At 34.4% G+C, this 72,089-nt stretch overlaps 2 protein-coding genes across 21 annotated transcripts; one reads left to right on the top strand and one right to left on the bottom strand.

Moving 5' to 3' along the window:
* The first annotated feature begins 16,263 nt into the window (after positions 1-16,263).
* Positions 16,264-35,527, top strand: LOC107870394 (uncharacterized protein At4g14342). 19 transcript variants are annotated; one of them, XR_007055452.1, is made up of 6 exons: positions 16,264-16,378; positions 17,395-17,505; positions 25,312-25,359; positions 31,163-31,248; positions 34,443-34,575; positions 35,321-35,346. XR_007055452.1 is itself a non-coding variant. In XM_016716912.2 (4 exons), the coding sequence occupies exons 1-4, from the start codon at positions 30,680-30,682 to the stop codon at positions 35,366-35,368; spliced, it is 264 nt and encodes an 87-aa protein (XP_016572398.2). In that variant the 5' UTR covers positions 30,405-30,679; the 3' UTR covers positions 35,369-35,527. The 19 variants fall into 19 exon arrangements, 4 of the variants coding, with proteins under 4 accessions (XP_016572398.2, XP_016572397.2, XP_047268549.1 ...); XR_001674135.2 differs by lacking the exon at positions 25,312-25,359; XR_007055453.1 differs by lacking the exons at positions 31,163-31,248; positions 34,443-34,575; positions 35,321-35,346 and adding an exon at positions 25,942-26,789.
* A 177-nt stretch (positions 35,528-35,704) lies between these two features.
* On the bottom strand, positions 35,705-42,627 carry LOC107870393 (putative UPF0481 protein At3g02645). Of its 2 annotated transcripts, XM_016716909.2 has the most exons (3): positions 42,463-42,627; positions 40,120-40,229; positions 35,705-37,353 (listed from the first exon to the last, which is right to left on the bottom strand). In XM_016716909.2, exons 2-3 carry the CDS (start codon positions 40,204-40,206, stop codon positions 35,899-35,901), a joined length of 1,542 nt encoding a protein of 513 aa, XP_016572395.2. In that variant the 5' UTR covers positions 40,207-40,229; positions 42,463-42,627; the 3' UTR covers positions 35,705-35,898. The 2 variants fall into 2 exon arrangements, with proteins under 2 accessions (XP_016572395.2, XP_016572396.2); XM_016716910.2 differs by lacking the exon at positions 40,120-40,229 and having other exon boundaries at positions 42,463-42,607.
* Between the last annotated feature and the right edge of the window lie 29,462 nt (positions 42,628-72,089).

The raw sequence follows: 72,089 nt of genomic DNA, 5'->3' as shown, positions 1-72,089 counted from the left end.
AAAAAGAAGTGAAAAAGGAAAAAAAAACAAGAAAGAGAAATAGAAACTAGAAATGGAAGTGTAAAAACAAAAATGAAAAAAAAAATTAAAAAAGAAGAAGAAGAAAACGAAAAAAAAATATGAGAAAAGAAAAAAAGAAAATGAAAATAATAATAAATAAATAAATAAATAAATAAATAAATGAGAAAGAAAAAAAAGAGTAGTAGAAAAAAGAAAATAAAGTGGAAAGAAAAGAAAAAAAAGAAATCAAAATAAAAAAATAAAAAAAAATGAAAAATTAGAGATATAAGAGAATGATATTTTGAAATTTTGAAGATCATGGAAATAATAATTTTCATATTTGAGTTTGATTTGAAAAAGGAATCTACTAATATAAATAAGAGTAATTTATGAGAATTTAATTAGATGAGATAATTATTACTTATTTAACTCAACTAATTTGAGTAAAATAAGGGCATTAAATCTTGTTGTATATGTATTTGTATAGCAACAGTTTACTTAAATATAAAATACAATTTGCTATTTTTCGTAATTATGAAACTGTTGCTATAAAAGTTGCAATTATGAAAATATATACACATATATATACAATATATACTACTACTTAAAATACCACTTGAAACATATATTCATTACATATTATATATTATTTTAGAAAACATATACGCAGCATATATACATTCATATTATAGTACTTTATAAAATATACATACATATATACAGACAATGTATACTACTTAATATAATAATACTTAAACATATATTTGAAAGTTTACATACACTACTTAAAAGATAAACTTATATAGTATTTTTTATATGTCAATACAAGTTATGTAAGTAATATTTGGTAACATTATTTTTATTTTTTCATTATATGTATATATGTTTGTTATGTTTATGACTTTATGTAAAGTTTGATATTAATATATTAAAAGTATTTAATTTAAATTAAACATTCAATTTAAATGAAAAAAATATGTAAGGAGTGAATGAATCTTGTATTTGATTGATTGCAAAATGATCAAAAACTTATAAGTTACAAGATTGAAAATTCTACAAATTTTGCATCATTTTTCCAACTCATTCATGTTAACATATTAATGGGAACTGCCTGAGAAAAATCAAAATTAATGAGGCCAAAGCCATGCATTGGACTTGATGGTGCTGAGTTCTCCCTTGGAGTCAAAATTTCTTTAAGATTTTGTTTCTCCACTGGCTCCATATCCATTCCTTGATTTTTTCGTTCCGCTTTAATACAATCTCTAAGGCAAACTAGAACATTCATAGCATTGTCTCCTAATGAGTGTCGGTTGTCTCCAAGCTGCTGCTTTCCCTGACTAAAAACACTCTCTGATTCAGTGATTGACATTGGAACATTCAATATATCTCAAGCTAATTTTGAAAGTACAGGATATTGTCTTTCAATATCCTTTCACCAATCCAACACGTTGATCCTTGCTCTATGATCCTCTACCGGCTTTCTAAGATAATACTTAAGCTCTTCCCAAGAAATGATTCGGTGTGATGAAGGCGGCATCTTGTCCCAAACATTTAAATGAAAAAAGTAATCAAGATAACTACTATATGCCTACCTTTTAGAAGATGATGGCTCCTCGGAAGGTTGGGGCGGGAGTTGGAGTGATATGTGTCGGTACAATGTCATTAAGTAAATCTGCATAATGGTTGTATAATGCGCCCATGTAATTGTTTGCATCACCCATAGTCTTAAACAAAACAGGTTCTTCTTCAGGTTGTATATATAAAGGTCTATAAATATAGAAGTAAATGCAGACATAGTACTATATTGCATACATGGATTTACTATAGCACCAATTAAGTAAATTGGTGGAAGCGGATAAAAATATTTTAAATTTAGCAATCATTGCATCAGTACCTTCTTTGTAACCTTCTTTATTCTTTTATTCATTAAGCAAACAAGAAATGTCGGCTAAATAAGCAAAAATATTACAAATAAAAGGACAATAAGCATTAGAAAATTCAACCATAACTATATAAAATTTTTTCAAAAATTTAACAAGATCATTATGGCTATAAAAGACTTTTGAAAGAAGAAAGACTTTTGATGAGATGTCTTGATTGTCATGGCCATAAAGAAAAGTTCCTTGTGAAAAAGCATTGGTCCTTGATGAGCAATGGGTAACTTGTGCTGATAATACATTGTAAAATTAAGTTAAAAGAGTAATAATATAAACAAGAATACAAATAACAAATATAAAGAGAGACAAAAAGAATGTATGTTTTCCAAATCTTCAAGTGGTTTAGTGTCTACAAGTATTTCTCAAGTAAGTCTTTCATAATCTAATATGCCTCTATTTATACTCTTACAAGAGGATAGTAATAAGGTTGCGTTAAATACTTTTTCCATTCGCTTATACTTTCATGTTTTGACTTAACACACCTATTAAAAAAAGTAATTATTGGTATGACTATTTGTAATGCCCCAGAGTTTTTCTTGCTTAAATAATGCATGAAATGAGCCCTTAAGACCCCAATATCAAAGATATCACTTAAGATTAAGTTTGAATGAGTTGGGGGCATTTTTAGGCTTAGAAAAGACCCTTGCGCCGCAAAATAGGGACCCCGCGGCAGCCCCATGCTGTAAAAACCCCCCCACGAGAGGCTACTGCTTTGGGTTCACACCAGGCATTGCTCCACGAACACTCTGGTTTGCGCTATGAACCTCCGGGTTTGCAATGGCGGTCGCGTCGTGAACCCCCTCCCTGTGCATCAATTAGGCTATATTTTTATTATATTTTAAGGGCATGAGGATCTTTCACATCCTTAAGTCGTTCTCAATCCCTTATGTACGTGTATAGGATCTTAAAAATGACTTCACATCAAAAAACCTTTTATTCATCTTTCAAATAACAAAAGAGGAGAAAACCACCAAGGGTTCAAGGTTCCCAAGCTCCTAGGGTCAACTACGCTAAATTCTCTCCACTATAAGTTATGTAGAACTATCCTAACTCTAATGAGAGTAAGTATGATGATTTTAATGATCCCTATATTGTATATGTGAAGAGACTTTGAAAATGATTGGAAATCATGAATAACAAAACCTCTTTTTATGATGAACTTATGTGTTTACTATAGGATTTTCTATAACTTGAGAGTTTATTTATGTATATATGTTATGGGTTTTGGTAGTGTTTAAAGCGTTTGAAATATGAACCCCCATTTCATGATAAGAGCTATGTGTTTAATAGCTGTTGTGGATTCTTAAATAAACACAGAATATGTGCATGTATTATGAATTTTGAAATGAATTTGATAGCATAAACTATAAGTCTCCATTTTCGATCATAAGATTCATTAGTGACTAGTGTTGGAGTTGTTTTTAATGAATGGTGATAAGCTTGAGTTTAAATGTCTCTTTATCAATTATGCATTGTCATTTTATATATTTTAAAAGGGGTGTTTCTTGTTTCTAAATGCTCTTATTTCCTAATGGAGAATTGCATGTGATTGATGGAAGAATTGGCCACCATGCATTGAAGTCTTGAAAAGAGAATGATGTTATTTGAAATAATTTTTCTCATGTTATGTTTAAATCTTTTAGTGGTCGTTAATAAGATTTTGAATGAAAGGGCTATGAATATGATATGATTTGATATGGCTTGTAAGACTAGGTATGACGATACCTATTATGGAATGCCCTTAACAAGAAAGAAGTAAATATTTTGAGCACGGAACATGATTTTAAAGACTAAAATTGGGCTTAAAGAGAGCTAAATGATTACCCGAAGAAAGCATGAGCGCAAGGACTCATTGCTGAAAATTGTATTTTGCCAATGCAGAATTTATGATATGTTATCCTACACGGAGGATAATTAAGACATCTCGTATAGGGATGCCTACGGTATGCTTACATAGAGGTACAACTTATGAAAACTCTAACCCTTGTGGTAAACTTGGATTGGGGGCATGGAGGCCGAGTCAATGATGAACCATATAGCCCGTGGGTAATTAGAATTGTAGGGTGTACGATCTAGCTCAAAATTTAAAGAAAAGAGTTGAGTCTATGTTTTTACAAAAATAATTTGAAGCTCTTTAATTATACCCATGTGTTTTGATCTATATTATGTTAAATTGTTTTTATAATGCTCTTGATTATTTTTATGAAATATATTTTATTTTTGAATTATTCTGCATACCAATACATTTCAAGTATTGACCGTCCTCGTGGCTGCTGCATTAACTCATAATGTAGGTTCTGAGGCATAGTCTCGCGGTTCAGCTCAACGGTCACTTTCAGAACTTCAAAGTTAATGAGTCTCCCTTACTTCGGAAGGTGTTTATCCATATGTTGGTTTCTTTTAGTCTCATAGTCAAACCAGAGATATTGTCCTGGTATAGACAGACTAGTATTCAGTAGAGACTTCGTAGACTGAATTTAGATTTATGTTTAGATGGTATGATGTACTTAAATTTGATTATGCGACTTTCCACGTTTCAGTTTATCTTTTGCATTTCTATTTCATATGAATAATGCTTATGATATTTATGCTAAGGGGTTTCTCGGGCCTTCGTGGTTTGGGATGCCCGTCGCGGCCAAGGCCCCAACTCGGATTGTGACACTATTTTATCATAACACCCCTATTAAATGATGTTTACTATTGTGTCTTGAAATTAATTTGGAAAAAATAATTAATTCTAAAAATATAATAGAAAAAAATGTCTTTTGTTGATTTGTCATAAATGATAAGTAAAAATGAAAATCAAATTAGAAAAATAGTAACAAGTAAAAACGAACGAGGAAAGTATAACACTAACCCTTGACAATGTGGGAAAAATCGTGAAAATGTTGGAGAGATAATAGAAATGTGGATACTTACTTAACATAATGGTGGAGTTAAAGGATTAATAGTCATCTATGTATAATGATATTATTTACTACAACATTTTTCAAATTTAACATACAACTTTTAATTGGACTTGGAATTTTCATAATAAAAAAATAATTTTTAGATAGAATAAAGAAATTATTCCGAAATAAATAAAGTATAAAAAGCATAATCTCATTATGATGAGACTAGTTACTCTGTATTCTATATTTCTTTTTAATATTTTATAAAATCCCAAAACATTGCTAGATGAATAGATTAATTTTTTTTGGATATGTTACATTAATGATACATAATGTGTAATTATGTAATACCCCAAACTTTTATTAAGCTTAATTTTGCCTCGATAAGGTTAAGGAATGACTTCCTAAGTGAGTATCATTTTAACCATATAGAATTTCCCTAATTTCGACTTTTAATCACATGAAAAATTTGATAATCTTTTCGTCGATATAAGATTTGCCCAAATCTGAACCCGGACAAGAAGTTATGGCTAATTTAAGTCCTAGTCATAAAACATCATCATTTTAGTGCTTGCTGCGCCGCGGAGGGGTCTATTTAACAATTGTCAAATTCCAGTGGAACTCCGCGACAGTGGCGCCTTGCGCTGGAGTTCCAGGTCCCAACCAGTGGGACAACGCGATGGCACTGCATCACGATGACCCCCAGAATCCCTTTTGGTAATTTCCAGTAAGCCACCGCGATAGTGGCGCGTCACGGTGGCCCATAAAATTGGGTTTTCCAGTTCAATTTTTCAGCTTTGTACATAAGTTAAAAAGGGTACTTTGGACTTTTTCCAATCCTATTAAACCGTACAAACACCAAATTGAAGTCATTTACAAGCATTCTATGAAGTTTTTTTTCAAGTTTTCTCTCAACAAAAACCCTAAGTACCCAAAACCTCTTCCAAGAATCTCAAGAATCCACCGTAGATTTCACAAATTGAGTTAAGATTTGAGGTTCCCAAGACAAAGGCTTCAAGAACCCTCACTCAAAGTAAGAAAAAAGGGTCTTAAGCAATCTTCTTCATCTATAAGTCAGAATTTAAGGTATGTGGGATTTGAACAAGGACACTCCTTTCGTCTTTGTGCCCAAAAGTTGTTTTAAATTACAAGAATATATGGTTTCACATGTTTTCTTATGAAAATTGAAGTATGGGTTTGTACCCTTTGTTTTTGTTCTTGAGATTATGATATTTCCATATTTTAGAAATTGAGCTACATGAGTATGTTGAGATTTTAATGCATGATGCTGAAATTCCATATTTCTATATGATTTATGAATCCTTATGACCTCTAGTATGCATTTTGATGAGTCTTAACTTGAGATTGAACTATGAGCCACTAAGACCTATTTGAGAATTGCAATTTTATGAACTTCTGTGCTATAAGCACCTGTGATTTGAGTACTTTGAGATTATTGAGAAATATTTGACCTTTTTGGTCCTAATAGAGTTGGAATCCACATTGATGTTCTATTAAAGCAAATAGTAATACATTTTGGTATTCAATATAGATCCTTGAGTTGTTTGAGATGAATTTCCTAAGAGTTCTGAGCTAAGTATGGGAGTAGCACTGAGTTGGGTATGATTCTGAGGTCTGATACCCCAGAACTACGTGTCATCATAGGAATGAGATTTATGGGCCTGAGGCTAAGATAGTGATCACTGAGTTGAGGTTATACTCTTTGGCAAGAGTATGACGCCTCATCCCATCGTGAGGTTTCTTCCATAGGAGGACAAGACGCTGGACTTTATGTAGCTCACATCGTTTATGTTGGTTAAAAGAAACTTTCGAGTGTCCAAGTCATTGAGTTCTAAGTGTCTTGAGTCTAAAAGATTTCCAGAGTTTCCAAGTGTTAAAAGTTCTAAATCCTTGAGTTTTAAAGTAGTTTTACTCTCCATATGATAAAAGCATGAGTTGAAAGTATTGTTTTAAAGTTTCCCTTAGCCTTCAAGTATTGAGAATAAGAGGAGAGTTCAGATTTTGAAAGTTAAGTATATTGACTCACGAGTTTTGTGTTACATGTTCTATTATTTATAATTTATGAGCTTTATATTTGAGACCTATTCGAGCTATGTGAGTCATTCATATTGCATGCATGATTTTACTAAGAGTATTGATATTGTTTTATATAAATGCATACACCCCCATATACTCAGTACATTCCCAAGTGTTGATCCATATCTATATCTGTGTGCTACATTGTCTTATAATGTAGGTCCAGGTGCTCAGTCTTAGCATTGATCATGATTCTCTAGTGCCTTTGCCTACATCCCAGAGTTGGTAAGTCCTTATGGTTCGAGGACCTAGTATCTCAGATTTTTAGTTACTATTTCTTTTAGTTAGCCGAGTCAGTTGGGGGCTTGTCCCAATGGCTCTATAGTTCATTATTGAGTAGAGGTTTGTCAGACTAGACTAGTGGTTGAAGTATTTCAGATTTATTCTCACAATTTGATATTTCAGATTATGTTTTCCCATTATTTCAATTTTATATTGGTATACGATAGTATCGTTGCTTGGTTTACCATTCTTAAGTGAGAAATAGATATAGTATCAGGCTCAAAAGGTTAGCTTTGAGCCACTTGTAGCCTTAAGCATCGTGTAACGCTCTGGGATGTGATTTCGGTGCATTACAAACTTGGTATCAAAGCCAAAGGTTTAAGGAGTCCTAAGGAGTCTGACAAGTCATGTTGAGTAGAGTCTTAATCATCGGTGTGTAGCACGCCACATCTATAAGCAAGAGACTACAAGTCATTTTAGGAAAAAGTCATTTCTTTCTTTCAGATTCTATCGTGCCTACAATGTCTCTCTATCGTCTATTAATTTGTACTCTGTTATTTCAAAAAATGCCTTCCCGAAGAGCGAACGCCGGCAAAAATAATACTAAGCAACCCAGCCTGTTGATCCCTTGAATGAACTGTGTCTCATGCTGAGTTTTGGGCGGTCTTTCAGGCGTTAGCCCAAGCAGTCACCACAAATATTCATGCCAATTAGGCCACAGTTTTGCAATAACAGGGGGTTGATCTAGCTGCTACTAGAATTTGTGATTTCATGTGGATGAATCCGCCAGAGTTCTATGGGTCTAAAGAAGAAGATGACCCACAGTTATATCTTGAGGAGGTGAGGAAAATCATACAGGTAATGCATGTTTCTAAGGAGAAAAGTGTTGAGTTGGTGTATTATAAGCTGAAAGACATAGCGTATGACTAGGTTGTTGCATGAAAGAACAGTAAAGGGGAAGGTGATGCCCCCATTACTTGGCAGGCATTCTAAGATGCGTTCTTAGATAAGTTATTTCCATTAGAGATGAAGGAGGCAAAAATAGAGGAGTTTATAAACTTAAGGCAAGGCTCTATGGCTGTTAAGGAGTACTGCTTGAAGTTCAACCAGTTGGCCAAGTATTCTCTTGATTTGATTTCTGACACCCGAGCTATATGAGTAAATTCATGATAGGTGTGTCTGGTATGGTACTAAAAAGTGTAGAACTACTATGCTTAATAGGGATATAGATCTTACGAGACTGATGATACATGCACCACAGATAGAGGTAGACAAGATAAGAGAGAGAGATAGAGTAAGAGGTAACAAGAGGGCTAGGTCAGAGCAGTATGATCATGGTCAGACTAGGTCCTATGGAGGGAACCATCCACAGTTTCCAAGCCGTTCATCCATGCCAGCGCCTTCATCTGCTAGAGATCCCGCACCGAGAAACAGACAGGAGCGAGGAAATAGGTATTCTGTGTGTAGGTGGCAGAACAGTGTAAGTAACAGGCCTCGCTATCCTCCATGCACCAAGTCTGGTAGGGAGCATCCCGGTGGGTGCTTAGCAGATCAGAGGGGTTGTTTTGGTTGTAGTAAATTGGGCCATAAACTCAGAGAGTGCCCGCATGCTAGACAGGGAAATAGAGATGACCGACCTCAGACTCAGGCCACTAGTGCACCAGCTGCCATAGCCCGTTCAGCACCTGTTCATGGCGCTTTATATAGCACTGCTGGCAGTCAGTGCCAGAATAGATTCTATGCCTTACCATTTCGCCAGGAGAAGGAGGATTCTCTAAATGTTGTTATGGGTGTGCTCCGTATATTTTACTTTGATGTTTATGCGTTGTTGGACCCTGGATCAAGTTTTTCTTATGTGACCCCATTTGTTGCTGTGAGTTTTAAAGTGAGTCCTGAAAAGATTTCTGAGTCTTTCCTAGTTTCTACTCTAGTAGAGGAGTCTGTTGTTGCTAAGACAGTATATAAAAGGTGTCCTATTACTTTCCTCCATAGAGTTATACTTGCTAATTTGATAGAGTTAGATATGGTAGATTTTGATGTTATTCTGGATATAGACTAGCTTCATTCTTGTTATGCATCTATAGACTGTTGTACCCGTGTAGTCAAGTTTCAGTTTCCTGATGAACTAGTTTTTGAGTGGTCCAGGAGTTCAGTATCTCCCAAGGGTCATTTTATCTCCTATCTTAAAGCCAGAAAGCTTATATCCAAAAGTTGTGTCTATCACCTAGTTAGAGTTAAAGACACTACGTCTAAAGCTATTTAGTCAGTCAGCATTGTAAATGATTTTCTTAGTGTTTTTCTGGAAGATCTCCCAGGGGTACCTCCCAATAGAGAGATAAAATTCGGGATCAATCTTCTTCCCGACACTCATCCCATTTCTATTCCTCCCTACGGTATAGCACCAGCAGAGCTTAAGTAGTTGAAAGAGCAACTTAAAGATCTCTTAGACAAAGGTTTTATAAGGCCTAGTATCTCACCTTGGGGCGCACCTATCCTATTCGTGCAAAAGAAGGATGGTTCTTTGCGTATGTGCATTGACTATCGCCAGCTTAATAAGGTGACAGTCAAGAATAAGTACCCTCTTCTGAGAATTGATGACCTGTTTGATCAGTTGCAAGGTGGAAGTTATTTCTCCAAGATAGACCTCAGATCCAGTTATCATCAACTCAAAGTAAGGGAGGGTAACATCTCGAAGATAGCCTTCCAAACCCGTTATGGTTACTTCAAGTTTTTAGTTATGTCTTTCAGGCTAACCAATGCTCCAACAGCCTTCATGGACTTCATAAATTGAGTGTTCAAGCAGTATCATGATAAGTTTGTCATTGTTTTCATAGATGATATCCTTGTTTACTCCCGCTTTGAGAATGACTATGCAGATCATCTTAGAATTATCTTATAGAACCTTAGAGATCATCAATTGTTAACCAAATTCAGCAAGTGTGAATTTTAGCTAAGGACTGTAGTTTTTCTGGGTCATGTTATTTCAGCAGAAGGTATTAGAGTTGATCCCCAAAAGACAGAAGCTGTAAGATATTGGCCTACACCTATCTCTTCATCTGACATTAAGAGCTTCTTGGGTTTAGCTACCTATTACCGCCGTTTTATTAAGGGTTTCTCTTCTATTACGTCTCACATAACCCGGTTGACCTAAAAGAAGGTTAAGTTCCTTTGGTTAGATTCTTGTGAGAAGAGTTTTCAGGAGTTGAAGACTCGACTCACTTCAACCTCTATGTTAACTTTGCCTGATGGTACGGATGGTTTTGTGGTGTATTGTGATGCCTCTAGAGTTGGCTTGGGTTGTGTGTTGATGCAAAGAGGGAAGGTTATAGCCTATGCCTCTAGACAGTTGAAGCCGCATAAAAAGAATTACCCAACCCATGATCTTGAATTAGCTGTTGTGGTCTCTTCTTTGAAAATTTGGAGGAACTATTTTTACGGTGTTCATGTTAATGTGTTTACTGATCACAAAAGCCTATAGTATGTGTTTTCTCAGAGGGAGTTGAATCTTAGGCAGAGGAGGTGGTTAGAGTTGCTAAAAGATTATGATATGAGCGTGTTGTATCACCCAGGCAAGGCCTATGTAGTGGCAGATGCCCTTAGCAGGTTGTCTATGGATAATGTTGCTCATATAGAGGAGGTAAGAAAGAGTTAGCTTATGATGTGCATTATCTGGCTAGATTGGGTGTTAGGTTGCTTGATTCCGCTGAGGGGTGTATTTTGGTGCATAGTAGTTCTGAATCCTCTTTGGTTTCGGAAGTGAAGGAGAAACAAGACTTAGACCCTAGTTTGGTCAGACTGAAGGAGTCTGTTAAGGAACAAAAGGTAGAGGTTTTCTCCCAAGGGGGAGATGGTATATTAAGATTGCAGGGTAGATTGTGTGTTCCTTGTGTTGATGATCTAAGGCAGAGAATTATGGCAGAAGTGCATGGCGTGCGGTATTCTATTCATCCTAGTGCTACCAAGATGTACCATAACTTGCGGGAAATCTATTGATGGAGTGACATAAAAAAGGATATAGCAGGGTTTGTGGCAAAGCGTGCAATGTGCTAACAGGTTAAGGTAGAGCACCAGAGACCTGGTGATGTGATGCAAGAGTTTAGTATACCCACTTGGAAGTGGTACGGGGTGAACATAGATTTTGTGACTGGTTTACCTTTTTCCCGACACCATCATGATTCTATTTGGGCTATTATGGACAGGCTAACTAAGTCAGCGTATTTCTTTCCTGTGCATACATCTTATACAACTGAGGATTATGCTAGACTGTATATTCGGGAGTTAGTCAAGTTGCATAGAGTCCCCCTGTCTATCATTTTGCATAGGGGGTACTCAGTTCACTTTTCAGTTTTGGAGAGCTTTCCAGAGGGGTCTTGGTACCCAAGTTCATTTGAGTTCCGCATTTCATTCGTAGACTGATGGTCAGGCTGAGAGGACCATCCAAACTTTGGAGGATATGTTGAGGACATTTACTCTGGATTTCAAAGGAAGTTAGGATGAGCATTTGCCACTTATTGAGTTTGCGTATAACAATAGCTACCATGCTAGTATCAAGATGGCACCATTTGAGGCTTTGTATGGTAGAAGGTGTAGATCACCCATAGGTTGGTTCGAAGTGGGTGAAGCTGCCCTGGTTGGACTTGATGCACTATTTGAGGCTATGGAGAAGGTGAAGTTGATTAGAGAAAGGTTGAAGACAGTTCAGAGTCGTCAAAAGTCATATGCCGATGTGAGACAAAGAGACCTTGAGTTCGAGGTAAATGATTTGGTGTATCTGAAGATTTCAACCATAAAAGGGGTGAAAAGGTTTGGGAAAAAGGGGAAGCTTAGTCCTCGGTATGTTGGTTCTTATAGGATCCTAAGTCGTGTAGGGAGAGTAACCTATGAGATTGAGTTACCCGCAGAGTTGTCAGCGGTTTATCCTATCTTTCATAAAAAGAACATTGGTGATTCCGTGGTAGTAGATCCTTTAGAGAGCACTGATATTCAGACTAGTCTTTTATTTAAAGAGATTCCCATTGAGATTCTAGATTACCAGATCAGTAGACTGAGGAACACAGAGGTTTTCTTGGTCAAAGTTTTATGGCGAAACCAGTCAGTTGAGGGCGCTACTTGGGAAGCCGAGGTAGACATGTGAGACAAGTACCCGCACCTCTTCTTCGTGAATTCAGAGCAAGTCGAAGTATTCTCTATCCTTCTTAAGTTCATGAATTCAGTTGTGTATCTATCCTTCTTAAGTTCATGCATTCTCTAAAGTATTCAAGAGTTTAGAAAGATATAGAGTCAGTTTAGCGAGTTCTTCAAGCTTTACGTACTCAGTTTCCTCCATACTCTTAGCTTAACTAGCGATATTTGTGGACGAATGTTCCCAAGGGGGAGATATTGTAATACCCCAAACTTTTCTTAAGCTTAATTTCTCCTCTAGAAGGTTAAGGAATGACTTCCTAAGTGAGTACCATTTTAACCATATAGAATTTCCCTAATTTTGACTTTTTATCATATGGGAAATTTGATAAGCTTTCCGTCGATATAAGATTCACCCAAATCCGATACCCGGGCAAGAAGTTATGGTTAATTTAAGTTCTAGTTGTAAAACATCGTTATTTTAGTGCTTGGCGCGTCGCGGAGGGTCTATTTAACAATTGTCAAATTCCAGTGGAACTCCGCAACAGTGGCGCGTTGCACTAGAGTTCCAGGTCCCAACCAGTGGGACAATGCGATGGCACCACATCACGATGACCCCCAGAATCCCGTTTGGTAATTTCCAGTAAGCCACCGCGATAGTGGCGCGTCATGGTGGCCCATAAAATTGGATTTTCTAGTTCAATTTTTTCAGCTTCGTACAGAAGTTAAAAAGGGTACTTTGGACTTTTCCAATCCTATTAAACCATACAAACACCAAATTGAAGTCATTTACAAGCATTCTATGAAGTTTTTTTCAAGTTTTCTCTCAACAAAAACCCTAAGTACCTAAAACCTCTTCCAAGAATCTCAAGAATCCACCGTAGCTTTCACAAATTGAGTTGAGATTCGAGGTTCCCAAGACAAAGGCTTCAAGAACCTCACTCAAAGTAAGAAAAAAGGGTCTTAAGCAAGCTTCTTCATCTACAAGTCAGAATTTAAGGTATGTGGGGTTCGAACAAGGACACTCCTTTCATCCTTGTGCCCAAAAGTTGTTTTAAATTACAAGAATATATGGTTTCACACGTTTTCTTATGAAAATTGAAGTATGGGTTTGTACCCTTTGTTTTTGTTCTTGAGATTATGATAATTTCCATGTTTTAGAAATTGAGCTACATGAGTATGTTGAGATTTTAATGCATGATGCTGAAATTCCAGATTTCTATATGATTTATGAATCCTTATGACCTCTAGTATACATTTTGATGAGTCTTAACTTGAGATTGAACTATGGGCCACTAAGCCCTACTTGAGAATTGTAATTTTATGAACTTCTGTGCTATAAGCACCTATGATTTGAGTACTTTGAGATTATTGAGAAATATTTGACCTTTTTTGTGCTAATAGAGTTGAAATCCACATTAATGTTCTATTAAAGCAAATATAATATATTTCGGTATTCAGTATAGACCCTTGAGTTATTTGAGGTGGATTTCCTAAGAGTTCTAAGCTGAGTATGGGAGTAGTATTTAGCACCGACTTGGGTATGATTCTGAGGTCTGATACCCCAGAACTACGTGCCATCATAGGACTAAGATTTATGAGCCCGAGATAGTGATCACTGAGTTGAGGTTATACTCCTTGGCAAGAGATGACGCCTTTTTCGAAAATAAGGTTTCTTCCGTAGGAGGAAAATACGTTGCACTCCATGTAGCTCACATGATTTATGTCGGTTAGAAGAAACTCTCGAGTGTCCAAGTCATTGAGTTCTAAGTGTCCTGAGTCTAAAAGATTTCCAGAGTTTTCTAGTGTTAAAAGTTCTTAAAAATTCTAAATCCTTGAGTTTTAAAGTAGTTTTACTCTACACATGATAAAAGCATGAGTTGAAAGTATTGTTTTAGAGTTTCCCTTAGCCTTCAAGTATTGAGAATAAGAGGAGAGTTCAGATTTTGAAAGTTAAGTCTATTGACTCACGAGTTTTGTGTTACATGTTATATTATTTATGATTTAGGAGCTTTATATTTGAGACCTATTCGAGCTATGTGAGTCATTCATATTGCATGCATGATTTTACTAAGAGCATTGATATTGTTTTATATAAATGCATACACCCCCATATACTCAGTACATTCCCAAGTGCTGATCCACATATATGTTTGTATGCTACATTGTCTTATAATGTAGGTCCAGGTGCTCAATCTTAGCATTGATCGTGATTCTCGAGTACCTTTGCCTACATCCCAGAGTTGGTGAGTCCTCATGGTTCAAGGACCTAGTATCTCAAATTTTCAGTTACTATTTCTTTCAGTTAGCCGAGTAAGTTGGGGGCTTATCCCAATGGCTCTCTAGTTCATTATTGAGTAGAGGTTTGTCAGACTAGACTTGTGGTTGAAGTATTTCGGATTTATTCTCAGCATTTGATATTTCAGATTATGTTTTCCCTTCATTTCAGCTTTGTGTTGGTATATAATAGTATTTTTTCTTGGTTTGTCATTCCAAAGTGAGAGATAGAGATAATATCAGGCTCAAAGGGTTAGCTTGGGGCCACTTGTAGCCTTAAGCACCGTGTGACGCTCTGGGATGTGATTTCGGGGCATTACAAATTACAAATCTATAATCTATAATCTATCTATAATCTATCTATATCTATAATATATTAAAAGTGTGAAGATCCTTAGAAAAGTGATTTGAACTTTTTGTCGTTCATTAAGAGACTCTCCTTTAGACAAAACTGTCTTTTCACTATTCAATTTATTATTTAATTATTTTTATTATACTAACTAGACTCCTAAAATATATGAGACTACTAAAATATATGGAAGGAGAATCAATTAATATTTTTCTTTGTACTGATCAATTAGAAAAATAATCCTAAAATAGGATTGAAAAATGCTCCTAAAATAGATCCTATTAAGAAAATACTTTTATAACTATTGAGATGCACGTTAAACTAGAGAAGAAATTTGTTTACTTATTGAAAAAATATGATTGATGCTCATCTAACTTGATTCGGTTGCATGTGTAGATTGGTGGATGCTTAATTTTCTAACCCTCAAGCTCTTCACTATTTTTGTCAACATAATAGAATTCAACCTATATATATATATATATATATATATATCTTCTTTGTTTTAATTCAAGTCATTCTTTAGTGTCAAAATTTTCACTCAGACAAGAGCTATAGAATTCAAGGTGTGTGTATATATATCTTCTTTGTTTTCATTCAAGTCATTCTTTAGTGTCAAAATTTTCGCTCAAACAAGAATTATTTTCATCAAAACTGAAGCTTTGTGATCACTATTGTATTATTTTATTGTAGTTTACAGGTTGTAGATGAATTTATAGGTCGTAGATGAATTTATAGGTAGTAGATGAATTTACAAGTAGTAGATGAATGTCGGTCGACTTTGAGAAATTTTTTCAGGTAAAGGTTAGGTTTAACTATATTGTTTTTATATCTTTGTTTTGGGAATTTTTTTTGTAAAGGTAAAGTTTAGTTGTATTATTTTGATATCTCTGTTGTCGTATTATTTTGCTATAGTTTTTTAGGTGGTAGATGAGTATCGGACGGCTTTGAGAAAATTTCTGTATAAAGATTAGATTTAATTATATTATTTTGATGTCTCTATCATCGTGGTAGATAAATATCGATCGGCTTTGAGAAATTATTTTGATAAAGGTTAGGTTTAATTAAATACATTCTTTAAAAGATGTTGAATTTAATTATTGTATTCATTTTTATTATTTAAACAAATATTTTATTTAGTACAACGTTTGAACTCAATAAAATGAGATATATGTGCGAGGCGTGTACACTTAAACTAATATATATAAGTGCCCTGAAGCAAGGAGGTCTGGGTTGTCCACCCTGCTTGCATCAAGGGCATTTTCGTCATTTCACAGTTGCACCCAAGGGATTTTTCGTCTTTTTGATGATTTATTTGTCTGATTATTCCTAATACGTGTCTATCAAATTTTAGGTCCACTTAAACGTGGCAGTTGCTTAGGAGTCCACTTAAACATGGCAGTTGCTTAGAAGAGTAAATATGTCACAACTTTTTGGTAAAGATTACGAGAATTTCTTGCACCGAAGCTCCGCATTCGACATTCTCTGTGAGTTCCTTTCACTAATTACTTCAGCTGTTTGTTTGATCTGGACATTGTTGTTTTTGCTTTCTTATTTGTGCAACTTGCTTAGAAATTCACTACATCGAAGCTTGCGATTTCATGGTTTCTGTGAGTTCTCTTCACTGATCACTTTAGTTGTTTGGTTGATCTGGATGTTGTTGTTTTTCGTTTCTTAATTCTACAACTTGCTTAGTTTATTATTCGTTATTTGAATTGTCCTGCTGTTCTATTACCTATGTATTCTATCTGATGGTATGTGGTTTCACATCTGATAATTTTAGCTACGAAGTTTATTCATTTTTTTCTTATGATTGTGAAATTTGTGGGTCTGTCCTATTTTTAATTTCGTCTAAAAGTTGAAAAGGTTAGTGACGTTTAGGTTAAAAATTTCCCCAACCAATTGAATCGTCAACCTTTTATTATGTTGCTTCTTCGTGTAATGGTGTTGCTTGGAGGGGTTACCATTACAATTTTGCGAGGTTGCAAGTATCCTAACTTATTCCTGCTGCTTCTACATCAACCGGGTGAGATGTTTATTCTTAATAAGATATTTTAAATTCAAGTATCCTTGAAATGAATTATTTTCTTGCCAATGCTATCTCTAAAGTGGACCTCATGCGCGAATTTGACTAAAATCAGACTTCAGGCAAATAATAAACACCTAATAGGAAACACAAAAACCGTATCTCCGCTTGGATATCCACATTTGGATCCTGTCGGTTTTTAATCAAGTGCTTACTATCACGTCAAAAGTTGTAATTTAGGCTTTTATATGAAATGGTCACATGCGCCAATATGGTATTAGCACGGACATTCATCTAGAAATATACCGTGTTATAGGTCTTAAACTTTTACAAGCAACCAACTAAAGATAAACTACAGTGGATATACTTGAAATTCACCTTCCTTATAAACCTTCTTCATATTGGTTTTGTGTAGTGGCAAACTTTGTGTTATCGTACTAAATTCACTTTTATAACCAATTTTAATACTTTCTGTAGAGTTGAAGCTGCCTATGTTGCACATCCACAGCTGGTGTAGTTATAAGCTTGGTGAAATTGTCTCAATAATTGTTTCTTCTAAATTACCAAAGATCAAAGCACTGGTTACAGGTAGAACTATTCTTTAACAATCACATTTACTGTCCTCAATTTGATAAGACCTCTTGCTAATTGGGAACGAACATTCTGGAAAAAGAACAATGGGATTTCATTATTATATTGTGGCGTTTGAGCTCCAGGTGTCTCATTGAAGGCTCTATGGGCACGTTGGTTTTTAATTTCCCCCACTCTTTTGCCGACCTCTTTCCATCTGAAACTAAGGTCTATGGCACTTCACTGCTCGGAGCGGTGAAGAAATAAAGAGATCTATCATTTTTTCTTTGACTTCAACGTCATTCTTCCTGATAAGTTTCCTTTACCTCCACTATATTACTGTATTACTCAAGTTTTGGTTTTAGTAGCTTTTCAGTGTTGGAAACTTTTGTTCCGATGAATTTTGTTGGCGGCCTTTGTGTTTTGAAAATTGGGTAACTTCTCTTGCCGAATTTTGATGCTGGGTTTTGCTTTTCGAGTGTTACTTAGCTTTTACTGCTAAATTTTGTGGATGATTTGGCTTTTAAGTAGCTTTTACAGTTGAATTTTGATGCTTTGGCTTTGCAAGTCTTGCCGGTTGCTAGAAAACTCTTACAATTTTATTTCAATGAGTACCCTTAAAGTTAGACGAGCAACAAGGTTTGTGGACTCTCCAGAAAGATTTGCCTTTGCCTTTAAGTATGTTGTTTCAGGCTTACAGTGTTGCTTCCTTTTTCTTTCAATGATGGAAATTGTATATGAACATATTTGGAAAGTTCTGCGGCATGTATGATGTAACAACAAAAAGTAAATTGTTACAAAAAAATTGGAGAACATACAACTAATGTTTCGTAAAGATTTTTTATCCTAATGTCTCCTCCATATACTGGAAGGCTCCTTAATTGGCAGTTTCTCCTGATTTTGACATCAAAAAGATTGGTATAAGCTCCTTATACAGGAAGGATCCTTAATTGGCAGTTTTGTTGGGTTCATAGTATATGAATGAAGTGTGAACAGAAAAATGGAGAGAAAAATGGTGGAGAAGAGGAGATACCAATTTGGAAAGAGTACTCCCAAAATTAGAAAGTTCACTAATTCTCCCACATTAGTGGGAGAAGAGAACTTTGTAGTGTTTATATTAATACACTAAATCCACATGGATAGTGAGGCAAGAACTAGGTGATGCCTTGCGCCGCCGCCGTCGCTCGCTCGGCTCGGATTCGGATTCGGTCAAATGACCAATCGATGAGATCTTTCTTTTTGGAAATATTTTATTTGACAGAAATAAAATCCGAGAAGTGTTTGAAACTCCATTTAAATATATATACAGTAATGTAGTAATCAGCAAGAACGTGAACAGTAGCTTCACGAATTGCTGCAACACTTCATTGAACTGACACACTTATTCACAAAATGACATGCCTGTTCAAGAACAGTCACATTGTTTGGCCGAATGGACATGAATTTTCAGAAAAGGTAGTACCTTTTAGATGAACCTTTGTCTCTTTTCAGAAGAGGCATCATTTGGCTATAAAAACCTGCTTTCATTCACAGGTTTTGGTACAGAAATTTTCAGATTAAAAAAATATTCTTCTTGTCTTAAAAATACTCTAAGTGTGATCATTCAAATCGTGAGTGTGTTCGAAGAATCCTCTTATTTGAGGTACCGCTATAGTCGGATTGAAGGTCATTTTATCCTGGGAGGAAGATTCCATAACCTCGGGTACAGTGAGGGAAATTATTCCTTAAGGAAAGTCCGTGAATTCGAATGACTTGGCCTTAGCTATTTCTGTTTCATCTTTATTTTCTGAAAAATAAATATACCTCTTGGAAAGGTCCTTTTGATCTTGTGTTGAGGGTATTTAAAACTTCGTTGTGTTCTTGTTTATACTTGAACACGAGTTGAAGTTGTTGTTCTATTATACAGATTCTACGTACCCGTATTGTGGAAAATAACAATCTTAAGGAATAATTTTACAGAATCTGTATTGCTTGTTTTTGGAGATTAAAGCTTAGGCTTTCTACTCCGCTTGAATTTAACTAGTGATTAGAAGACATAAAATCTTCATCACAAGTTGAGGTTCATTCGGTTGACGATTCGAAGTAATAAAAACTTCATCGTTAACTAGAAACAAGAAGAATTGTTTCAAGTTATTTAACTTTATAAATAGTATTCTGAAAAATATTAAGTTTTCTGTCTTGTGGTGACAGGAAAAATGACAACTGAAAGTCAAATGATGGACGTGACAACGTCTGTGGGGGAAAATAATATTGCCACATCAAGTCGCACAAATGCTCCGCCAACGATGGCACCGGTCGAGAAGGCCGGAAAATTTTCTGGCATTGACTTCAAGCGGTGGCAACAAAAGATGTTCTTTTAACTCACCACTCTATGTCTACAACGGTTCACTAGCGAAGACGATTCTGAGGTGCCCGAGGAACCTCAGACAAAGACCGCTTCGTTATTGTAGAAGCTTGAAAACATTTGGATTTCCTTTGCAGGAACTATATTCTGAGTGGTCTCCAAGACGACCTCTAAAATGTCTATAGTGAAACCAAGATATCAAAGGAACTGTGGGGGGCACTTGAACGGAAATATAAAACGGAGGATGCGGGAATTAAGAAATTCCTTGTTGCACGGTTCCTGGACTTCAAAATGATTGATAGCAAATCTGTTGTCTCTCAAGTACAGGAGTTGCAAGTCATCATACATGATCTCCTAGCAGAAGGTTTAATTGTGAATGATGCTTTCCAAGTACCAGCGATAGTTGAGAAGCTACCACCTTTGTGGAAAGACTTTAAAAACTACTTAAAGCATAAACGCAAGGAGATGACTGTTGAAGATCTTATTGTCCACTTCGTATTGAAAAGGACAATAAAGCTTCCGAAAGAAGGTCAAAGGGAAATTCTACAATGAATGGAGCACATATTGTAGAAGATGGCCAAAACAACTCGAAGAAAAGAAAGAAAGTTGAACATGGAAGCAATCAACCCAAGAAAAAGTTCAAGGAAAAATGCTTCAACTTTGGCAAAATTGGCCATAAGTCCACAGACTATCGAGCCCCGAAGAAAGGGAAGAAAAAGGACCAAGCGAATCTGATTGAGTCCAACAAATATTATGACGATCTGTGTGCTATGTTCACGGAACTTGGTGGGGAATCCACGCTAATGGTGGATGGATTCTGGTGCCACATGCCATGTTTGCGCAAACAAAGAGTTGTTCTCGTCATTTGCTCCAGCTCAAGTAGAAGAAATGCTTTACATGGCCAACTCCGCTACTGCTAAGGTGGAGGGAACAGGAAAAATTTGCCTAAAGATGACTTCCGGCAAGGTCTTGACACTGAACAATGTGTTATGTGTTCCGGGGTTACGTAGGAACTTAATTTCTGTTTCACTCCTAGATAAGAACGGATTCAAATGTGTAACCGTTTCTGGAAAAATTGTAGTTAGCAAAGGAGAAATGTATATAGGAAAAGGCTATCTCACGGAGGGCCTTTATAAGATGAATATAATGACTGTTGAAATGAATAAAAGTTCGAATTCGTCTTATTTGCTTGAGTCTTATGATTTATGGCATGAACGTTTGGGCCATGTTAATTACAAAACGTTACGAAAACTAATTAACTTAGAAGTTTTGCCAAACTTTGAGTGCAATAAATCAAAGTGTCAAACGTGTGTAGAATTGAAGTATGCAAAGCATCCTTATAAGTCCTTTGAAAGGAATTCCAATCCCCTAGATTTAATACACACTGACGTTTGTGATATAAAGTCAACACCATCTCGTGGTGGGAAGAAGTATTTCATAACTTTTATTGACGATTGTACTAGATACTGTTATGTCTACTTGCTAAATAGTAAGGATGAAGCAATAGATGCATTTAGGCAATATAAAATTGAAGTTGAAAATCAGTTAGACAAAAAGATCAAAATGAAAAAATGATAAGAAGTGATAGGGGCGGAGAATATGAATCTCCCTTTACGCAAATATGTGTAGAGAATGGAATGATCCTTCAAACTACGGCCCCGTATTCACCTCAATCTAATGGAATTGCGGAAAGAAAAAATCGAACTTTGAAGGAAATGATGAATGCCTTACTTATATGTTCTGATTTACCGCAAAACTTATGGGGGGAGGCTATCCTTACGGCCAATCATATACTCAACAGAGTTCCCCATAGTAAGACACAATCAATTTCTTACGAAAACTGGAAAGGAAGGAAACCTAACTTGAAATATTTCAAAGTGTGGGGGTGTCTAGCGGAGTTTCAAGTTCCTATACCTAAAAGGGTTAATATAGGACCTAAAACGGTGGACTGCGTGTTCATAGGGTATGCTAAAAGTAGTAAAGCATGTCGATTTTTGGTTCATAAATCCGAACATCCGGATATTAATGAAAATACGGTAATTGAATCAGACAATGCTGAATTCTTTGGAAACATTTACCCGTATAAAATTAGACATGAACAGTCTAGTGGAGGATCTAAACGACCAAGTGAGAATGTACATAATGAAGAAAATCCAAGACTTAGTACACGTCAAAGAACGTCAACTTTGTTTGGGTCGGATTTTGTAACATTTCTCTTAGAAAATGAGTCTCAAACATTTAGGGAAGCGATGGCATCTTTGGACTCATCCTTTTGGAAAGAGGCAGTCAATAGTGAGATAGATTTAATCTTAAGCAACAATATATGGGAATTGGTTGACCTTCCTACAGGAAATAAACCTTTAGGTTCTAAGTGGATCTTCAAAAGGAAAATGAAGGTGGATGGTACTATTGATAAATACAAGGCAAGACTTGTAGTAAAAGGCTTCAAACAAAAGGAAGGCCTTGATTACTTTGATACATACTCGCCAGTAACAAGGATAACCTCGATTCGAATGTTAATTGCCTTGGCGGCGGTATATGATCTTCAAATTCATCAAATGGATGTGAAGACCGCATTTCTAAATGGAGATTGGAGAAAGAAATATACTTGGAACAACCTGAGGGTTTTGTGGTTTCAGGAAAAGAAAATAAGGTGTGTAAACTTGTTAAGTCACTTTATGGACTAAAACAAGCACCTAAACAATGGCATGCGAAGTTTGACCAAACCATGTTGGCAAACGGAATCAAAATAAATGAATGTGATAAATGTGTATATATTAAAGACACACCAAATCACCAAGTCATTGTTTGCTTATATGTGGATGCTATGTTGATCATCAGTAGAGACATTTCTGACATAAATGCAACAAAACGAATGCTCGAGAGTAAGTTTGATATGAAGGACCTTGGAGTTGCAGATGTGATCTTAGGTATAAGAATCCATCGAACTCCACAAGGGTTGGCATTGTCACAGTCTCATTATATCAAAAAGGTACTTGACAAGTTCAAGTATATGGAATTTGGTATTGCCAAGACTCTATTGGATGCGAGCTTTGCACTTCAAAAGAATGAAGGTGAAAGTGACTCGCAATTGGAGTACGCAAGAGTATTGAGATGTTTAATGTATATAATGAATTGTACACGACCAGACATAGCATGCGCTATCAGTAAATTGAGTCGGTACACGAGTAATCCCAACAAAACTCACTGGATATGAAAAGAGTTCTGGGGTATCTTAAATACACTCAAAATTATGCTTTGCATTATAATAAATATCCTACGGTACTTGAAGGATATAGTGATGCAAATTGGATCACCGGATTGAACGAAGTAAAATCCACAAGTGGATATGTATTTACTATCGGTGGAGGAACAGTCTCTTGGAGATCATCCAAACAGATGTGTATTGCTCGCTCTACAATGAAATCTGAATTTATCGCATTAGATAAAGCTAGTGAAGAAGCAGAATGAGTCCGAAATTTCTTGGAAGATATTCCGTATTAGCCCAAGCCAGTGACACCAGTATGTATACACTGTGATAGCCAAGCGACAATAGTAAGGCAGGGAGCATGATGTATAATGGTAAATCTCGTCATATAAGACGAAGACATAATACCGTTAGAGAACTTCTCTCTAGTGGAATTATCACTGTAGACTATATAAAGTCAAAGGATAATATGTCGGATCCACTTACAAAAAGCCTATCTAGAGTAGGAGTAGAAAGGACATCCAAAGGAATGGGTTTAAGGCCTAGGACAAGTCAGCATAGCGGTAACTCTACCTAGCTGACTGGAGATCCCAAGAGCTAGGTTCAAGGAGATCAAACAAAGTTGTGTCTGACAGGTTCAACATTGTCAATTACCCAACCTATTCTCATGATGTAGACAATGTATAGTAAACAAGGATAAGTCTTAAGGCGAAAAGTCTTTTAATGATTATCTGAATTTGACCGATTTGATCAAATAGTTTAATCTATAGGATTGAACGTTTAGAAATCACCTATGTGTGGGCGAAGTGGAAGCCGCTTCAAAGAGAATGTTAGTAAAGGTCTATTCTCTAAGCTCTCATGAAAACCGGGACGTGTTCATGGCTGAAAAGAACAAAATCGTAAGAACCATAAACTGTAAAAAGCTGGTTGTGTGACATGTGTTGTCTAGGTGTACATTAAAGCTCGACGGTTCAAAGATATCAAATCTACCGATTGACCGAGTGTATCCGATGTATGTTCACTACGGCAAGTTCAAAGGAAACCTACCCACCTATCCAGATGCAATCAGTCTTTGCTTGATGATCACATGCTTGTCCGTAAAAGTTTTACGAAAAATAGCCATACTCCATTCATGTGGGGGATTGTTGGGTTCATAGTAAATGAATGAAGTGTGAATGAAAAAATGGAGAGAAAAATGGTGGAGAAGAGGAGATACCAATTTGGAAAGAGTACTCCCAAAATTAGAAAGTTCACTAATTCTCCCACATTGGTGGGAGAAGAGAACTTTATAGTGTTTATATTAATGAACACTAACTCCACATGGATAGTGAGGCAAGAACTAGGTGATGCATCGCGCCGTCATCGTCGCTCGGCTCGAATTCGGATTTGGTCAAATGATCGATCGATGAGATCTTTCTTTTTGGACAAATTTTATTTGACAGAAATAAAATCCGAAAAGTGTTTGAAACTCCATTTAAATATATATACAGTAATGCAGTAATCAGTAGGAACGTGAACAGTAGCACTGTTACGTGAACAGTAGCACTATTTTACGTGAACAGTTGCACTGCTTCATGAATTGCTGCAACGCTTCATTGAACTGACACACTTATTCACGAAATGACATGCCTGTTCAAGAACAGTCACACTGTTTGGCCGAATGGACATGAATTTTCAGAAAAGGTAGTACCTTTTAGACGAACCTTTGTCTCTTTTCAGAAGAGGCATCATTTGGCTATAAAAACCTGCTTTCATTTATAGGTTTTGGTACATAAATTTTCAGATTAAAAAAACATTCTTCTTGTCTTAAAAATACTCTAAGTGTGATCATTCAAACTGTGAGTGTGTTCGAAGAATCCGCCTATTTGAGGTACCGCTATAGTTGGATTGAAGGCCATTTTATCCTGGGAGGAAGATTCCATAACCTCGAGTACAGTGAGGGGAATTATTCCTTTAAGGAAAGTCCGTGAATTCGGACGACTTGGCCTTAGCTATTTCTGTTTCATCTTTATTTTCTGAAAAATAAATATACCTCTTGGAAAGGTCCTTTTGATCTTGTGTTGAGGGTATTTAAAACTTCATTGTGTTCTTGTTCATACTTGAACACGAGTTGAAGTTGTTGTTCTGTTATACAGATTCTACTTACCCGTATTGTGGAAAATAACAATTTCTCCTGATTTTGACATCAAAGGATTGGTATAAGCTGCATTAGCTCGCTGATTCCCATTCATGTCAGGTGATTTGATTTTACCCTGGTGTTAACTATCAGCAGGTAACAGCGAAGGTGGAGCAAAAATGACTGGAAGTATGCAACTAATGCGTGAGTTCTGTGATCTCTCAACCACTGCATTGCATATGAGGTTATTGTTTCGTAGTATTTTCCCACTTTGGGTTTTAAGTGGGAATAGTTATCTTTAGCCATCATATCAGTATGATTTACAAGTTGAATGGCTTAATCTATCTGGAGGTGCGTCTGCGGAACTGATAATTTTCAGTTTAATATATCCAAAGAGTATTCTTCTGAAGGGATTTACTTATTTACTTATGTTTCCTCGGAGATTCTTCGTTTTATGCTAAATATCAACAATTAAGGTGCAGTGACTGAAGAGGTGCCGCTGACTGAAGGTGCTTTATTCTATGATGTCACCTTTATGTGATTCTGTTCTCGAGCAGACCTTGAACCCGAGACTCCTGTACTCTTCTCGGAGTAGATAGATTTTTGGGATTTTCATTTTTCCCCAGTTAAATTGATGTCGAAGTAAGCATTTTGGTGTTTTATTCAGTCACTGAGTTAATGGTTAAGACATCATATATTTCTACTATTCCATGAGGTTGGTCCTTGGAATAAGCAACTAATTCGTGGTATAAAGAAGTTTATACGTAAATGATGATTTTTTGTTAGTTTGAGCCGATAATTAAACTTCAAGAATGGATGCTCCTATGAAGAAACCTCAGTCTAATGGACAGAAAACCTTAATCAGTGATGACCTTTTTGGCTAAGAGGCTAAAATCCAGGAGCGTCAACACAGATATAGAGAAAGTAAACATCATAAAGCTGATAAAACGGAGGTGCTGGGCACAAACCAACTAGCTTCATTACCGGTGGAGGTGCCTGTAATTTTTGCTCCTCAGGATAGTGCACAGCCAGTGAATGTTGCTCCTCTGGACTCTTTGACTTCAGTAACTGTCACTTCACTGGATGACTCAATGCCAATGAATGTTGCTCACCTGGATTCTTCGGTTCCAGTAAAAGTGGACTCTTCAATCCAGTGAATGTCGCTCCCCGAGCATATGTAATGCAGCGGATGTTGCTTCTAGAGATTGTGTGATGACATTGTGTGCTGCTCATCGGGAATCTGTCACCTGTATTTACTATACGCGGAATTGGAAAAGGGATGCCCAATATGCCCATGCAGTGAGACAGAATGAAGTTAATACTAATGGTGCAGTTTCACCAAAGTTATTTCAGCTGGTGGAAGTCAAGTACCATCGTTATCTCGAGTTGAATAGCCGGATGTAGCGTTGGGTAATGTGCTTGCTTTACCTATAACTGCATGGAAAAATAAAGGAACACCCAAATCTATTCCCAGCAGGAGAAATTGGAACGCAGAAGGTAGAAATAACAAGAGCTGAAATCGTATGGGAATTTTATTTTTTTTTGGTGGGTTTTGTTTGTAGCTATTAGTTTTGTACGTCACAATTAGAATTATATCATAGTTTTTTGGGTTTAAATCTAATTTTAACATAAAAGTTCAGTGTGTTAGCGTCATTTGTTGTTGATCTTTTGTCTCCATGGTCACTGTTGTTGGGCCTGCCCTAGCGCGGACTTCTACCTCTAGTATTACATATATTTTAAATATATCATGCTCATAATTATTTCATGATACATACTTTGGTAGGTCAGTTATTATCATGATCATAATTAATTCAGGATATATAAGTTAATTCATAATACATCATCTCACGCACAAGTTTCTTATATATTAATTTTTGAATACATACAGAATATGAGATGAGATGTAACTAAATAAAAGATATAGGATATTACGTGGATATGGTAAGATAGTGTTGTGTAAATACTATTCACTATCCTATGCATTTTTGAAGACATTAAATTTACTTTGATATAATAAAATTACTTCTATTATTTATTATTATTTCCTCCGTTCTTCTTTACTTATTTTTTAGAGTTAATACATAAAAATGATCCTAAACTTGACATCAAATTATAATTTTGACCTTAAACTTTGACAGTGCACAAATATAATCTTTAACTATTCAAAACTGCACAAATATGACTTTCAATCCTACGTGGCAAAACGCGTGTTCAACATGCAAAACTGGGCGCGTCCAGCTTAAAATCTAAGGGCGTAATACATAAATATGATCTTAAACTTTGACAGTGCACAAATATGACCTTTAAATGACTTTTCACTATTATTTTTTTAATTATTTTTGGCTCAAAGATGAAAATGGCATCTAATTTCTTTTGTCATTGCGGAAAAAAAGCAATATTGAAGATTTATTAATTAGGTGGGTCAGCCTCATACGAAAAAATCGCGCGGGTATATATATATATATTATAAAGCAGAGGGGGAATTTAAATTATATAATATATCTAAATATAATTTATTTAAATATTAAATTAAAGATGAAACTATACTAATAATAAAAGAATTATAGTTTTAATAAAATGCTATTAAATTAACGTTATTAAGGATAGTAGTAGTAGTATATTAAATTAACGTTATCAAATTAACGTTATTACAATGTTATTAAATTAACGTTATTAAAACATTATTAAATTAATGTAGGGGCGGACCTATGTGGTTGCCATGGGTTTCACCCGAACCCCCTCGGTAAAAAAATTGCGTTATATATATAAGGTAGAAAATCTATATTTATGTACGTATATTAATATTGAACCACATGAAACAAGACACTTAGATAGCCTAGTGGTGTTATTTGCTCTTCTTGGGCGCTTCCTTCAGCCTACTGCGCGGGTTCGATTTTTTAATTTAAAAAAAGTTAGGTGTTGCAACAACAACAACAACAACAACAACAACAATAACAACCGCCTTTTTAACACAAAAAGTAAAACTTTGACAGTGCGCAAATATGACCTTTAACTATTCAAAACTGCACAAATATGACCTCCCTCCAAGTTAGCCCTTTTAACAATGTGACACCGTGTGATTGGATTACCTTTCCACGTAGGCGTGAGTGAAACTCACGCATGGGGTTGCAAAATAGAAGGTCATATTTGTTCAGGTTTTGAATAGTTAAAGGTCCTATTTGTGCACTATCAAAGTTTAAGGTCAAAGTTATAATTTGGTGTTAAGTTTAGGGTCATTTTTATGTATTACTTCTATTTTTTATTAGCACAGGGATTAAGAAACATAACATGATTGAGATAATTTTGTCACATTACTCTTTCAATATAACAAATTTAATGTTTTGAGAAATGCATTAGATAATGAATCATATTTAATGTTAAGAGTAAAATGAATAGAAATAGGTAAATTATCATTTGATTTTATAATTTGTATAAGTATTGTTAGACATCTCAAAATTGAAAAACAGACAAATAAAATGAACAGAGAAAGTATTTTTAGGAAAAATAACATAAATATACACCTTTATAATATAAAAATATATCAAAAGCTAATTATGTATCTTTACAAGGAAAAAACATATCTTCGTTGGATGTATTTTGTATTTCGACATATTTAAAATTGAGAAAAATATATCGGGAACTAATTATGTATCTTTACAAGAAAAAAATATATCTTCATTAGATGTATTATGAATCTTGACATATTCAAATATATATATATATATATAGCGGGAGCTAGCTATTTATCTTTATAAATGAAAAGGGTATCTTCATTGAATATGTTGAGAGCTAATTATATATCTCAACGAACTCAAAATCGAGAATTAATAATTATATAAAATATTATTTTTTTTTGCAATTAAGCTTTAAATTATCGGATTTGTATTATTTATTTCTTTTTAATTGGTATGCCGGCTCAGTACAACTATTGATTGATAGAGGCAGTAATTTTCACAACAAATATGGGTTGTGGTGTAGTGGATAGGGTTGCTCCACCCTTAATCAGAGGTCGAGGGTTCGACTCTGGGTATGAAAAACTCTATTGGGAGTAGGGGTGGACATTCGGTATTCAGTTCGGTGTTTTCATAATTCGGGTTCAGTAATTCGATAATCGGTAATTAAAAGTAGATACCAAATACCATACCATTAAATTTCGGTTCGGTAATTCGGTAATCGGTAAATTAAATTTTGGTTCGGTACGAAATTCGGTGTTACCATATTAAAGTTGGACATGCTTGTAGTGATCCTATTTGGTGATAATAGTGGTGATTTTCAACCAATATTTTGAGAAGAATTCAATTTTATTTGGTAGTTTTACATCTCTGAATACAGAGTTTTACACCAGAAAAAATCAATTTTGTTTGATCTTGTTACACGTTGATACGTGTGGCTCAATTAATGAAACACCTTAAAACCTATGTTATTGTAGTTTGATCCAGCTCAAAAAATGGGAGAACTGGATGTAACACGAACAACATTTACATCAAATTAGATGTAACACGAATTGGATGTAACGAACTGGATTTAAATGTGATGTGAAGTCATAATATTACTTTTTATAAATGTGATGAAGAGCAATATATGTTATGTTCTCAACCAAGTGCTGAGTTTTGCTTTCATTTACTGTTGACATGTGAACACAAGGATTAAGAAGGCTTGACCAAGTCCCCTTGGTTAAAGCCATATTCCGACTTATGTTAGGAACATTAGAGTTGGGCAAGTATAGCCAATAATGGTGTTATGTATCATGTCATGAAGACTTTTTTTCTGTTGTCCCTTCCACGCCCTGATTTTTAGTCTTAGTGTGATATTTTCGTTAAAAGTTGTCATATGTTGGTTGCAAGGAAGTCTACTGTGTAAAGTTAAGAGTCTACTTTATTACTATGTTTAACAGTTCAAAATTTGCTTGAGCAATATTCACACAAGTATGTCACCTTTAGAGTGTGGACTAGATATGTGGCCTATGGATCACTTAACTATAATTGGATATTCGGAAAATGCCAAATGCCAAATGCTAGTAATATGTTTTACCAATCCTGAACTCAAATACCGTAATTTTAAAATTTTACTCCCAAATACTAAATTACCAAATACTAATTACCAAATTTTTCGATTCGATTTGATAATTCGGTTTTTGGTATTTTATGTCCACCCTTAGTTGGGAGCGCTGCCACCTTAATGAGCCTCTGAGTATGGAGAAAACTCTATTGGAGCGCTGCCACCTTAACAGGTCTCTGAGTATGAAGAAAACTCTGTTGGGAGCGCTGCCACCTTAATGAGCCTCTGAGTACGGAGAAAACTCTGTTGAGAGCGCTGCCACCTTAACGGGCCTCTGAGTACGAAAAAAACTCTGTTGGGAGCGCTGCCACCTTAATGAGCCCTGCAACGCATGATTCGAATTAGTCGAGATTTCAATGCGAGTACCGGATCCTGGATGGAAAACAAAAAAAAAACCTTCACAGCGAAGTGGGTCTGCCACCTTAATGGGACCTGCAAGGCATGATCCGGATTAATCGGGGCTTCAATGCAGGTTATTAACATAATTTCTTCTTCTAATTGTGCAAAAAAAATGCAGGTTATTAATGCATTCCTAAAGATCATGCATTCAATTTCGATTATCATATCATTTTGCTTCAAATTTTTCAAATATTATTTCAATTTTCCCCCCAAAACCGTAATTTCTACCCTCATGGGGTTTGAATGGCCTAAAACTTAGATATTTATGTGATTCTAAATCATTTCATTAAAGGTAAATGAGGAATTTTAAATTTAAATTGTTTCAATTTATACTAATGTGTACACTTCGTTTCTGTAACTTGGTTGTCAGATTCGATTATTATTATTATTCTTATCATCTTCCACCAAAACTCGAAATCTTTTTTGTTTCTCAGAACCCTAGTATTATATTTTTTGTTTAGTTTATATGTTTTAGTAATTTGTTTATTTGTTTGTTAATTTGTTGGTATGTATATGTGATTAAAATGTTTGTTATACTTTGTTGATATAGGCTAGTGACAGGTTCAATATCAACTCCCAGCTTGAGCACTTAAAAGCTAAATACGTTGGAACAGGACATACCGACTTGACTAGATTGTAAGTATTCTTTTTTTTTTTTTTTTGATGAAGTAAGTGAAATTCATCTGTTTACTTTGATTATCGCACTATTTTATTGTAGTTTTATTTTTTTTGGTAACAACCTCTCTACCTCGATAAAGTTTGTGTATACTCTATCGTCCCCAAACTGCACTCATGGGTAGGGGTGAACATTCGGTATTCGGTTCGATATTTTTAAAGTTTGAATTCGATAATTCGGTAATCAATATTTGAGAGTAGATACCACATACCATACTTTTAAACATTAGTTTGATAATTCGTTAGTCGGTAAATTAAACTTCGGATACCTTATTGAAATTGAAGATGTGCAAACTACATTTAAACTTCAAAGAGTATATTTAATAGAAATCCTTTTTAATATTCTTTTTTGCGCTTTTTACAAATATTTTACCAAGATTCAAAACATTCTTTGAAATGAGTATATCGGTATTCGGTAATTACCAAATACACAACGGTATTAATATTTTGTATCAAACCCAATTCTGAATACCGAAATGTTGAAATTTTATTCCTAAATTCCATACCAAATACCGAATTACCGAATACCAATTACCAATTTTTTTGATTCGGTTCGGTAGTTCGATTTTCGGTATTTTATGCCTAACTTTGCTTGTGGGATTGCACAGAATATGTTGTTATTGATGAATTAAGGGGAATTCATTAGAAGGCATCAATAATATGCAAGAAAGTATGGAAAAATAGGTAGTTAGCTCCATAACAAGTGGATCTATACTAAGTTTGGGGAGAGCTAATAAAATCGTTAAAGAGATTGACACAATTGATAGGGGGGAGGTAGTTCCAACTAATCAGATTAACTAAGCATCTAGCCTTGAGGATGGAGTAGGTTAGAGTTGAGATATCATCAGAACACCTTTGATTTCTTTATGTCGCAATGCACCAAAAAATTACTGTTGGTATTGTTCCCCATATCTTTTTGATGGTTTTGTGAACTCCCAAAAACACAAGCTTTCATAGGCTTGCCTTAATGTCTCTGGCATCACCCATTTTAGAAAAAGACTAGTATAGAAGAAGCTCCATGTCTGTTGTATGAGACAATTAAACAAGTTTTACTCGTCCATATTTACTTTAATCAATTTATGCATGAGATACTCATATTCACGCTTGAGCAGATGAGTTCTCATAATGAATTTTCATTTAGTGTAGAATTGAATGGTCACTTAGTTTTCAATCATCATCTGCAGTTCAAATGTTTAATCAAAAGTGGGAAATATCTCAATAGTTCATTCTATTAATGATTTTAGTTAAGTCTTAAGCTTTTTGTAAAAATAAACCAGATATGGGAGAGGAGAGGAAAACAACATTATTTCATATATTGAAAAAAGTTCACAATAATAAATTACAAGCCCGCAAGGGCATAATTCTCCCACTTGGCTTCAAGTAATTGAATATACACTTTAAAAGGTTGACTTGGACAAACCCGCATGATAAATATAAATTATTAATTAATTTATCCCCCTAAGGTTCTCGGAGAGAATCTGCTAAAATTGATTAAGCTTTCTAATTCAAGATTAAAATATAATTCGTCAATTCAACTCGTTTTAACGAAAAAAGGCGAACATTTTCAGGTATTGAAGCATTAAGAGACATTTTAAAGGTCTTAAACTCTCAATTTCTTCTCTCCTTCTCATCGTAAAGCCCTTTGATCCTTTAACAAATTTTGTATTGTCCTCGGGACATCATTCCATTGGGACTTCAGACTCCCGAAAATATGTTCTATGATGGCATACTCTTTTACATTGTCCTTTTGCTCGTCTTCGAGAACTTCCACTTGGAGTGCTTTGAGCTCGTCTCTGTCCAGCATCCGAAATAGGAACAAGGAAACAATAAAAATGGCTATACCATTCAATGTGACAAGATATGCCATAATTGAATTTCCAACATGTGAGAATTGTCTTGTTGAAAAAATTACACATAAACCATTTGGAAAGCCTAAGATAACAATAACAAAATGCTCAGTGTAATTTCACAAGTGGGGTGGGGTTTGAGAAGGGTAGGATGTACGGAAACCTTGCCCCTTCCTTGTGGGATAGAGAGGCTATTTCTAATAGACCCTCCACTCAAAAGAAGTAATCAAAGTAGTATTTGAAAGAAAATACTGACAACAAAAACAATATAAACAAAGCAAATAAAGTAATGGTAGTAGTAAGAATAAAAGAAGCAAATAAAGCAATAGCAGTTGTAAGAAATGGAGAATAAAGTCGCGGATGCATACTAAATCATACTACTAATAAGAAGAAAATTAGTAGAGGACACTCGCCCCTTGTTCGACTACTTCTTATCCTTGTATCACAATCCTCAACCTCCATACTTTCCTATCTATAGTTATGTCCTCAGTTAAGTGAAGATAGAGAGCTGAGTTCCCATTACATTATTTTGTTATGACATTTGTGGTTCAATGAATGTGAGGGCTAGATTTTGTGCTTTGCATTTTATCATATCTGTTAACGATTTCTCAAATTTTGTTACATCTCTTGGATTTCTTGTAAATCTGAAGCACTTCTATGCTTTAGAGTTGATAAAGGTTGTGAATATCCATCTAGTCAATTTGAAGAGTTATTTAGAGAAAAAGTCATTGTCTGACAATTAACTATTCCTTACATAGCGAAGATGAATTTACTTATCTCCTTCTGGAGAGATGCGTTATTGACTGCAGTCTACGTATTAAATAAAATGTCTTCTTACTTAGTATCTCCTTATGAGCTATGTACTGTCATAAGCGAAACCTGAATGATCTATGATCTTGGGTTTGTTGCATATGTAAAGATCGTTTTGGCAAGTTTGGAAAACCGAGTCCAAAAGGGAAGAAATATATCCTTTATAAGATACTATGAACACTCCGAAGGGTATGTTCCTTGGTGAATTGGATGATGGAAGTATTTCTGAAATTGAATTAGGATGCCACATTTCTAGAAAATGATTTTTCAAGGAAGCAGAGACTCTTTATGAAATGTTGAATCACAAGATGTCACATTTCCTTTTGGCATGTTTGTAAGTTAACTATTTCTGCATCCTTGAAGTTGAGGTTCTTTATTCTAACTATGGTTTTGTAGGTGGATCATCTATGTCTCTGTTTGACATTTATTGACTATGTTGAGATTTTATTATTATAGTATAATAACTGTGGAGATACTGATGTTTTGGATATTTTTTAGTTGGCTTAGTGAGTGGGCAGTGAACATTCAGTGTGACAGTTACGCATCCTATGTTGGACACTACCCAATATTGGCGTATTTTGCCATTTCAGAAAATGAATCAATTGGTAGAGAACGTTATAATTTTATGCAGGTTTGTGCTTGTTAAAAAGGCTTATCTTGTTTTCCAGTTTTGCAGCTACTTTGATTTCGGATCTTAATGTGCTGGCTTGCACTTCAAAAAAAATGCTGGTTTGCATAATGAATGGTTTCCTTCGTTTTTCGTTGTTGATTTGCATAATGAGTGAACTAAGTGCTTTTCTTTTAAGGTTCTGCATTCCCTTACCAACTAGTTAATAGAAGTTGCCGCTTTGATGTTAAGACTATAGGTTGCATAAGAGCACTGCATTTTTGTCGAAAGGATGATTTATTTGTAGAACAAGTTGTAACACTTCTTGATGCCTTTGATGTTTTGTGTCCTCTTTCAGTGATAGTATTTGGCCATTCAATCCAAGATTTTCTAGTGCTTTTTTAGGATGTGACTATCATGTGTTACATTGTGCACTTAAAGGATGCTCGAGAGCGATGGCTTCTTAGACATGGCTAGTAAGTAACTAAATATAAGGACTAAGACTCAGTAACTTTGTAGCAAAAGATCGAAAGAACCAACAACTTCATGAATATTTCAGTATTGATGAAAAAGCCTTAGCTCACGTAGAAGACAGAAAATTCGAATTTGCCGCGACTTTCCCAAGGAAAGAATAAAACAATTTGCCATTTTCTAACACAGAGAAAACTAAAGTAATGTGTCTCTATATGATATTTGTGATGATTATGCATCCCTTATTTTCTTCTTCTACAATTACTCTCAATTCCGTATCTACTCTTTCTTTGTGCAGAAAATGCTTTTGCCTTGTGGTCTTCCACCTGAAAGGGAAGATGATTAAGAGTTGCAACGGATAGCACCCTTCAGACTTGGACCTCTGTCGAGCCAAAACTGTTGATAGCGTGTAAGGTTGATAATATGAAAGACTTGACTTGTATTAATCTGACTAATTTAGCGAAAGCACATTCATGACTACACATTTTGAGTTGTTTTATTATGTTCAAGTGACCTGTATTTCAAGTTTAGTGGTTGTTTTTGCTCGAGTGCCAAAGAAGTGTTGATCATCGAGTAGCTGCTATATAGTTGTGGTAAATGTGTTCAAGTATTTGTTTTTTTGGTTAATTCAGACCAATGTATAATCAAATCGTATTTGAAAACGAAGGAAGAGCACAAATAATGACCCCAAAAAACTAATAGATACTTGAAATAGACCAATTGTTAGCACTTAACAACAAAACCAAATGCAAAAGGGGGTAAAAATAGAATAAATGAAAAACTCATCAACACACATACAATTATATTACATGCATGGAGTTGAGGAAACACTAGACATTCAAACAACCTATCTTATATAATTAACGCAATTATTACTTATTTAACTCCGCCTGTGAAAGCTAGAACAGTTTGTATAGCTGTGAGTATGAGGAGAACGATGGCTGCGAGAGTTGAAGCTCCAACCCAAGGACTACTAAAATAATTGTGTATCAAATTTGCCTTCATTCTGTTCCATGGTCTTTCACAATGTTCAATTATTTTTCTGTATCCTTGTTTGTCATAAAAGCCGGCTGAAGTGCTGACCCCTTTTCCAATTTTGTTAAAGAATCTAGTCACTTCTTTGTCCTCTCCTAACCCGTTAATTATGATTCCTTTCTGGCGAAGCAAATTCACATCTTTGTCTGACTCAATAAGCTGATCCATGAAAGTAGCATAATCACTGAAATATCTATGATGCACATCAGATTGTTGCTCAAAAGCAATGAGATTTCTCAGATTTGACTCAGTACTATCAAATAATCGAAGACAAGGGATTTTCAACAGTCCATTCTCGTACTTTATATCAAATAAACTTGTATCCCCAATATCATCATCTTTGTCCAACGACCTATAAATATTTCCGAAGCTTTTAAAGCTAAGCCCAGCTTCAGAAAGCTCTGTTGCATTTGGTATGATGACCTTATTTATCTTATTGCCCTTATCATTCTTCTTCTCTTTTGACCTAATTATTTGCAAAGGATTGCAACATAAGATTCTCCAGGAATATGTTGGATCTGTGTTAGGATTCCCCTGCCATGACATGTGTATTAGATGAAGTAAATGTTTGATTTTTCCTGCATTAGCATTGTTATGTATCTCTAGAAGTGCTGCAGGAGTCGTTTTTGGCAAGTTAATAGCAAAGCAACACTTCGCCATTATTGCAAATGGTAATTCATCATCTTTCTTTGTCATGTGATGAAGCTTGTTGAGAACAAAGAAGGGAAGTTGATTTTCTAGTAACATCAAGTCTCGAGTCAGTTGATCAAATATGTAACCAACACTAGTATCGATAATTTTTTCTTCTTCTGGAGGATACACTTTATGTAGCTCTCGAATAAACTCAACCACAAAACAACCATCAAGCAATAACATTTGCAAGAATTGATCAGTGTGACTCGTGTCTTTCTTGAGGTCTTCTATATCATCATAACATTTTAGTGCTTCCTCCTTCAATTCCTCCAATTCATTGATGCAACTTTCCAGATCAAGCCCCTCTTGTCGTTTAAGAAACCTTTGTAGGTATAATACTTTGTACTTTTCCATTGGACGAAGCATAGGATTTTTCCTATGGTAAGGACCTATAGAGACCATCTTTGGTGTATAAGCACCTTGATTTGATTCACGTAGCCCCACATTTACTTTGAATATACACGATTTAAGAGACGAGTTATCCAAACCCTTAAACATTCCAGCGATTCGATTAACAATTTCCCTTGGTTGTGATCCTGATGAATCTTGTCCATTTTTTTCATTTATCCCACTTAAATGATCCACTTCCCTCCCTTCTTCTATCTGTATGTAATGGAAAAGAGAGTAACATTTTAAAACGTCTATTTTGTTTATTCTTTTAATACCTCATTATTTTGTTTACATATGTAATCAAATCGGACGGTGGTGTTATGGGATAAAAAATGTCTATCAAAGTTAAAATGTACTCCATCTGTTTTAATTTATTTATCTTTTTTTTTAGTCAGTTTAAAAGGTGTGTATTTTTTTGATAACTATTTAATTTTTAAATTAAAAGATGTTTTGGTACATTACACACGTACGCGTGCGCACACACATGTATGTATAATATCATAAGATTCAAAAGTTTTCTTCACTTTCTTAAACTCCAAGTCAAGTCAAAATCAGACAAACAAATTGCTACAGAGGGAATATGTTTTATAATGGATAAATATAGACAAACACTCAAATTTGGTCTTAATAGGGGCTTATAAGAGTAGAGGGGATGTGGATAGTATATGGGAGATGACCGTCAGTTGCATTAGAGAGACCGCTAAAGAGGTGTTAGGTGTCTTGAGAGGCCGCTAACTTGAGATCTTGTATGCAGCGTTATAGAAGAAAGGCAGGAATAGAAAGTTGTATTGGCTTGCCAAGGCAAGGAGCGGAGGGCTCATGACCTTGATCAAGTAAAGTGCATCAAGGGGATGATGACAAAGTGTTGGTTGTGGATACATCGCAATCTATTTTTATAGACTTTTGAACGACGAGGGGGACAAAGGTTTCGTACTGTGGAACTTAGAGAACTCAGAGAGGTGTCGCGATTATGGTTGTTATAGGCATATCAAGGTTGAGGAGGTCAAGAGGGTTCTTCGTAACATGCGTAGGCGTAAGGCGACGGAGCCATACGAGATTTTGGTGGATTTTTGAAAAGTACTGGGGGGGAAGATTTGGAGTGGCCGACAAGGTCGTTTAACATCCTTTTACGGCGGAAAAAATGTACTAAGCTTGGAGGTAGAGTACGATGGTTCCATTATGTAAGAACAAGGGGGACATTCAAAGTTGCAACAACTATAAGGTTATCAAGTTGTTGGGGTAAATGGTAGTAGAGTTGAGGCTTAAGAAGATCATGACTATTTTCGAGAATCACTTCAGTTTCATGCTAGATTGCTCGACTACTGAGGCCATTCACCTAGTGAGGAGATCAGTGGAGCAGTTTAGAGAGAGAAAGAAGGACTTACACATGGTGTTCATTGATCTAGAAAAGACATATGACAAAGTCCCAGAGAGATTATGTGGAGGATCTTGGAAGCTAGAAGGGTGCCCATAGCGTATACTAGGTCGATTCAGGTCATGTATGCGGCGCAAAACTCGTGTGAGGACGACAGGATGAGATTTAGAGCTACTGATTGACGAGACTCAGAGAGGAGTTAATGATAAGTTGGATTTTTGGAGACAAACCTTTGAGTCTATAAGGTTTAGCTTCAGCAGGACGAAGATGAAGTATTTGGAATGTAAGTTTAGTTATTTGTCGCATGAGGCTGACGTGGTAGTGAAGTTGGATTCCCAGGTCATTTAGAAGAGGAAAAGTTTCAAGTATCTTGGGTTTATGATTCAGGAAAATGATGAGATTGACGAGGATGTCACACGCCGTATTGGTGCAGGGTGGTTGAAATGGACGCTCGCTTCGGGAGTCTTGGGCGATAAGAAGGTGTCGCGTAAGCTTAAATGTAAGTTCTACAAAGTGGCAGTTCAGACGGCTATGTTGTATGGAGTAAAGTGTTGGCCAGTTAAGAACTCCCATATCCAAAAATTGAAAGTGACGGAAATGAGGATGTTGCGATTAATGTGTGGACTTACCAGGAGAAATAAGATTAGAAATGAGATTATTCGAGAGAAGATGGGAGTGACTTCGGTGGACGACAAGATATAGAAAGTGAGGTCGATGGTTCGAGCATGTGATGAGGAGGTGCACGGACGCTCTAGTACGGAGGTGTGAGAGGCTGGCTATGAATGATTTTAGGCGGGATAGAGGTAGGCCAAAGAAGTCTTGGAAGGAAGTGATTAGGCATAATTTAGAGCAGTTACAACTTACGGAGGACATGACCCTTTATAGGAAGGTGTGGAGGACTCAGATTAGGATAGAGGGTTAGTGGGTAAGAGTTCGATAGTGGTAGAAAGGATGAGTCCTTGGTTTGTATCTGCATCTGGAGTTTCTTGTTCGTGGTGTTTCAGTGATGTATATGATTTTAAATAGATAGTTTATAGTATTACCTTGTGTGTGTCATATTTTCTTTATTATCTAGCAGTGTCTTATAGTTTGTTGTGTGCTTTTATATATATTTTTTTGTTTGTTATATTGTTATTTTTCATGAGTCGAGATCTATCAGAAATAACCTCTCTACTTTATTGGAGGTAGTGGTATGAACTGCGTATACTTTACCCTCCCCAAACCTCACTTTATGAGAATCCACCGAATAAATTATTGTATATTTAAAATAGAAAAGCCTTCCTGGCCTTCCACCCTCCATTCTTCTTCTTATTCCCTAATTTGCTTCTATACAATCTCTCTGTTGTGAATGAAATTGATTGGTTTGTAATCAATGTCTATTGTTTCTTGTGTTCTTTCAAGTCTTCTAAAATGAAAGAGGTATTAAATGAATTTTTTTTTTAAAGAAAATCATGCAAGCTTGATTTAAAATAACTATTATTAGACCTTATAATAGTATTTTTAAACTGACTGAGCCCAATATAATTGTCAAAAAAAAGTGGGTTAATAAAACAAAAAACTAAAACTAATTACTTATATAGTTGTGAGAGAGAGAGTAGAGAGACCTCATCTTTTTCAGTTGGCAGAAGCAATGGAATTTGATTATCTATTGAGGTAACCTCAAGGGAGGAAATCTGAATGTAGTGTGACATCCCTCTTTCTTCAACTCTAATTCCTACAATAAGACACATTCTTTTAAATTTCATTCATAGATGTAGGTATTTTATTGTTATAAAACTTGTATAGATATTTAAATGAAAAAAATCTGATAAATTTAAAGGGTTAGCAGATGTATTCAACCCTCTTTTTCTAATATCATCCCAAATTAATGGCAGTTTGAGGAAGCATATTTAGACACTTCTTTGCAAAAGAAACAAATTTGATCTATAAAGAATCATGAAGGGTACACTTTAACAATTTAATTAAATGAAATCACATAAGCTCTTTTATTCACTGAGTATGTTATTGTTATCATTACTATCATTCGTCTCACAATATTTATGTATATATTTTTTTATGTCGCATTAACTTGTAGTCACAATATGAATTCATAATTTAAATTATGAATCTGTTTTTGAAGTACGAGCAAAAAAACAAATAATAAAAAAAAAAGTTCGATAGAATATCATTTGACCACCATTTTCATGTCTCGTGAGTGAAAATATGCATTTAAACATCATGGAGAATTGTCAAAAATATGTCCAAATAGGCACATTTTTAACATAATTCAAGTATTCAATAGGTATACACCTTAGTATAAGTATTTAAATGGAAAAATTCTAACAAATTTAAAGGGTCAACATATATAACATATGTTGTTATAATTACTAGTTTAACCGTATGTATTTTACACGTGTAATGTTTGATTATTTCAAATTAAATGATTTTATTTATTGAGGAGATTTTTAATGAAGTGTAAGGGTTTAAATTACTTTTCAAAGATTTTTTAAATTTTAATATAATAATGTAAACATAAATATATATTTTAATGTAAGCACATATTTATTTTACCACCAGAAGTTTCAAGTAGTTGATGAATCATCACTTTTGTTTTTGTCATGCAGTACATTTTTTCCTTGTTGTTGGAGATTAAGATAGACGCATCAATTTGAACCATATTTATGACACAATTTTTTTTTAAATTTAAATTTTTTTCTTATTTTTAAAGTTAAATCTTTACAAAATCATTAATTATATTATTATTACGTACTTAAAACTTTTAAAATTTTGATACTTCCTCAATTTTTCTTATTTTGACAGTTTTATATTTATTTCTAGATTTTTCAAATGTTCTTAAAATCAAATTTAGTCAATTTAGAACTTTTAAAATAATGAAAAAATTATTAGTTATCATTAATTCTGATAAATTCTAATAAGGAAAAGTTTTATCATAAATATATTTAATTAATTTTTAACTTTTAAATATTAAAAAAAAATAGTGAAAAGATGATTTTGTCTAAAACAAAGACTTTAAATGAAGGGCAAAAATTTCAAACAACATTTCTAAGGCCTTCAAAATTTTATATTATAGATTATAGATATAAATTATAAATATAAATAAATTATAGATTATAGATATAGATATCATCCCAAATTAATGACAGTTTTGAGGAGTATTAGACATTTCTTTGCAAAAAGGAAAAAAAAAAAAAGAGAACTCCTTAAGAAAAATGGAAACATGTACTATCATACGAATGTGATAAAGTGATAAAGTGATAATTTCAGATCCTTATAATTTTTAAATTTTTCTTAAAAGGTACTCGAGAAACTAACAATACAAATCATTTCTACAAGGTGGATATCAAATAAAACTCTCTCAGTTTCATTTTATTTGACCTTTTTTGATTTGACGTATTCATTAAAAAAATATTAATTATAGAATTATTTTACAAATTTTACTCTATTAATAATGTTTTGAAACTCTAATTCTAATTATTACTATCTTCTTTCGTTATTTAATACTGAGGATAATATAAAAAAAATAATAAAACACTTTAGATTTATGAAAATGGATAGCTAATTTAAAACAAATATATTTAGAAAAAAAATCAAGTAAATAGAATGAAGATAAAGTGATAGTTTGTACACCATTTCCAAAAGAAAACACAACTAATTAACAATGAGTAACCAACAACAAAGGGCTTATTTCTTTATTGATTTGAAGGTTGTGAGTTTAAAAAGTCTTCAAAATAAATTTATTTTTATAATATATGCTCACCTCCTAAAATGAGACTTCCTATCACAAATTTGGTTAACTAAATTCTAATATAAATATCGAATACTAGTAATGATAAAATCTCAAGATTAAAATAAAAGGATTATCCATTTGAGTGATGTCCTTCCACTTAAGGTATATAAGACAATATAACTAATGAATAGGGATTTCTAACATAGATGCAGAAAATTACCTGTTGGGTTTGGCTGTTTCTTCTTTTGTTCCTATTCAACTCTTGCTTATCCCGGACTTTTCAGTGTTATGGGAGTATCTATATATAGAAAAGAGAAGAAATACAGATAATTAATTGGAGATGGCATCGATCTATTAGGAGGGACATACGATCAATTTTGAGATGTTTCGGTACCCATTAAATTCCATATAAATTATGTATAATTATATAAAAAATATATAAAAATTAATATAAGTCTTAAAAAAGCACTCAGCAAACTAAGAAGATAGCGCTTTAGTTTTCAAGCGGAATTTTAAAGTTTCGAGTGTCAATACGTATGGTCGGACCTCCTGGACACCCACAATCCCTAAATCTTGGATCCGTCACCGTAAAATAGCATTAATATTACTGATTATTTTATTTATATCATATTAATTTTTTATTATTTTATTTTATATACATAAAATTAGACTTTTCGAAATCATCCATCATGTTTTATTCTCTTTGGAATCGGTACAGTTTGGTTAATTTAATTTTTTTGATTAAAATGTTACGTCAGTTAGTAAATGTTACTTTCATAGGATTTTGATAAAACTATTTAGACGTTGTTTAAAAAACGATGAATCGAGGGAATATAAAAGACGATTAGAATAAATAACCAGATATTCATTCCACAATTTTACAGTAGCATAAAATATAGTTATATAAAATATATATATATATATATATCACACGAGTGAAAACATATAAATCAAGATCATGGGCTCAAAAAGTGAGTCTATATACTAAAATTAAGTATCCAAATATATTTGTAAATAATAAAATTAAATTTTAAATCGTACGAAAGCAAAACCATCCTTGTAATTTTAAATTACTACTCGCGAGTGACGAAATACCTTACTCAAAATGCTATAACTAATTTTGTTTTAATAGGAGCAATAAACTTGTTTCACAGTTGGAACTTTAGTTGTCAATTACTTATTAGCTTTTGGTCAGTATCATCACACTAAGCCAACGGGAAAATTTAATATTTCGTTATTATTAAATTAATATATATTTTGCACATATAATTTAATTCAGTACGTTAGTTTTTAGATTTATATTTGTGATCTTTGTAATAAAAAATGTTGTTGGCCCAAGAAAAAAAGAGACGGATTTTTAACTAAAAAATATTTTTTAAAGGTATTAATATTATTTTAAATGATACAACTTTTATTTTCCTATACAAATTATAACCTACTTTTATCATTAATAGCTTTTCTCCCCTTTTATTATCTTTTTTTACAAACATCCCCGTTGGAGCTCCGACTATAACAACCACCACATCACCTAACGTCACTACATCCTCTTCTTCTCAATCCTCCGCACACCACCGTCACGCAAACAAAAAATATCCACATCTAATAGAAATTGTTTAATGTCGGTGTAACGAAACATCTAGATCTGACCGAAATTATCCAAATCTAGATGGAATTGTTGGATTTCATCAATGTTATGTTGGCTATGGCGTTTTGATGATTTCCAGCAAGCTTGATATGGAGGTCAAAGCTGGAAGGGAAAGGAAAAATGAGGCGACATTGGGTGAAGGAAGAGAAATGGAGTGGATAGTGAAGTTGTTGGTTGCTCTAACAACGTGAATTTGCCGGTGAAGAGGAGGGTAGTTAGGTGGCTGGTTCGCCGAAAAAAATAGAAAAAGGGAGGTGATGGGTAGGTCGGTAGTAATGGAGCTCTGGTTGAAGTTTGGTGACGGTGGCTCATTGATAGTGACGAAGAAGAATGGAGGTAGGTGGTTGTGGTGTTTTTTCAATTGATTGCTGGATTTCAGTGGCTTGAGGTGGAAAAAGACAATGACGTTGTGGTTGGAGGTTGTTGTAGTTTACAATGTTGTTATTTGTTTACCAGATAAAATAGGGTCTGGTGGTGGTGATAAAATCATTGTAATACAATCCGAATTCAGTATTATACATTATTATGAATTGATAGTTATTATTTCATAACATATATAAAACATTTCTAACAACGTAAGCTAATTTAAATTATAGTGAAATGTTTGAAATTCACATGTATATAATACTTATAATACATTTATATCAAAAATATTTTAGTTCTTATATTCACTACGTGCATTGAAATACGTAGAATACGTAAAATATATTCAATTCAAAATGTATTATAATTGTTGTTTATTTTTTCTCTTTTATTAATAATGTTAAAAACTTATTTTACCTTAATTTCAAATATTTAAATACTATTCAAATTGATTTATGTGTTAAAGTACTACATTAAAACTGTTTTAAAATGTAACATGTATTTAGCTATTTTCATTAAGAAAAATTACGCTAGTCTGTAAGAGTCAAGGTTATACTATAAAGCATCATTTGGTAGGGTGTATAAAAAAAATAATGCGGATATTAGCTTTATGTATTACTAATATCTTAGTTGGTACATTTTCTCATCTTATGTATTATTATTTTCTTTGTCCCATTTTACTCGTCCCAAATTTCTTAATTTGATTTCTTATTTTACTTGTCATTTTTCATTAATTAAGACAAGACAATTTCTTTTTTTCTTTTTTATCCTTAGTATTAATTGTTTTTTCTCCAAATTAAAATGTAAACATCATTTAATAGGGGTACTAAGATAAAGTAGCAATGTTATTAATTATTTTTCTTAATCAATGTGCAGTGTCAAATTGGAACGAGTAAAATGAGACAGAGGGAGTACTAATGATTGCAAAGTAGCCATGTTATTAATTATTTTTCTTAATCAGCGCAATGTCAAATTGGGACAAGTATAATGAAACAGAGGAAGTACTAATGATTGCATTAGTTACACACTCTACTTGGTATTAACAAGGGTATTAATAATGAATGTAAATCCATGATATTAGTAATGTAATAGATTTTAGGCAAAACTTCACATATAGACACCTTAGACTTCTTCTAACTAATTTTATGGTCTAAATTTTACTAAATTACATTCTATAGAAATTATTTAGTGACCAAATGTTTTAGGACTCATTTATAAAATATAAATAATTTTAATTTAAAAGAAAATGGAGAGTAATTAATGCTCATTATTATGTCCAATTTTTTTCAATATTTTTCTTCTATATACCATAAATTGCTAGTGATTCTCCTTCCATAATTGATCCCTTTTTAGTACAAACATATAAAAATCAATTATACTTTATACAATTAAATTTATATATATATATATATATATAGACACACACACACAACTGTATATACAAATACAATAAAATTTTATAATTATGTATAATGAATAATATATACATATGCATATCAATAATATATTTTATAAACGTATAATATTATATATATACATATGTATATGTGTACCAACACAGAACAAACCTGTATACATATATAATTATATAAAAATCTACATATATACGTCAAAAACATACATTCAGTACATTTGTATGTATATATAAAAAAATACAAATAAAAAAATACAATGCATACCCACATACAAAAATCTACGCAATTGAATATAATTAAATCACCTATATACAATTATCAAATTCGTTAAAATTGGATCAAATCTCAATTATGAAAATAATTCATCAAGATTTATTCCATGGAATTGATACTAATATACAATTTGATTTTCAAACTATACATTCTATTCTATGAAAATAGATGAAATTTGAAGAATCTTAGTGGCTCATTTAGAGAATGCCTAAAAAAATCAAATGAAAATAAATCTATATACCCAAAAAAACTAAAAATTACCGCAAAATCTTTCCTGCATATCCCCACAAATGTTTAGGGATGAGAAATTACTCAAAATTATTCAATGCAGACCCACAACGAATGTTTAGGGAAAGATAAAAAATCGACTAATTTGAGAGAAAAATTTTCTTTGAGATATGTTCAAGAAGCGTAGATAAATTAATGCCGCAAAACTAGCCAATTCGATAAGACAAAGAATAAAAAAAAATTAATTACATGAGAGAGAGTATTATTTGATATATACATTGCATATTATAATTATATATAGGAACCCATAAAAAAACAGTTTTATAACTAACAAATAACTATGCATGGTAATTTTTTAAAACCTTAAGCATATCATGTAATTAAGAAACTATTTTATCTATGATGTATAATTTTTCCTAGATTTTAATGTATTTATTAGCATGATTAAAGTCACAATTGCCCCTCAAAATCTTTTTCACATCCTTTCCATCATATTTATGGAGGGTACTTTTATAAAAAAAAATAAAATTTAATGTTATTTTTTATACATCAAATCAAACACTGCATAAGAAAATTGCATAACAAATGCAAACATTAACACCCTATATTCTGCATTATTCTTATACATCCTATCAAATGACCTCTAATTAATAAACAAAGCTATATATTATTATACCATTTATGTAAATGAAAAAAAAAAAAGGAAAAGAGAAATCAGTTGAGTCAAGTCAATGACTATTCCCCGATATTTTACTTTGAATAGCAACTAGCAATAGAAAGTTAGGTGAAAAAAAAAATGATTTTACAAAAATAAAAGTAGTGTAGTTGAGCAGGTTCTTTAATATACACGTATACTTTATGTGACAAAATAATTTTACAAAAGTAAAAAGTAGTATAGTTGAGTAGGTTCTTTAATATATACGCATACTTCACGTGAAAAAAAAATAATTTTACAAAATTAAAAGTAGTGTAGTTGAGTAGGTTCTTTAATATACACGTATTCTTCACGTGAAAAAAAATAATTTTACAAAAGTAAAAGTAGTGTAGTTGAGTAGGTTTTTTAATATACATGTATACTTCATAGAATTATTATTACAATTTATAAGTTTGTTTCAAAATATTTGTTCATTTAAAATATTAAAGTATATAGAATAATTATTTTCTTATTTTACCTTTAAAATTAATTATCTTGAAAATAAACAATTAATATAATTATATAGAAAAGAACTGAAGGTAAATTAGTTTTAAAAAAATACTTTATATTCATGTTTTCTTATAGGGTATATAAAAGAAAAATGTGATGATTAATATGGAATTATTGAAATATTATTGTAGCTCCAAGATGACTTAAAATTAAGTAATCAATCAAGTATGAAAGCTTCTCCTTTCACTTCATTTCAACGTCTATTGTCTAGGCAAATTAATGTATAGAATATGAGTAGGTGAAGGACGATAAAGCACATTTTAGTCATTTAGTCAAAATGCATGCACTATTTGCTTATACTGTTGGCTCAAAAGTTTGGTTGCAAATTGTTGAAGAGGGTAATATATAAATCAATTTGATAGTGTAGATGTAAATTTGAATCTTCTGTTTATTTATGTGGCTCTAGCATGACAAGTGACAGTGTGTAGTTGGATAGTTATTAAGAGGGTTGGGGTTGGGGTTGGGGTTGGGGGTGGGGTACAAAACAAAATTAATGAGTGTAGTTGAATAGTCATTAAGAGGGTGGGGGTGGGGGTACAAAACAAAATTAGTGTTGTGGGACTTTCATGGACCCAAAATAGCAAAGAATAGCAAAATAAAGACAAATTGAATATTCTCTTCGTTTAAAAAATAATGACTTTTTTTCTTTTAATTCGTTTCATAAAAGAATGACCTCATTATTTTTTTGGTAATATTTTAATAGCAACTTTTCACATGGCTTGTTTAAGACCATAAAATTAAAAAATATTTTGATAAATTTGACATAACTTTAATTTATGATCACAAGATTCAAAAGTCTTTTTATTTTCTTAAACTCTGTTCAAGTCAAAATAAGTCATTCTTTTTAAACCAAAGGGTGGTATATATTTCAAGATAAATTTGAAGCTTTACCTCTTTCTTTTTCTCATTCTAATGTTTTGTAAAAACGTAAAACCTTCCCGTTATTTTAAACTTTACTTAACTAAAAAGAGCCAACCATTCGAAACTACAATAGTTTTAATTTTTTAAGATTTTGTCTAACTTGACTAGTTATATTGTTCATTAATTTGTTGATTGATGATCAGAGAGTGCCTTATTATCCATTAAAATGAGAGAAGAAAAAAGTTGAAGACGATAACATATTGTTAATGAAAAAGAAGTATATAACAAGTTTACATTGCAATCGGATTGTAGACGGGCAAGGATTATAAGTTTTACCCTACACCATCTTCTTCTTACTCATCTCGCCTAATCATTTAACCTAAATTAAGATGAAAATATTATATACACATGTATTTTCTAGTAATCTATTGAAATTTAGCATTTAGATAATATCGGAGATCTCACAATTATGAGAAGTTATATTATTTTAAATTATTTGTCCTTTCAACGATTAGATTGACACAAAAAAAAGAAATTGACACTACCAACAATTAGTTGATGAGTTGGTTCTTTCATAGACACGTATAGTTCATAGAAACATCACATGTCCATCTTAAAATTAAAATATTTGTCATTTACAGTGGAAGAACTAATTATTTTTTTCATTTTATCCTTAAAATTAATTATCTTTAAAAATAAAAAATCAACATTAATCATATAGAAAAGAGTTGAAGGTAAATTAAGGAAAATATAAAGAAAAATGTGACTGTTATGAAATATAAAGCAAGAATAAGAAAATATAAAATAAGAATAAGAATAAATAGAGAGAAGAGGAGACACTTCTTTATTTCTCTTGAAAGATGAGAGATCATAAGATTGAGGATACAATGAACAAAATCCGTCTATTTATAGGGAAAAATACTCGTAGTTTCTGACTAAAAGACAGATACTTCAAATCCTAATAGATATCAACTAGATCTTGATAGACATTCACTATAATGCAAATACATTTATAACACTCCTCCTTGAATGTCTAATTGATAGATAATGTGTCTTGTTAAAATCTTACTAGAAAAAATCCAGTGAAACAAAATTAGTGAAGGAAAAAGAGTACACATCTCTAATAATACGCATTTCGGCTGCCTCATTAAAAATCTTACAAGAAAAATTCAGTGGGACAAAACCTCATAAGGAAAAAAGAGTACAACACGCATTAACTCCCCCTAATGAGAACATCTTTGCTTCCTGATCTTGTGCACCATCTTCTTGAAAGTTTCAATTGGAGGAGATTTGGTGAATGAATCAGCTACACTGTCTTTGAACAAATTTCTTGCATGTTAATATCACCATTCTTTTGTAACTCATGTATATAGAAAAGCTTTGATAAAGTGTGCTTCGTTCTATTTCCTTTTATGAATCCTACCTTAAGATGTGTTATGCATGCTGCATTATCTCACTATAAAATTGTGGGTAGATTTCCATATTTCAAATCACATAAATGAGATATATCATGGATCTTAATCATACACATTCTTGACTAGCTTAATGAATAGCTATTATCTCAACATGGTTCGATAAAGTGGCTACGATAGACTGCTTTGTCTATCTCCAAGATATGGCAATATCCCCACATATGAACACATAGTCTGTTTGAGACCAAGCTTTATATGAGTCAGATAAATTCCCAACATCATCATAACTAACAAGATCGGGACTGCAAGCTTTAGAATAAAATAAACTCATGTATTTTATCCTATTTTGATGTCTCCCAGTAGGAGCAGAAATATACCTTGCTAATGAATTGAATGAAAAGGCTATATCAGGTCTTATAGTATTTGCAAGATACATTAGTGCACCACTTGCACTAAGATTTGGTACTTCATAACCAATCCAAATTGGTATATTTCTCATTTCAGCAAATTATCTATTGTTTTTGAAAACTTTCCAAGAGTTTCAACAATATTCAGACCATCAATTTATCCCTTATAATGATAATAAACAAGTTTCCCAGAAACTTTATATGCTTCACGCATTTTGAATCCTTTAGGAATTTTTATATGAATTTTTGTCAAGTGATAATATTCATCATATCATGTGCGACATCGTCAAGTGTTTGGATTGTAAATCAAATAAGCTTTACACTTACTAAGATGCATCCTTTCATGTCACTTGATAAATGTTTCTACGTCAGCATGCTTAAATAAACATAGAATTCGGATCCTCGTAATCTCTCACAATATTGTGCCAATATTGTATCAAAGATATTGATGATATATCATTTCGTATCGATTCACAGTGTGACATAACATTTTGAGATCTCATCACTTAATTATTTTCAGGTACCTGAACCTCTCATAGGCTTCATGAAGTGTTATGTCGTTGGCTCTTCAAGATCACATTGCCTTCTTATTATGATTATTTACTCCTTATTATTTACATGGACTATTTCATTTGGAACTGATTGGTCTACCACGCTTCACGCATGCATAGATTTTGTCCTTTATGAATAAAAAATAGGAGCACTTGCAAATTAAATATGAGATTAAATTTGAGTCAGTAAATGCTTCTGGCATGTGACTTGAATTATTCTTTTAATGAGGATCTGATGATAATTCCTAAAATACTTCGTAGCTGCTTATAATCTCCCCCTTATGTTAGGAAAATTAACATACATCCTTCATATTCTTTGAGGAATTCATCTTTGTGCATCATGGTATATTCATTAATCGTATACCGCACATCAGAACTATTAGATGGACAATGTGTGATTCCTAACTCAGAACCAACTTTGAGGGAAAATTAATTATAATTTATTGGTTTGATGCATACAAGTAATTTTGTATATAATATTTCATATTTCAAACCAACACATGTAGCTTTATTCTCATTAGCAATGATTCAGCTATTTATCGAATACATTTAAGGCTAAACCAACATTATCAAGATGAATTATCTTGATTACACAATCTGAAAGTTATGCTCTTAACTTAATTTTATTGAGCAAGAAACTTTATTAATGTCAAACCGCAGGTTGACAATAAACGTACATGTGATCATCTTATATGGATGCATCTTAATAGATCACATGACTGACGAACGAGCCCAAACCTTTTATACTTTTCAGATTTTAAGGGATCCAATCCCAATATTAGTTGGTCCAACCAACTTAAGATGAGAACAAGCAAAACTAAAAGTTCATGAAATTTTTTTTAATTCTTCAATAGATGTTTAATACTCAATATGCACATCTCTGAGATGTTATAATCATTCATATCAATTTATGAACTCATTTATAGTATTAGTAAACACAAGTTTACCATGACATGTATTTTTTTCTTTAGTAAATTTCAGATTTACTATTACATGAATAAATTTCAGATTTACTACTTTAGGAGTAGATTTTAAAATAACTCTTCTTAGTTATTCAGCCTCTTTCGGAGGTGAGTTGTGATACTATCACAATCAAGTGCATGTTTTCATTAATAAGCTTCTTATTTCCCATAGGAATAGAATGTAATCATGCCTTAGGCCTATTAAATTCTTATAGCTTATAACCTCTTCCATGATATTGCTACTTCATGAGCAAATCGAGGCATACATATAATGTCGAGAATTTTTCTCTAACATATGTTATTATCATAATAAGCGTGTGAAAGTATTACTAATTTTGATAATAATTATCATATTGTCTCACCACGCTTATATTCGTGCACTAAATCACTTGTCTCTTTCAGACATATTATGCATTGCTACTACATTCAGTTCAGAAAATGGAGCAAATTATCATCTTTCAGCCATATCATATATTGCTACCACATTCACTTTATGGAATGGAGCACATCACATACTTTTCGTCAAATACACATTATTTTGACTTAGCCATCATAAAATCATCAATATGGTGCATTGAGATTCAAACTCAACGTTTTATCCATATAAAGACATCTTAGGCATAAATAGATGGTACTTGAACCCAACATATTATTTTCATGATGCATGCATTCATATCGTGCTTTTGGGAGGATCACTATCTTTAAGTGGTCAAATCTTTCTCTTAGGCTATTCCACAAAACAAGTGGATCCTTAGTAATAAGATATTCAATTTTTATAATTTCGTCAAGATGATGACGCAAGAAAATCATAGCCTTAGCATAATTTTGATTAGATTTTGTATTTTCTTTCTTTATGGCGTCTTTAAGACCCATAGCATCTAAGTGGATTTCAACATTCAATACACATGAAAGTTAGTTCTTGCTCGAGGCAACGAACTCAGATTTTATAACATTATTAACAATATGAAAATAATTTGTAAGATTATTAGAAATATGAAAAGAAAGAAAATAATACCTTAGCCTTCAAATTTGAGATGGAAGAGTCTCGTGCTGATAACGTGTTATGAAATATAAAACAAAAACAAGAAAATATAAAACAAGAATAAGAATAAATAGAGAGAAGATGCTTCTTTATTTCTCTTGAAAGATGAGAGATCATTAGATTGAGGATACAATGAACAAAATCCCTCTATTTATACGAAAAATACTCCTAATTTCTGACAAAAAGACAAATACTTTAAATCCTGATAAATATCAACTAGATCTTGGTAGGTCTTATTAGATTTTGATAGACATTCACAATAATGTAAATATATTTATAACAGTGACGACTAATATGAAATAGAGGAAATATCATTGAAGCTCCAAGATGACTTAGAATTAATTAGTCAACTAAATACTAAAGCTTATCTTTTCACACTTCATTTCAATGTCTATTGTCTAGGCAAGTTAATTGTACAAAATATGAATAAGTGTAGGATGATCAAAGGCATTTTAGTCATTTTCTCAAAGTCCATGTACTATTTGCTTATACCGTAGTCTCAGAAGCTTGGTCGCGAATTATTGAAGAGGGTAATGTATTTTGATAGTTTAGATACAAATTTGAATCTTTTGTTTGTTTTATGTGGCTCTTGAAAGTTGGATTGTCATTACTTATGAGTATTTTTTAATTTTTATAGTTCATGTAGTGTATGATTATTTCCTGAATTAATAATTACTACAAAACCAACATGTTTTTCTTAATGCTTACGTGTTATCTGTGACATACGTTCTTTGTCTCAGATTATTTGACATGTATTTTATTATTTTTAAGGAGAAATTAATAAGGAGGTGCAAATTGACTAATATTATAATGCCCTGAGTTTGTACCCCGGATGCTACACGGTGCTTACGACCTCGAAGGACCATAAGCTAATCCATGACTGATATCTGCTGTAAGCATTGAACAATAATACTATAATAAATGCAAAAAATAGGCTGTAATGCCATAAGGTTCAAAATATCTGAAATACTGATAAAGTATACTACTGAAATAAAAATCTGTAAAACTGAATACTGTCTGAAAGTCTAGTCTGAAAACCCTCTAAACTGAACTGTCTGAATATGGATTTGATGGGACAATCCCCCAACTAACTCCATCTACTGAAATACTGCATCTACTGAAAAACTAAAATAATAAAATATCCTTGATAGATGAGGACTCACTACTAACTCTGATACTGCTGGCTGAATCTAAATCTGTCTATGCGCGGTTGGGAACCTGAGCGTCCAAACCTATGATCTGAGACATCATAGCACAAAGAAAGAGTATGCGTTAGTATATGGAATGTGCTGGTATGCTAGATAAGGTAAGGCTGAATGTAAGGGTTCATATGCATGAACAATTACTGACTGAATGACATAGAGTAACTGAACATAAGGGTACATAAATAACTGATACTGCAATAAATACTAAGTATGCCCTACTATTCATATAAATAAATACTGTGGCTGAGCTAATCTAAAGCTAAGTCCTGAGTTCTAATACTGAAGAACTGATATCTGAAGTTACTGATAACTGTTACTGATACTGATTTACTGTATCTGACAGTCTTGATTCTATAAAACTGAACTGAGTTCTATTCTGAAGACTAAAACTAAAACTATAACTGTGGGAGGTAATTATCTAACTGATGTTCCCCAAATAAGATAACTGAGTTAGGGTCCAACCTGTGACCCCAGTTGGAAGGGTGTCATTATCGTGCCACGGGTAAAGACACTGAAGAGTCACCCTCTACTGGAAGGTGCCCTAAATAAGAATGGTGGTACCCTTTAATGGCAGGTGAAACACCTCATCAACCCTCAACTGGAAGGTTTGATGTCTCAACATACGCTGGCTACGTAGTTCTGGAATGCAAGGATTGCTTCTAAGGATCATACCCTCTATTGGTAGGTGAGCCCCCATCCTTGGGTTCACTCGGTGCTGGATCCTACTCCCAACTGAAAGACACTGAACTGAGTATACTGAACTGGACTGGACTGAGACTGATTTTACTGAGTTTTCCTGAGTTTTGTAACTGACTGAGTTCTACCGAGTTCTGTAACTGACTGGATTCTACTGATCATGACATGACTGATACTATTCTATAACTGACACTGGCTCTAGGTAAACATCTAGATTATTGGGTATTAAATACCCTCAGGACTTGATAGCATAAAATAAAGGCATAGCATAATCTTGAATAACATAACAATGTTCACTTGATTATAATTCATCCATAGAGGTATTTTATTAAACATTTGTAATGCATTGACTTGTACATGAATGTGGAATACATGCTATCATTTTATAATGACACTATTTCATTCACATAGGCATTTTATTAAACACCCGGGGAGCATGCTTAGGTTATACAATAATCAACACATATAATTATCACGGCTACATCAATCAACTTGTCAATTGAAGGGTTTATCAGGAAAATCATGTAATTCACCACGTATAATGATTAATTTTATAAAAGCTTGTAATTTAATCATGGACTGAGACCCAAAAATAACATGAACATGAATTTAATTCAATTTCAAGAACGTAATTTATAATCAACAATCTTGTAGTTTTAAAAATGGATTTGTGGACTCTATGGGTAAAAGAAACCCATAGAAGAACACCTAACATACCTTGGAATGTTAATTGTTAAGGATTCTTGGGGAAATTCTTGATCTTTGTTCTTGATTTCTTGAAGCAAGGGTTTTGTATCTTGAGAGAATGTTTTGATTCTTGAGAAAATAGTGAAATAATGAGCAACTTGTGCTCTTTTAGGGCTTAATTACGTGTTTAGGCTTACTGGGGTAAGGAAAAAGTACTTAAAAGCCGTTGGATTTAAAACTTGGAATTAACTGAAAATCCTGATTTGGCATGCTGGCACGACGCGGTGCTATCACGCCATGTCTCTAGAAATTGACAACTGGGAAAATTTCCGGTCACGTGACATGGTGGTATCGCGTTGCGACACTGGATGCGACTGAGCATTTTATTAAACACCCGGGGAGCATGCTTAGGTTATACAATAAGATACATTTTCATACTGAACATGCATATCTGATACATGGGTACATGACTGAGCTGATTCATGAATGCAGGACTGAATATTTAACGGTAACTGATTCCAAGATTATAACTGTAACTGAACATGGAACTGAGTAAAGCTAAGGAATACTATTACCTTAAGTTGAATCTGAGTTTGTGGAGAAGAGGTGAGGATACTTGGTTCTCATATCTACTTCTGCTTCCCAAGTAGCTCCCTCAATGAACTGATTCTGCCAAAAAACTTTGACCAAGGGAACTTCTTTGTTCCTCAGTCTGCAAATCTAATGATTGAGGATCTAAACTAGAACCTCTTCGAAAGAGAGATCATTCTGAATATCTATGCCCTTTAATAGAACTATGACTGCTGGGTCACCAATGTATTTCTTTAGCAAGGAAACGTGGAATACTGGGTGTACTGAAGCTAGAACTAAAGGTAACTCGAGCTCATAAGCTACATTTCTGAAATGACTAAGAATTCTGTAAGGACCGACATATTAAGGACTGAGTTTTCCCTTCTTGCTGAACCTCTTTACTCCCTTCATGGGAGAGATTTTTAAGAACACAAAATCATCAATCTCAAACTCGAGATCCTTTCTCTTCACATCAACATACGATTTATGTCGGCTCTGGGCAACCCTAAGTATTTCTCTGATCAGATGAACCTTCTCTAAGGCATCAAATACTAAGTCAGGACCTACTACTGTGGCCTCACCTACCCCGAACCAACCAATCGGAGATCTACATCTCCTACCATAGAGAGCCTCAAACAGAGCCATCTTAGTACTGGAGTGATAACTGTTATTGTATACAAATTCGATCAAAGGCAAGTGGTCATCTTGACTACCCTTACAATCAATAATGTAGGCTCTTAGCATATCTTCTATAGTATGAATGGTCCTTTCTACTTGACTATCTATTTGAGGGTGGAAGGCTGTACTGAGGTGAACTCGGGTACCAAGACCCTTTTGGAATGCTTTCCAGAAATGAGAGGTAAACTAGGTACCTCTATCTGAGATGATGGATATTGGGACTCTATGTAACTTAGCTAACTCGCTGATATAGAGTTTGGCATAGTCCTCAATTGAATAGGAAGTATGAACTTGCAAGAAATGAGCTGATTTGGTCATCCTATCTATAATAACCCAAATAGAATTATGCTGATGATGAGTACGAGGCAAACCCATCACAAAGTCCATGTTCACTTATTCCCATTTCCATGAGGGAATACTTAACTCCTACGTGGACCTACAAGGATTCTGATGCTCAATCTTAACCTACTGACACATAGATCACTTAGTTACAAACTCTGTAATATCCCTCTTCATCCCATTCCACCAATAGACCTTCCACAAATTGCGATACATCTTAGTAGCCCCTGGATGAATAGAGTATCGCACAGCATGCACTTCTGCAAGAATTCCTTGACTCAAGTCATCTATACAGGCACATATAAATAACCTTGGAAATTCAGCACACCATCTTCACCTTGGGAGAAAACCTCTATTTTCTGATCTCTAACTAACTCTTTCAACTTAACAAAACTAGGATCTCTATCCGGCTTTTCCTTTACTTTAGAAACTAGAGATGATTCTAAACTATTCTGCACCCATACACTACCCTCTGCTGAATCAACTAAGCGGACATCTAGTTGAGCAAGCTGATGAAATTTCTGGACTAACTTTTCTTATCATTCTCAACATGAGAAAGACTACTATTGACAATCTACTGAGAACATCAGTCACTACATTGTCCTTGCCTGCATGATACAGAACACTCATATCATAATCTTTTAACAACTCTAACCACCTTTTCTGACGTAAATTTAAATCTTTCTGAGAGAACACATACTGAAGGCTTTTGTGATCTGTGAACATATCAACATGCACCCTATACAAGTAATGCCTCCAAATCTTTAAGAAAAACACTACAGCTGCTAACTCGAGATCATGGGTCGGGTAATTCTTCTCATGGGGCTTAAGTTGTCTGGAGACATAGGCTATGACCTTACCTCTCTGTATGAGGGCACAACCCAAACCTACTCTGGATGCATCACAGTACATAACAAACCTATCTGAATATCTGGTAGAGTCAAAACTGGGGTTGAGGTGAGTCGAATCTTTAACTTCTGAAAAATCTTCTCACAGGAATCTGACCACTGAAACTAGACTTTCTTCTGAGTCAATTTGGACATAGGGGATGTAATAGACAAAAACCCTTCAACAAACCGATGGTAATATCTAGATAAACCCAAGAAACTCCAGTTATCTGATGGAAAGATGGGTCTAGGCCAGTTTCTCATCGCCTTGGTTTTTTGAGGATCAACTCTAATACCATCATCGGAAATAATACGACCAAGGATTGCTACTGACCTTAGCCAAAATTCACACTTACTGAATTTAGCAAAAAACTGATAAGTTCTGAAAGTCTGAAGTACGATTCTGAGGTGATCTGCGTGATCATTCTCACTACAGGAATAGACAAGAATGTTATTGATGCAGACTATAATGACCATGTATAAGTAATGCTTGAACACGTGATTCATTAAGTCCATGAAATCTGTTGGGGCATTAGTAAGACCAAAGGACATGACTAGAAACTTGAAGTGACTATACCGGGTTTTGAAAGTTATTTTTGAAATGTCACATTCTCTGAATCTAAGTTGATGATAGCCTGATCTAAGGTCTATTTTAGAAAAGTAACTAGCACCTTAAAGTTGGTCGAACAGGTCATTAATTCTAGGAAGTGGATATTTATTCTTGACTGTGCTTTGTTCATGTAATGCCCGAGTCTGTACCCCAGACGCAACACAGTGCTTGTAATCTCGAGGGACTACAAGCTAACCCATGACTGGTACCTGCTCCAATAACTGAATAATATCACTATAATATGTGGAATTTAGGTAGAAATAGCCATAAGGTTCAAAACTGAAAAATCAATTTCTAATTACTGAAGTCAATACTATAAACTAAACATCTGTCTGAAAAATACTCTAGTTTAAAAAGCCTCTAATTGTCTGAATAAGGAGTTGATGGGATAAGTCCCCAACTAACTTCGACTACTGAAATGAACTAAGTACTGAAATATGGAATAATAAATCTGTCCTTGAACAATAAGGACTAACTACTAGTTTGCTGCTGATGGATCGGGCTGCTAAGTATGATCAGGAGCCTATGCATCTGAACCTATGATATAAGATATCATAGCGCAAAAGAAAGGTATGCGTCAGTACTTTGAATGTATTGGTATGCTAAGTGTGGTAGGCTGATATGCATGGGTTCATATGCATGAACAATAACTGACTGAATAACATGATCATAACTGAAAGAGAGTACATACATGAGTGCTTAAACTGTAACTGGGGTCATGGTAACACTGATACTAAGTTTTGAATAACTAGTTTACTGATATTTGAGTTTACTAATACTATATTACTGTTAACTGAGTGACTATGTATGATAGTCCAGATTCTTCAAAACTATTCTACGTTTCATACTTAACAGAGTGACTTTGTCTGACAGTCCTGATTTCTGTAGAATTGAATTGAGTTGTATTCTAAAGATTGAAACTGAGACTGTGGGAGGTAATCATCTAACCGACATGCCCCTTTCTGGATGGATTGGGGTCTAACCTATAACCCCAATTGGAAGGGTGTCAGTACCGTGCCACGGGTAAAGACAAGTTGAGTCACCCTTATTTGGAAGGTGCTCTGAATGAGAATGGTGGTACCCTCAACTGAAAGGTTGATGTCTCAACCTATGTTGGCTACATAGTTCTGGAACACAAGGACTGCTTCTAAGGATCACACTTTCTACTGGCAGGTAATTCCCTATCCTTGGGTTCACTCAATGTTGAATCCTACTCTAAACTGAATAGAAACTGGACTGAGTTCTAAACTGCACTAGGTTGGACTAAACTTTTACTGATCGTACTATCTAACTGAACTGATTTGAGTTCACTGAGTTTCGTTAACTAATAGAGTACTACTTAATTCTATTAACTGATGGAATATTACAGAGTTCTGTTGACTAGGTGGATTCACTGAGGTCTGAATTGAATACTAAACTGTAACTGTGACTGATTACTGAGACTACTATTTGTGACACTACTAAGATAGTTCTGTAACTACCACAGCTCTAGGTAAGCAACTAAGTTTTTGAGTATTGAATAGCCCTAGGACTCGATAGCATGAAAAATAAATTGTCGCACAAACTTGAAAGGCATAACCATATGTACCGGATCATAACTCATTCATAGAGACATTCCATCAAATACTTGCATGATATAACTTGCATATAGGATAATATGAAATGATTGTTTTCCCATTTTTCTTTGTTTGCATAAGCAATTTATCAAACACTTGGAGAGCATGGGTATTTCACATATCAATAAACATTTATTAATATCATGGATTCTACATTCAACTTGTAATTCAAGAGTTCAACATGTAGTTCACAAAATTCAATTCACAATTGACTAGTTTGCATGATACTTGGGACAAGTCATGGAATTAGATCACCATTAACATCATATTCATTAACACGTTTAAGATCAAACATGAAATCCATGAAATCAATTAACTTTTATTTTAAAAAAGTTTGTTGAACTCCAAAGGTGGAAGGAAACGCTTGGATGAACACTTCACATACCTTGGTATTCAAATTTGCGAAGAATGATGGAGTGTTCTTGAAGGTTGAATCTTGAATTAGAGATCCTAAGGTCTGCTTCTTGACAAATTTTGAGAAAGATGAATGGATTTTGCCTCTAAAGGGGCTTAATTTTGTGTTTTGGGGCTGACATAAGGTGGGAAAAGACCCAATTAACCCTGAGGATGCGATTTTTTTAATGAATGAGAACTGATTTAGTGATGCGCAGACCGACGTACCGCATCATTGGCATCGATATGATAGCCAATGTACCACATCGAGTCTGCATCAATTCACTAGAATTTCTACTAGGAGCTGGGAAAAAATACTCATCGACGCGATGGGTGACACGGTGTATCGAGATCACATCGATCCACTAGTTTTAGCTTTCAAATGTGTTTCAAATAAAGTTCAAAAGATCTAAAACTTGTCCGAGAATACCTACTGACATTCCTGATCATGATTCAACCTAAAAATCATTACTTTAAGGTTATAAGGGTTGTGAAATAGAGTATCCAACCTACGAAGGCTAAAATAACACTAAGTCTGAATACTTAGCTAAAGTTTTCTAAGTCTGGGACCCCTTAACAAGCTTTAAATGCCAGAGTTAAGCTTTGAATTTTGTAGGGTCTTACAAATCAATTGACGGTAATCTATATACATTCTAAGGGAACCGTGTTTTTTACGCGCGAATAAGACTAGTGCGTACCACGAGGAAATGCTGGGTCTGATGAACTCCTCATCTAAAAGGTCCTTTAACTATTATTTTAACTCTTTGAGTTCTAATGGAGCCATTCTGTATGGCAGGATAGATTTGGGCTGAGTATCTGGAAGAAGGTCTATTTCGAAGTCTATTTCCCTAAAGGGAGGAACTCCAGAAAGATCTTCGGAAAACACATCTGAGAATTCATTTACCACTGGAACTGACTCAAGACTAGGAGTCTCTGAACTAGATTATTTGACTCGAACAAGATGGTACACATCCCTTGGATATTATTTTTCTCGCTCTAAGGTATGAAATTAACTGACCCTTAAGCGCCGTGGTACTACCCCTCCATTCAAGGACTGGTTCATTTAGAAATTGAAAATGAACAATTCTGTTTCTACAATCAACTGAGGCATAACATGAATTAAGCCAATCTATTCTGAGAATGACATCAAAATCCTCCATCTTTAGATCTATAAGGTCTGCTGAAGTGACTTTTTGAGATATCATAATCGGACAGTTCCTGTATACCCATCGGGTTATAATAGATTTATCCACTGGGGTAGAAACTTAGAAAGGCTCTGTTAGGATTTCTGGACTAATTCCAAAGTTAACGGCTATATAAGGAGTTACAAAAGATAAAGAAGATCCTGGATCTAGTAAGGAATAAATATGTAAATGGAAGATCTGTAATGTACCAATGACCACATCAGGAGAATTTTCCTGATCTTTTCTGAACTAAAGTGCATAAAGCTTGTTTGGGTGTTGCCCACTGGTGGCATTAGAAGTGGCACCCTACTGATTCGAGCGACCTGACTAAGCTGAAGAATGATTATACTGACCATGAGAACCTGACTGAGGACAATCTCTGACTCTACGGTCTGGCTTGCCACACCCAAAACAAACATAACTGCCAACTCTGCAGATGCCCTGATGGTTTCTGCTATATGTCTGACAAAGAGGATTTGTTCGAGCACTGTTGACACTACTTTGAGATTTAGGGACTGGCGCTCTATCTTTATAACCATTTTTGAACTTAGGTTGTGGAGCATTGGCTGAGAAAGGAGCTAGAACTAAATATTTTGAGAAAAATTAGGAACGATTACCGCCCTCTGACTTAGGCTAATTGAAATTGAAGCTACCTATTCTATCTCTTTTATTCTGCCTCTCTCTCTATTCTTAGCCTCTTCTATCTGCTGAGCATGGACTATGAGATTGGATATGTCGATATCCTTAATTAAAATTGCAGTTCTACACTCCTTAACTACACTATCTGACACCCAAATACGAACTTGCTTATTCTGGACCTACTGTCTGCCACTACATGAGGAGCATACCTGGATAACTGATTAAACTTGAGGGAATACTCTTTCACACTCATTCTACCCTACCTGAGATTGATGAACTCTAACTCCTTGGCTTCTCTTAGCTCTAAGGTAAAGAATCTATCTAGGAAAGAAGTAGCAAACTTTTCCCACTCTATGGGCTCTGCATCTGTTCCCCTGTCTACCTTTCATTGCTTAAACCATATATGAACTACATCTTGTAGCTAATAGGTAGCTAACTCAACACTCTTACTGGAAGGCACTCCTATAATATTAGTGACTTTCTAAACCTGATTGAGGGACTTTTGTGGATCCTCTTCTGACTTAGATCCTGAGAATAAGGGAGGATTTATTCGGGTGAAGTCCCAAATCCTGGCTACAGTAGTATTGGCCACTGGGTTATCTTGAACAACAACTATCTATTTATTTTGAGCTGCTACACAATTGGATAAAGTAGTGAACTCAGCTCTGAATTCTGCATGAGAGACATGCTCGTCCAGGGGATCTGCCTGAATGGGCTGAGGTTCTGATTGATTTCTGATTCTCCTTTTGTTAGTATTTTTGAGAGGTATGTTATGTAAATGAAAGGAAGAAATAGATTAGACTGAGAGTTTAACTTGATCTCATGCTCACTCGCATGACATGAATATTAAAAGAAGGGAAACTTTTCCTAAAACATCTCATAGCCTCCTGTCTATAAGTGTGGCGCGCTACACATCCATGCAAAAGACTCTACTTGATGCATCTTTCAAACTCCCTAGGACTCTGTTGAACCTTAGGATCTGATACCAAGTTTGTAATGCCCCGAGTCTGTTCCCAGATTTTACATAGTGCTTATGATCCCGAAGGACCACAAGCTAACCTATGACTGATATCCGCTGTGAGCACTGAATAATAATACTATAATAAATACAAAAAATAAGCTGTAATGCCATAAGGTTCAAAATATTTGAAATACTGATAAAGTATACTACTAAATAAAAATTTGTAAAAATGAATACTGTCTGAAAGTTTAGTCTGAAAAGCCTTTAAATTGAACTGTCTGAATGTGGATTTGATGGGACAATCACCCAACTAACTCCATCTACTAAAATACTGCATCTACTGAGAAACTACAATAATAAAATATCCTTGATAGATGAGGACTCCTTACTAACTCTGACACTGCAGGCTGAATCTGAATCGTCTATGCACGGTCGGGAATCTAAGCGTCCAAACCTATGATATGAGACATCATAGCATAAAGAAAGAGTATGCATCAGTATGTGAAATATACTGCTATGCTAGATGAGGTAAGATTGAATGCAAGAGTTCATATGGATGAAGAATAACTGACTAAATGACTTAAAGTAACTAAACATGAGAGTACATAGATAACTGATACTACTATAAATATTGAGTATGACCTACTGTGTATATAAATAAATGCTGTGACTGAACTTGTCTAAAGCTAAGTCTTGAGTTCTGATACTGAGTAACTGATATCTGAAATTACTGATAACTGAGTTACTGATACTGATTTACTATATCTGACAGTCCTAATTCTGTAGAACTAAATTGAGTTCTATTCTGAAGACTAAAATTGAAACTATAACTGTGGGAGGTAATTATCTAACTGACATGCCCCAAATAAGATAACTGAGTTGGGGTCCATCTTATGGCCCCAGTTGGAAGGGTGTCAGTATCGTGCCATGGGTAAAGACACTGAAAAGTCACCCTTTACTGGCAGGTGCCCTAAACAAGAATGGTGGTACCCTCTACTGGCACGTGAAGCACCTCATTAACCCTCGACTGGCAGGTTTGATGTCGCAACCTACGTTGGCTACATAGTTCTGGAATGAAGAGATTGCTTTTAAAGATCACACCTTTACTGGCAGGTGAGCCCCCATCCTTGGGTTCACTTGGTGCTGAATCCTACTCCCTACTAAAAGACACTAAACTATGTATACTGAATTGGACTGGACTAAGACTAAGTTTTCCTGAGTTCTGTAACTGACTGAGTTCTGCAACTGATTGGATTCTAATAATCGTGACATGACTGATACTATTCTGTAACTGACACTGGCTCTAGGTAAATAGCTAGATTGTAGGGTATTAAATACCCTCAGGACTCGATATTATAAAAGAATGGCATAACATAATCTTGAATAACATAACAATGTTCACTTTATCATAATTCCTCCATAGAGGCATTTCATCAAACATTTGTAATGCATTGACTTGTACATGAATAGGGAATACATGCTATCATGTTATAACTACACTATTTCATTCACATAGGAATTTTATCAAACACCTGGGGAGAATGCTTAGGTTATATAATAATCAACACATATAATTATTATGGCTATATCAATCAACTTGAAAATTGAAGGGTTTATTAGGAAAATCATGTAATTCCATACGTATAATGATTAATTTCATGAAAGCTTTTAATTTAATCATGGACTGAGATCCAACAATAACATAAACATGAATTCAATTCAATTTCAAGTGTGTAATTTATAATCAACTATCTTGTAGTTTTAAAAATAGATTCATGGACTCTATGGGTGAAAGGAACCCATAGATGAACACCTAACATACCTTGGAATGCTAATTGTTAAGGGTTCTTGGGGAAATTCTTGATCTTTGTTCTTGATTTCTTGAAGCTAGGGTTTTGTATCTTGAGAGAGAATATTTTGATTCTTGAGAAAATAGTGAAAAATGAGCAACTTGTGTTCTTTTAGGGATTAATTACGTGTTTAGGATGACTAGGGTGAGGGTAAAGTACTTAAAAGCCCGTGGATTTAAAACTTGGAATTAACTGAAAAATCCCAATTTAGCATGCTGGCACGACGTGGTGCTTTCGCGCCATGTCTTTGGAAATTGACAACTGGGAAAATATTCGATGGCGCGACGTGGTGGTATCGCGTTGCCACACTGGATGCGATCTGGAAGTTCACTGCGACGCGGTGACATCGCATAGCTTTACTGGAAAATGGACAATTATGAATTGAAGGGTTGGTACGATGCGCCAATATCGCGATGGAAAACTGGAAAGTGACCATTGCCATTTGGCTGGCCCCCGCAATGCGTTGATGGACAAATTGGCACACTGCTTTACGAAAATGGTCCTAACTCTTCGTCTGAGTATCGAATTTGGGCGAATTTTATATTGTTGGAAAGCTGGTTGAATTTTCTACGCGTTGGTAAGCTCTAAACTAAAAATACTGAGTATTTAAAAAAATTTATTTAGAATAACTCACGTATTAAGAGTTAAAATGAGCTATGGAATTACGGGTTATTACAAATATGATCTTATTAAGTCTTGATTAGATTGATCTTCTTCAATTAATATGAGCATAGTTAAAAAAATAATTAACTATCTCTTGAATTCTTAAACATGTCAACACTTTTGAGATAACTTTCTTTAGCAAACATGTTATATAATTTGAGATGAAGAGAGTATTCGATATTTATTTCAAATCAATAAATGCATAATACGTGCATTACTTTTTCTGTCCAATAGTAGTTGTCCACTATCGACTCGACACACATGTTAATAGTAGGGGTACTTTTACTATATCACCATCTGAATATAATTAATTCAATTCTTTAAAAAATGTATTGAGTAATAGCTATAATTAATAGGGTCCGTTTGGTTGGGAGAGAGATATTTCGGAATTAACCCACCATATATATGGAATAACTTATCCTATCCCTATGATGTAAATGGTGGAATAAATAATATAGAGACTAAGTTATATCTCCAATCAAATACGGGATAAAATAATTCCACATTTTATCTCGATACTATTATATCTTATATCTCACACCAAACGACTCCTATGGGTAAACGGATAGAAATAGGTTAAATGTCTGTTTGTTTTCCTAACTGGATAAGTAGTATTTGGACATCTATTTTAAGTATACTGTACAAGTATTGTTGAATGGAGGGATTATAATATAGTGATGTTTTTATACTCTCTCCGTTTCTAAACAAGTGGTGTGTTTTAATTTAGACACACCTCTTAAGAAGCTATTCAATCCTAGAAAATTAAAAATGACTTATTAACTTACCCTTAATATATAACTTAAACAATATGTAACTCTTTGATGATTTCTTGATTATGTAAAACTCCTTTTATTCAAAGAAGGATAAAATAGGGAGAACATAATTAATATGTTCTTGATTATCAAAAATGCTACTTACTTATAAATAAAATAAAAAAGCTAAAACACCACTTATTTAGGATGGAAGGATTAGTATCATATCTCACGCAAATTCCTCCCTGAAATTCTATGATTGGGCACCATCATCAACTTCTTCTTGAACCTTAACCATGTATTATGCAGTGGTTCTGAATGCAATTTGCTGAAATTATAAATCTCATCCTTTAACTGCAGAATTCTAGAAGGCGGGAAGAATAATCGATCCAAGAATTATTTTCACAACTCATTCCAATTAGTGATGGACCCACGAGGTAGTTCCCCAACCATAATGTCACTTTACTTGTAAGAGAGAATAGGAATAGCCTGAGTCTCTAAGCTTCCTGACTCACCCAAGTAAATTATATGAAGTGCAAATTCCAACGAAATTCATTCCAATTAGTGATGTACTCACGAGACAGTTTCCTAACCATAATGTCACTTCACTTGCAAGAGAGAATAGGAATAACTTGAGTCTCAAAGCTTCCTGACTCACCCAACTAAATTATACGAAGTGCAAATTCCAACAAAATTCATGATGTACATGTTTGCGTCATCAATTGGCAAACCCATAAACACACCCTTTAGATTGATCAGTTGAATGATAGCGCTCGTAATATCAAACTTCACCCCTTGGAGAAACTCAGGGAGAATGATAGCTCCTATGTTGATAGGATCAACATACCCTAAGTCTTTCTTTGGATCATCATACACTGGAAAGTACTGAAAAGCTAGGGGTGGTTGAGCTCTATCTCTCCTATCTCTGTCGAGTATCACTCGATGCTTTTTTTCCTATCTCACTTTGTCTTTTTAAGCTATACAATGGGCAAAAATATCCCTTCTCTCTTTAGTTAGTAACCACGTAGTGGTTTGTATGACTTTCTCTTGAACACCATACAGATGTGGCATATTCAAGGTGAGTGGATATCTTGAAGCCCTTATAACGAGCTTCATGACCATGTTCTAACATCCTACGATTCTATCATATTGGCCATTCAAGATTTGTATTAAGTGGGATCAAGGGATTGCCTTGACTCTGAGTTCTGGGCATACACCAACATACACCTCAAGAACAACAAGAAACTAAAAATAAACAACCTCAACAAACTCTGTCAATTAATCTATAACCGTATTCACTGGCAATGATGCCAAAATTTGATGTCCCCCAAATTATACCTCTAAGAAAGTACAATGCAATCGCTGTCAAATATTGAAGCTAATAAGAGTTGGGGTCAAAACCATAGAAAATATGACAAATCTTATCAAGAACTTGCTGAAGCAGTTGGAAAATGTAGAAAGTAAATAGGGGAATTTTGTGAAAATAGTAACAGTAATAACATATCTTGGTCGCTGTAGGTTGAAATATATATGAGATGAATACTAGAATTGTGTTCTCCTTGATTTTCTAACTCCGTAGGCTTATCGTGTTTCATCAAACTATCTTACTACCTTAACACAGGTCATGTCAGATTGGTATCAGAGCCTTAGGTTCATGGTGAATTGGGAGTCCACAAAGCTGTGTCGAGTAGAGTCTCTTTTAAGGATATGTAGTATGCCACACTTATAAGGAATAAGCTACGAGACATTTAAGAATGTTTCTCTTTCTTGTGTTTTGTTTTTGAGCTGTAGAGTCTAAGGTCCTAAATTCTCCTCTAATTCCTTTTTGTTCTCTTTTCAAATCATGCCTTCTCAATGATCTGAAGCTCACAAAAACATCTCTGTCCTACCTAAGGACAATGTTTATGGGATCCATTCTACTTATGGGGTCCAGACCCAGTCTAGGGGTCCAATTCCTGATTGTCCTCCTTGAGTTCCATCAGTTCCCTCTAGTCCTCCTCGAGCTCCTCAGGCTAAAGTGATGAACGCTGAGTTTCATCAGTCTATCTATATGTTGGCTTAGTTGGTAACATCTTAGGCTGAGTGTGGTGCATTTGTTACTCAATATTTTGAGGCCACAAGGGTTGGCCAGTTTATGAAGTTGAACCCTCTGGCCTTTACTGGTGTTAAGGTGAAGGAGGATCCTCAAGGTTTTCTAGATGAGATGGAATAGATCTTCCATTTTATGCATGCCAAAAATGTGGAAGGCGTGAAGTTTGCTGCCTACTAACTAAAGGATATGGCATACCAGTGGTACAAGGAATGGGATCAGTCAAGGGGTGATAATGCTGAGTCATCTCTATAGGAGGATTTTTCTAATGCTTTTTTGGACTGCTTATTTTCTCAGGAGTTGAGGAAAGCAAAGACGGATGAGTTTGTCAATCTGAAGCAAGGAAAAATGTTTGTCAATAAGTATGCCTTGAAGTTCCACCAGTTATCTCGGTATTCTTCGAAGATCATTTCTAGCATGAAAGCTAGAATGAGGAAGTTCACTTTTGGGTTATCTAGAGATTTGATATTGGAGAGTAAGCCTACCTTGTTAATCAAGGACATGGATATCTCGAGGTTGGTTATGTACATGCAGCAGGTAGAGAAAGAAAAGAAGAAAGATACTAAAATAAGGGAAAAACAAGGCAAGAAGTTTAGGTTTCTTGAGCAGGGTAGTGGCCAACGATGAGCGATAGGGATGGTGGGAAGTGGCCTAAGAAGAAATAGGGCAACTTTGGGTCTTACTCGACTGCTAGTTCTCTCTACATAAAGCCATCAGGTGGTAGGCATTTTCTTGGTGGAGACAAATTCAGGGCACAGGATGCCCAATCTCAGGCTAGTGAGGCTCAGTCAGCTTAGTCATATCCTCCCTACAGGTTCTGTTGTAGATTGCATCTGGGTTAATATGAACAAGGAAGGGATAAGTGCTTTAGTTTTGGTCAACCACGGTACATGATTAACAACTATCCAGTGGCTAAGATTGCTTCGGGGTTGAAAAAGGTTTTAGTTGCTTCATCATTAGCTTTAGCACCAAAGGGTGAACATTTTAGTTTTGGTCCCGAGTATGTTCCAAACCCTTTTTCTATTTCTACTCTGGTAGGCGGCGTAGTGATTGCTAGAAGAGTCTATAGTGGGTATGTGGTATCTATTGGTAACAAAGAAACTTTGGTGGATTTGTTTCGATGTCTTATTGGGGATGGATTGGTTGCACTCATGTTATGCGTCTCTATACTGTTGAACCCAAGGTCATTTTTAAATTCCCTAATGAACCGATTATTGAATGGGAGGCTGGTTCCCTAGCTATTAAAGGGAAGTTTATATCATATCTTTGTACTTGGAGATTAATCTCCAAGGGGTGTCTATATCATCTTGTCCGGGTTAAAGATTCTAACTCGGATGGTCTTTCTTTGTATTCCATCTCGGTGGTAAATGAATTTACTAAGGTCTTCCCTGATTACCTTCCTAGTGTTCCTACTGATAGGGAGATTGAGTTTGGGATTGATCTTATTCTGCATACTCATCCAATTTCATTCCTCTATATAAAATGGCTCCATCTGAGTTGAAGGAGCTTAAGGAGCAGCTAAAGTGTAATACCCCACACTTTTCCTAGCTTATATTCATCCCTAGAATGTTAAGGGATAGATTCCAAAATGAATACTACTTATTTCACGTGAAATTTCTTAGATTTAGACTTTCTATTGCGTATGAAATTAAATTATCTTTCCAACGATATAAGATTCACCTAAATCCGATAACTGAGTAAGAAGTTATGGCTATTTTGAGTCCCAGTCGTAAAACACCGGTGTTTGGACCCTTAGCGCATCCTGGATTAGCGTAAATTTCCAATTGTCCTATTCCAGTGGCTTTCCGCGATGTTGGCGCATCGTGGAGAGGGTCAATTTTCCATTTGTCAATTTCCAGAGGTCCAGAGTGATAATGACTCGTCGTGCCATGTGCCAAAATGTCATTCCAAAGGGGAACCATGATGTCTCCGCATTTCGGAGTCTGTCCAATTTCCATTCGCTGATTTCCAGTGAGCCACCACGATAGTGGCGCGTCACGGTGGCCACCCAAATTGGAAAAATATATATTTTCCAGTTCCGTTACAAATTTTAAATGGGGTATTTTGGTAAATCTCTAACCCCTAATCCCTCCAAAAACAAAAGATTAATCATATTTGAAAGCACTTTATGCTTTATTCGTCTTTCTCTATCAAACAAAACCCTAAGGCTCATACTTCCTCTCCAAGAAACCTAAAATTTCTTCCATTAATTCTCCAAGATAATATAAGATTGTGAAGCCCCAATTCAAGAACTCCAAGAAGTCATCTCCAAAACATCAATAGAGATCCAAGATTCAAGTTCTAGCATCTAGATCATCAAATTAAGGTATGTGGGGTTTGAACAAGGATAAGTCTTTCATCCTTGTTCCCAAAACTTTACTTTAATTACAATTTACTGTAATTTATGTGATTTTCCATGAAATTTAAGTTAGGGTTTATACCCATTATTGTTATTTTCAAGCTTATGATATTTTCAATGATTTAGATGTTGAATTTTATGCTTATGTTTATGTTTTCATGCATATTGCTGAAGTTTCCAGATTTTGGATTGTGTCATCAATATTTACCTCATTAAGCATGATTATTATGATGATTTATTATGAGATGGATACATGGGTTACTACCCTAAGATTGAATATTATTATTTTAAGAAAGATGATGCTTTAAGCATCTTATGAGCAGATTATTTTTAATTTTTCAGAAAAGCTTTGATCGTTTGATCAATGGTTTAGCTTTGAAATCCACTACATATTATTAAAGTTTATAGAACTAATAACAACTTTATTTACAGATTTACTCAGATAAATGCAGAACTGTTTTTTCTTATAAATCCTTATGCTAGTTTTAAAAGTGAATTTCCAATGGTTTAAGCATACAGATTTAAAAGGGAGTAGTATTTAGCACCGAGAGGGAAGTGTGGGATTAACATGCCATATCTTCTACAGAACTACATAGTCAATGTAGGTACAGACTCAGATTATTCCCATTTATATGGATGACATATTTATCTTGTGATCGATCACATGGATTAGGTTATACTCCCTAGAAAAAGTATGACACCTCTCCCTAACGTGACGTTTCTTCCTTAGGAGGTTAAGACATTGTACTCCATGTAGCTCACGTGGTTTATGCCGGTTAAGAGAACCTCCCTAACAGCAAAGATTTTAAGAATAGTTTTAGAAGTATTCTCCCTACAGTCTAACAGTTAAGAATTTATTCCCTAAAGCTTTGAAAGAATTCCATTGAAGAATAAGTTTTCAGATATGATTTATGAATAAGAACAAAATGCTGTCTTTAGAACTAAGTGATATGGATCACAAATTTATATTATATGTTTTACCATTCTTGATTATGATCTTCAGCTTTTAGATTTACTTAAGCCTACGTGAGTCATTTACATTTAGCATGCATGACTTCATAAACTATAACAACTTGCATTTTTGAGCTAGAAAGCGAACTGCCATTCCAGCGTGTGTACGGTATAATTCAATTTCTTATATTTAAATCCATTTGTCATTATCCTTCTCCTAGTGTATGAAGTAATTATGAGGTGAAAAGTGTTCATAGAAATCACTTGGAGAAAAGTCGAGCCAAAGTTTGATATTTGATTCTACAAGGGTCTACTTTGAATGTGTATAACTTTAGATACACATAGAATTTTTCAT

Source organism: Capsicum annuum, chromosome 5 (assembly GCF_002878395.1).
Source record: "Capsicum annuum cultivar UCD-10X-F1 chromosome 5, UCD10Xv1.1, whole genome shotgun sequence".
In the NCBI taxonomy this organism is placed as follows: Eukaryota; Viridiplantae; Streptophyta; class Magnoliopsida; order Solanales; family Solanaceae; genus Capsicum; species Capsicum annuum.
The sequence above is the reverse complement of the archived record's forward strand: the minus strand, read 5'-3'. Positions and strand labels throughout refer to the sequence as shown.

Bases quoted from the DNA above. Each gene is read 5' to 3' on its own strand.
- LOC107870393 (XM_016716909.2), bottom strand. From the start codon at position 40,206: ATGTCACACTACATTCAGATTTCCTCCCTTGAGGTTACCTCAATAGAT. The intron at 37,354-40,119 runs GTCTCTCTACTC...CATTACATACAG, and splicing joins TGCCAACTGAAAAAGATGAG to ATAGAAGAAGGGAGGGAAGT.
- LOC107870394 (XM_047412592.1), top strand. The intron at 31,249-34,442 runs GTAAGTATTCTT...GATATTTTTTAG, and splicing joins CATACCGACTTGACTAGATT to TTGGCTTAGTGAGTGGGCAG. The intron at 34,576-34,956 runs GTTTGTGCTTGT...GTGCTTTTTTAG, and splicing joins AACGTTATAATTTTATGCAG to GATGTGACTATCATGTGTTA.